The sequence below is a fragment of the Euleptes europaea genome, chromosome 3 (genome assembly GCF_029931775.1).
Source record: "Euleptes europaea isolate rEulEur1 chromosome 3, rEulEur1.hap1, whole genome shotgun sequence".
In the NCBI taxonomy this organism is placed as follows: domain Eukaryota; kingdom Metazoa; phylum Chordata; class Lepidosauria; order Squamata; family Sphaerodactylidae; genus Euleptes; species Euleptes europaea.
In genome coordinates, this window is record NC_079314.1 from 11302863 (window position 1) to 11357781 (window position 54919).

General features: G+C 47.3%; 2 protein-coding genes across 2 annotated transcripts; one reads left to right on the top strand and one right to left on the bottom strand.

Moving 5' to 3' along the window:
• The first annotated feature begins 3373 nt into the window (after positions 1-3373).
• Positions 3374-38463, top strand: PHLDB3 (pleckstrin homology like domain family B member 3). The gene is made up of 15 exons (XM_056847161.1): positions 3374-3636; positions 7987-8133; positions 8532-8669; positions 10096-10224; positions 11119-11274; positions 15733-15843; positions 21306-21392; positions 23499-23597; positions 25346-25439; positions 27222-27390; positions 29972-30059; positions 33252-33308; positions 34535-34754; positions 35966-36051; positions 38328-38463. Exons 1-15 carry the CDS (start codon positions 3376-3378, stop codon positions 38460-38462), a joined length of 1977 nt encoding a protein of 658 aa, XP_056703139.1. The 5' UTR covers positions 3374-3375; the 3' UTR covers position 38463.
• Positions 38464-50830: 12367 nt separating this feature from the next.
• Positions 50831-51892, bottom strand: LOC130474643 (chemerin-like receptor 1). The gene has a single exon (XM_056846335.1). The coding sequence runs from the start codon at positions 51881-51883 to the stop codon at positions 50831-50833; it is 1053 nt and encodes a 350-aa protein (XP_056702313.1). The 5' UTR covers positions 51884-51892.
• Positions 51893-54919: the final 3027 nt, after the last annotated feature.

Genomic DNA, 54919 nt, shown 5'->3' on the forward strand with positions numbered 1-54919 from the left:
TGGGGGGTAGGTACTCCAGCCTAGCATATCTATTGCCTAGAACAGTGTGGTTGGACACCCCTTCAATGGTTGCTCCCAGATTCTATGAAACAAATCCACAAATAAAAGCATGATTTTTGCCTTCCCCACCCCCCATGACAGCCTTCCAACTTCCCCCTCATTCTCTTCCGGGGGTGTCCATTATCCCCCAGGGGCAGCATTTCAGGGTGTGTTCTGGTCTGCCATGGAAGGGGGCAGAAAGGAAGGCCATGCTCAACGGGAAAATTTCAGTGGGATCCAAGCCAATGTGCATATCTGTTGACCATATTTTATTATTTCTTTGTTTATTGGGTTTAAAATATTGATATCCCTTCTCCTCTCCTGAAACTCAATGCGGGTATGGCAGATCAAATGGTGGTTATGCACCATGCAGGTGACCCACTCCTTCATGGGGCCTGCAAGTATCACTTGCCAAATTCAGGCCTCTTGTGTGGCAAGGTGAGGTAGCAGAAATTACAACCATGAAGGGCAGCAGGGTGGGAGGCAGGCTGGTCTGGTTTGACCTGCAGTACATCAAACAGCTGTGTCTGCACATTCCTAGATATTGTGTTATCGTTGTGCTGTAGGAATTGAAAAAAGAAATCCAGTTTCACATGATTGCACAGTTACGGCACAATATCCAGTGTTGTGTGGACATAGTTCGAGAAATCCTCCCCCCAGAAGAGCGCCTGCTTATTTCGGTGGTTCACGCGCCCTGTTAATGAGCTCAGGTGTGTGTTTAGGAGTGCCATTTGGTTTCTCCTTGGCCACTAAAACACCTCAGACTGGGCTAGGGTTGCCAGGTGCCCGCTGGCGGCGGGCAACCCCCCGGCAATTTACCCCTCTGCCTGCCGACCACCGGAAGTGACGCGCAAGCATCGGCGCACGTGCACACGTGGACATTACTGAGATTAGCAGAATAGCCTCCCACTGGAGGAGGGGGGGACCTGGCAACCCTAGATCGGGCGTTGGGGCAGAATTGTGCAGTTCACCCTAGCTAGGTGAATGGAGGCCACACCTGGAGCATTGTGGGAGCTGACTACCATCAACATTGCAATGAAGTGTGAGGACGCCATATGCTCTTGGGCCTAGCTTTCAGGAACTGTGGTTTTTTTTAAAAAAGGCCAAGGGCCAGTTTACACACAACCTTCAGCGGTGCCATGGCTGGCTGTCCACAGCGCGCCAACAGGAAAGAACGGCTCAAAAGTGGTTTGACTTGCCGCTCTTATAATGCGGCTTTAATTGCTCAATCCGAAAAAAACCCGGAACTGCAATGAATAACCCAAAATTTGCACCGACGCAAATCAGAATCGAAACCGCAGCAAATCTCCGTGAAAAATCCTCCTTGGTGTTGCTTGAGGTGGTATGGAAGCCTTTTTACCTCAGGGGCTGAAATGGAACCGGCTGGCCCAGGGGCAAGGGCTGTCCTTAATTTTCATTGCCGTGGTGATAACTCCTTGGAGGTTACTCTCACCCTGTTTGCCAGAACACGTAAACACCTGGTCCTTTGCCTTTTTTTAACCTCAGGTGGTGGGGGAGTGGCCATGGCTCAATAGCAGAAAATGTGTTAAGCATGCAGAAAGTTCTGGGTTCAATCCCCAGTAAGGTTGCCAATTCTGGGCTCAGAAATACCTGGAGATTTGAGGGCAGAGCCGGAGAGGATGGAGTTTAGGGAGGGGAGGGACCTTGGTGGGGTATAATGCCATGCAGGCCATCTTCTCCAGGGGAAGTGGAATAAGTGTTTTAAATAAATAAATAAATAATAAATCAATGAGCGATTTATGTAGAGTGGAGATCAGCTGTAATTCCGGGAGATCTCCAGCCTCCACCTGGAGGCTGGTAACCCTAATCTCCGGCATCTGCAGTTAAAGGACCAAGTAAGGAGGCCATGTGAAAGACCTCCGCCTGAGACCCTGGAGAGCTGCTGCCAGTCTGAGTAGACAATGCTGACCTTGATGGACCAATGATCTGATTCAGTATGAGGCAGCTTCAAGTATTCACGTGAGGGCTGGCCTTTATGGGATGGGAAATCCTACTCTTTTTCACCCCTATCCTTCAATGCTCATTGCCCAGGGAAGCAGACAGATGAACAGGGGGTGTGGGTTGCTCAAACTCAAGACAAACTCAAGGCAGCCAACACCTGCAGGGATTGCGTACGGAGGGGTGGCTTTTCCATCCAACCAGGCCTTTATAGCTGCCGGTTCAAGCCCACGCCCAGAGCCGAAGGGATTCGTTCTGTCTTCATTAGTATAATTTGTGGTACTTTTAAAATTTTTTGCTGAGCTGTTTTCTGTGCTCAAAGGGCGTCTCTGCCCAGGAGACTAGGCTCCAAGGAAAGAACCAGTTCCTCCTATATATATTTATTTTGGGAATAGCTATGGCAGGTCAGTGGAACCTCCATATGCCAAGACCTTTGAGCACCAGTTGGTGGGGGATAGACAAACAATGGGTGAAGACTGAGGCCTTCATAGAGGAATGATTCTAAAGAGCAGTCAAAGGGGGTGGGGGAGTGGCTCTTGTGACAGCACATCTGCTTGGCATGTGGAAGGTCCCAGGTTCAAACCCTGGGATCTCCATCTAAAAAGATCAGGTGGTGGGTGATATGAAAGTCCCCCCTGAAACCCTGGAGAGCTGCTGCCAGTCAGAGTAGACAATACTGACCTTCATGGGTCAGTGGTGTGATTCAGTATAAGGCAGCTTCATGTATTCAAGAGCCAGCATGGTATAGTGGTTAAAGTGTTTGACTAGGATCTGGGAGACCCAGGTTCAAATCCCCACTCTGCTATGGAAGCTTGCTGGGTGACCTTGGGCCAGTCACACACTCAGCCTAACCTTCCTCGCATGGTGGTTTTGAGGATAAATCAGAGGAGAGGAGAATGACGTAAGCCGCTTTGGGTCCCTGTTGGGGATAAAGGTAGGATATAAATAAAAGGTAGTAAATAAAAATAAAGGTAGTAAATAAAATAAAAAAGAGATAGTAGGAATTCCACCAAATATATTTCCCAGTACTTTTTCATTCCCTCTGCTTTCAGTTTTGGTATATTAAGACCGGACAGCATGGATTAAAATGTTATACGCCTCCATTCTGTATAGTTTGTATTGAATGCATGTAGCAAAATCCTCACTCCTTTAACAATGGTCTTTACTACCCCTTCACTTTCCCCAAGAATGTTTCGCAGGTTTCTGTTTCTGGACTTTTTGGAACATTTGGCTGGTGTGAAATAGGATGCTGGATTTGGTGGATCCTTGGTCCGATCTTGCAGGGCTTTTATGTTTTCAGGCAAAGGCAGCAATAATGAACAAGAATAATAGCACCAGATTTCTTCTTTGTGGTTGCAGATCATGTGTCCTTGAAAAATGGTTCTCCAGAATGCAGATGCCATGGGGGTGCTCAGCCAGTCGGAAGCATATCCTTGTCCAGCTGCCTTGGAGAAGGCTCATTTGGAGGATGTGTGTCTGCTGAAATGCCATCGGTCACCAGAGAAGGAGGGATCCCTGACTCGGGGTAGTGCAAGAGGAGACTTGCTCTCTTCGGAGAGTGTTTCTAGTCCCGGGGGCAACTCCAGTGACAGTATGGAAGATGATGAGGCCAGCAGCACGGAGAGCGCCCAGAAAGGGGTGAGCGCCGGAACGGGCGATCAAAGGGTGTTTTCATATTGGAATTGAGACATTTGCTTTCCAAACCTGTGCCAAAGAGGAGGCGAAGAGAAAGGCATTTGTAATGTGAATGAGCATTCTGGCTCGACGTTCACCTTTCGAAAATGTGGCACAAACAGGATTGGCCTGCCTCATTTCAGCAACCCCACATTTGAGTAAAGGGAGTGGCAGCCTGACTCTGATCAATGTGCCTGTATGATGCGTATCTCTGGAAACACCTGTCATGTTTGCCATTTACATTTGTAGGTGTATGCTTAACCAAAAATATAGCAAAATGTGTTCGCTGCAGGCTGTTTGGGGTGCTTTTGGACTGTTTTAATGAGGATCAGCTGCTTTGCTAGAGGAGTTTTGCTCTTTGTTCAGTAATGGATATGATCTCACCAGCTGGCTAGTTTCATTGACTGCCTGGTGAATTCTGTACAGTACTAACTGCAATAGCTGTAATAAGAGGGTTTCATCCAAAAATAAATGGGTATGGACTGTCTTTTTTGGCATTAAGCATAATGGACCGTCTTTTTTGGCATTAAGCATAACGTCTGCTCACGCTATGTTTATTGCTCAAAATGCGTTTTAACATGTTCAGAACGGGTGGTGTATTTTAAGGATTTATGACTGCGACAGCTAGGGTTGCCAGCCTTCGGGAATTACAACTAAGCTCAAGATGAAAGAGATCCCATGGAGAAAATGGTTCCTTTGGAGAGTGAATTCTGTGGCATTATACCCCGCAGAGGTTTCTCCCCTTCCCAAACCCTGCCCTCCCTCAATTCCACCTCCAAATCTCCAGGAATTTCCTAACCCGGAGCTGGCAACCCTAGCAACAGTATGTGTTAAAAGCAGTCACATCGGCAGAAATGAAATGTTGTCTAAATTATGCTACTTGGGCAATTCTGCATAATTTTGCAATTTTGCATAATTTATTCTGGTTTTCCTAATCATAGGGAGGGATTAAGGCATCAATGCCCCACTCCCAATCACTGGAAATCAGATTCAGCAATCCCTCTGGATTTTGAGATTCCCGCAAGCATTATCTATCTGTTTTCAAGCATATATTTGCAACCATAAACACTAGAAACTTGCTGCTGCTTCTTTTTTAACTGAAAGTTGAGATTTTCAGGAAGCTCAATTATATATCAAATGCCATATTCTGCTCCTTTTCCTTGCAAGGAGCTTATGTCTTCCATTTTCTGCAACTGGTTGACGGATCATGCCCAAAGAGTGCTAGTTAATGGTTCCTCATCCACTTGGAGAGAAGTGACTAGTGGAGTTCCTCAGGGATCTGTGCCGGGCCCTGTGTTGTTCAACATATTTATAAATGATTTGGATGAAGGAATAGAGGGGATGCTTATTAAATTTGCAGATGATACTAAATTGGGAGGGGTAGTAAATACGGTAGAAGACAGAGCCAAAATGCAGGATGATCTTGACAGGCTGGAGAAGTGGGCTTGAACTAATAAAATACACTTCAACAAAGACAAATGTAAAGTTCTGCAAATTCATAATTATAGGATGGGGGAGACTTGCAGTCTTGGGCTGCATCAACAGAAGTATAGTGTACAGATCACGCAAAGTGATGGTATCGCTTTACTCCTCTCTGGTTAGACCTCAACTAGAGTACTGTGTTCAGTTTTGGGCACCACAATTTAAAAAAGATGTAGACAAGCTGGAACGTGTCCAGAGGAGGGCAACAAAGATGGTGAGGGGTCTGGAGACCAAGTCCTATGAGGAAAGGTTGAAGGAGCTGGGTATGTTTAGCCTGAAGAGGGGAAGACTGAGAGGGGATATGATAACCATGTTCAAGTACTTGAGAGGCCGTCATATTGAGGATGGTGCCGAGTTTTTTTCTGTTGCCCAAGAAGGTCGGACCAGAACCAGAGGGTTGAAATTAAATCAAAGGAGTTTCCGTCTAGACATTAGGAAGAATTTTCTAACAGTTAGAGCTGTTCCTCGGTGGAACAGGCTTCCTCGGGAGGTGGTAAGCGCTCCTTCCCTGGAGGTTTTTAAGAAGAGGGTAGATGGCCATCTGTCAGTAATGCTGATTCTGTGACCTATGGCAGATGATGAGAGGGAGGGCATCTTGGCCATCTTCTGGTCACTAGGTGTAGGGGGGGAGGTAGTTGTGAATTTCCTGCATTGTGCAGGGGGTTGGACTTGATGACCCTGGTGGTCCCTTCCAACTCTATGATTCTATGATTTTATCTTCACAACAGCCCTATGAGGTAGGTTCGGCTGAGTGGTAGTAATTGGCCTAAGGTCACCCAGCAAGCTTTGTAGAAAAGGGAAGATTTGAACCCAGGCCTCTCCCACTCCTAGCACGACATTCTGACCACTACACCACACTAGCTCCTAGTCAAAATGAGCCAGTATGATATAGTGTAGCGTTGACCTTAGACTGGAAATATGCAGGTTCAAATCCTAGCTTGGCCCTGGGGGATACTGAATCAGTCATTGGGTTGGATCCAGACTAAATCTCCACTAACAGAAGGGGAGGGGTCCTTCCCACCACTTCCCCCTTCCTGCTGCAGCCCCATGATTTGCTGAGGGTCCTCTGCAGATACAGCATTTGGGGAGATCAGTATGAGAGAGGGAGGCAGGAAAATTCTGATGGAATTGCCTTCCGCTAGTAGAAAATTCATTCTGGATCCAACCCACTGTCTCTCAGCCTAAACTACTTTGCAGGGCTGTTGTGCGAATCAACCAGGGAAGGGAGCCATGCACACTTCCTTGGAGAATAGAGATGTCATAAATAAAGCTCGGAACGGTGTGATTGTTATGACTACATAAAATGTGTTAGCGGACTAGTGGGCTATTGAGTTTTTGTATTTCACGCCCCAGAGTGTTTATAGCTAACAGCAGAACAGGGTGCCATACTATGCATTGTCATTGTGGCAATATGTTCATATCCCCACTCTAAATAGAATTTTTCAGAGTTGTATCGCTTTCATGGAGATGAAGATGGCACAGATATGATCTTCTCCACACCGAGGACACACCTAGCCAAGATATCTATGAATGGCTTTGCAATCCTAAGCAGAGTTACACCCTTCTAAAGCAAATGTTTTCATTGGACTTACAAGGCTGTACCTCTGCTTAGGAAAACACTAGGAATCATCTAATGTCCTTAATTTTCTTAAAAGTAGTCATGCCTTTCTTGCAGCATTTCTCACATACAGCATCTCCCATCCCCCTTCCCAATTGACTGTTAGCCTCAGTAAGAAAAAAGAACATTGAGCCGGAGTGGTGTAGTGGTTAAGGATCTGGGAAACCGAGGTTCGAATCCCACCTCAGGCATAGAAACTTGTTGGGTGGCCTTGGGCCAGTCACACATTCTCAGCCTCGACCCTGGTAAGTATTTGGATGGGAGACCTCCAAGGAATACCAGAGGCGTGACACAAAGGCAGGCAATGGCAAACCACCTTCGAACATCTCTTACCTTGAAAACCCTATGGGGTCGCTATAAATCAGCTGTGACTTGATGGCAAAAAAGAGGAAAAAGACAGGCTGCTTGTCTAGCCAGTCTTTTTTCTCTACTGAGTCTAATTGATGCTGGAGGGGGGATGCATTTTGTACCTGGAGAATGTCATGGGATAGGGAAGACTTATCCTCCCGTCCCGGTATTGCAGACCTGATCCAAATTGGTCCCATCCCATGGTTACTTTTAAAGAAAGTTAAAGAGATCTTAGAGCTGAAAGTAAACTGCTAAGGAGTACTGATAAGAACATGGCTAAGTGGTATCTCAGAGCTTCTGTTTTGAGTTCCCTAAGGGAGACTGTAAGAACATAAGAAGAGCCCTGCTGGACCAGACCAGTGGTCCATCTAGTCCAGGAGCCTGCCTCACACAGAGACCAATGAGTTTCTCTGGAGGGCCAACAAACAGGGCAGCGAGGCTGAGGCCTTCCCCTGATGCTACCACCTGGCACTGGTGTTCAGAGGTTTACTACTTATGAATGTGGAGGTTTCCTTTAGTAGCCACTGACAGACCTATCCTCCATGAAGCTGTCTAAGCCTGTTTTAAGGAAGATTTACTTTTACCCCAGAGATGTCTTGAGGTCCAGTCGTAAATCTCTGACGTCTCATCTCAATGAGCCCTTATTTGTCTTTTTCCTAAATGGAAAAACGCCAAAACATTTCTCTTCCCCGAAGGGGAGGTGCTTCGGTCCCTTGATTATTTCAGCTGTCCTTTTGTGTATGTCCCCCAGTTATACGATATCCCTTTTTGAGACCGAGTAACTACAATGGCATGTAGAATTCATTTGGAACACATGCCACCCTTGTGTATGATTGACTTTTAATTGTACTGTGCTTCCTTCCTAGTATGAGAGTCCCAGCGCAGGAAGAAATGGGTGTCCCACGAAATGTGATCACCCGCCGCCACCCCGTTATCAAGGTCTGAGCAAGATCTCGGCTCTCGAGAACAGGATCAAGGAGCTGCATCACCGGAAGAAGGAGGTGAACATCGAGGTACGTCCAGGCCTGTTCCTTTCCCTCCCTAGTGTCACGGGGACAAGGATGTCTGGAGGGCAGCCAGCGACACCTGTCAAACAGGTATTGCAGAGGCGCTGCTCCCTGGCAGGTAGGGGAAGGCAGGGGAAGGATTGGGGGAAAGTCACAGATAAGACAAGAGTTTGGAACCGGCTATTTCCACAGAACAGGGGAACCCTGCATTGTGGCTCTCCTACTGTGGGGAGTGCATCCCAGTGGTTAGGGAGATGGGATCTCCCGGGGTTTCTGTCCCCCTTTATCTGCATGTCTGTTTGCACCTCTGCCCCCTGGTGGCTGCGCAGAGGCTTGCAGGCCGTTGGTGCCGCGCAGACTGGATTTGCACCCAGAACTTTTAACATGGTTCCCCTCCCCAGCAGTTGGAGTTGGAAGGGGCCTTGCTGGAAGGAGAACTGAAGGGAGAGAGGCAGGAGCTGCGGCGGGAAGAGGAGCGGCTGGTAGAGCTGCAGAGGCGGCTGGTGGAGACGGAGCGCAGGTGCCAAGCCGAGCGAGAGAAGGTGAGGAGTGGCATGCCGGCTTTCTCCTCCTGGGCGGCTTCCCTGGGTGGCTTTCAGCCTGACTCCTTGCCAGTTGCCTCCAGGGGCAGCTGAGGACACAATTCACGTTGTGTACACCTCTCCCTCTGTTTAATTTCTGAAATGGAGGCAAAGCACAAACTGGTCACGGTTGGAGATAAGTGCGGGGATGCACCATTGTGCTCGTTTAGTTGGATTTAAAAAGATAAAATAAAAAGGTGTGTATGGTGGGGGGAGAAGGAGCTGACACTGAAAAGCACAATCATATGAAGCTCAGAGTTTACCCCCAACTTTGCACAAAGGCAAAGGTCTGTTACTGATTTCCCTTTACAACTTAACCAAATGTTTCTCATGGCACTGTAGAGGGCCGTGGCTCAGTGGCAGAGCATCTGCTTGGCATGCTGAAGGTCCCAGGCTCAATCCCTGGCATCTCCAGCTAAAAGGATCAGGTAGCAAATGATATGAGGGATCTCTGTTTAAATCCCTGGAGAGCCCCTGCCAATCTGAGTGGACAATACAGACTATGATAGATCAGTGGTCTGATCCAGTATAAGGCAGCTTCATGTCTTCATTTGTAAGGGAGGGGGCCATGGCTCAGTGGCAGAGCATCGGTTTGGCATGCAGAAGGTCCCAGGTTCAATTCCCCACACCCCCAGTGAAAAAGATCATGTAGTTGGTGATGTGAAAGGGCTCTTGGAAAGCTGCTACCGGTCTGAGTAGGCAATACTGACCTTAACAGCAACAGTCTGACTCAGGGTAAGGCAGCTTCATGCGTTCAAATGCTTTAGAGGATGAGGCTGTGACTCAGTAGATGCAGAAGGTCCCAGGTTCAATCCCAAGCAAATCCACTTACGAAGATCAGGAAGCAAATGATAGGAAAACCACCTGAAAACCTGCAGAGCTGCTGCCAGTCAGAGTAGACAAGACTGGCCTTGACTCAGAATTTGCTTTCCTTAAAAACTAGAGGCCTGCAGGCTTGCTTATTTCCATGCAGTCTTGCTTATTTCCATGAACTCCTGGATGTCCTTGTCTTTGTGGTGCCTGCCCACGTTCCTGCCATTTCCTTCTCATTCTGTCGTCTCTCCTCATTTTTCTTCCCCCTCAGACTTCTCCCTCTGCCCTTCTCCTCTCCTCACTTGCTGTTTTGCCCGTGTTTTCAAATTCAAGATAAAACAGGTCCCTGAAAACGCGGGGAAACGCAGGGGGAGAGCGAGGTGACTTCTGATGGGCTGAAACGTCATGCATACCAAACAAAGGCCCGAAGTCGTCGGAGGGGTGATTGCGAGGGATAAAAGGCCATCGCTTCTCATTGAGGGGTTAAAGCTCTGCCTGCTGAGGAAGATGCTACTGGATATGTGTTTTCCCATGGGAATGTGGCAACTCTAACCCTGCCCTCTTTTTTTGGCAGGAGAAGGCGCGGCTGCAGGAGGAACGCCACAAGGTTGAGGAACTGCAGCGGCAGCATGCTGAGTCGCAGACTCATCTCGACAACCAGCCCGAATCCATGCGGGAGCGGATGCAGAGTCAGCTTCAGGAGGTGAGTGCGGAGAAGGGTTGAAAACATCAGGAGAGGGGTTGAAAACATCAGACGGTGCAGGCAGAGAACTCTTCTTAGACTGGAGGTGGGGCAATTGCAAAGTTATCTGCGAGGTGTGGTGGTTGGACTAGGATTTGAGAGACCCAGGTTCAAAGCCCCACTCTGCCGTGGAAGCTCACTGGGTTACCTTGGGCCAATTGCACACTCTCAGCCTAACCTACCTCACAGGGTTGTTGGGAAGATAAAATGGAGAAGAGGAGAACAATGTATGCTACTTCGGGTGCTCATTGGGAAGAAAAGTGGGATATAAATGAAGTGAATAAATAAATATCCCCCCTTATTTTTTAAAAAAATCCTCCCTACATGTAGAAAACTAGGTATCAGGGTTCTAACTTAATCTCCTCTCTAATGCTAATGTTGTATGTGCAGGATTTTTTTAGGGGGGGGCATTCAAGCAATGTAATTCCACTGCCCTCCATTCTTAGCACCTGCAGTGTGATTTCCCCCCTCTCCTGCCCAAGATCTCCCTTTTGTGTTTTTTTTTTTTTGTCATCAAGTCTTATCTGATTTATGGTAATCCCTTGTGGAGTTTTCAAGGCAAAAGATGTTCAGAGATGGTCCGCCTTTTCCTGCCTCTACATTACACAGCTTCTATTCCTTGGAGGTCTCCCATCCAAATACTTGCCAGGGTCGACCCTGCTTAGCTTCTGAGATCTGTCGAGATCAGGCTGGCTTGTGCTGTCCAGGTCAGGATCATAAACCAGCTCAAACTCTTAGCCTGGAACTTTCTGCCTGCTTGCAATTATATGCTAATCAGAAACATGGGCTCTAACTGATGGGTCCTACTGCCCTAAGGGGTGGAAGCCAGAAGTTGATGCTGACTATCTCCCCCAGACATCTGAGATGCTTGATGGAGCCTTACGGAGCTATGAGGATCTAGAGTTCCAGCAGCTGGAGAAGGACAGCCGTTTGGAGGAGGAGAAAGAAGCCACCTGCCAGGCCCTGGCTCAGGAGATCACGCAGCTTCAGAACAACATTAACCAGAGGAAGGTAAGAATCCACGGGCCTGATCCCTGGGGATCCAGTTGCAGGGCTTACATAAGAACATAAGAAAGTCCCTGCTGGATCAGACCAAGGCTCATCAAGTCCAGCAGTCTGTTCACACAGTGGCCAACCAGGTGCCTCTAGGAAGCCCACAAACCAGATGACTGCAGCAGCATCCTGCCTGTGTTCCAAGGCACCTAATATAATAGGCATGCTCCTCTGATCCTGGAGAGAATAGGTATGCATCATGACTAATGTCCATTCTAACTAACAGCCATGAATACCCCTCTCCTCCTCTGATACTAGAGAGAATACCCCTCTCCTCCTCTGATACTAGAGAGAATAGGTATGCAGCATGACTAATACCCATTCTAACTAACAGCCATGAATACCCCTCTCCTCCATGAATATGTCCACTCCCCTCTTAAAGCCCTCCAAGCTGGCAAGCCCTCCAAGCTGGCTTAGAGCCAGGGTGTCAAACATAAGGCCTGGGGGTGGGATCTGCCCCTTGAGAGCTCAGGTCCGGCCCGCGAGCCAGCCAAGGCAGCCACACACACCCCTTGATCTGGGCTGGGGATGCATGGCCTGGCCCAACCAAGTGACATTTATGTCATGTCCGGCCATCGTAACAAATGAGTTCAACACCCCTGGCTTAGACGTTATAGCTCACCCCAGTGGCTGTCTTGGCAGGAGAAGTTGTGTGGGTTGTTCCTTCTTCGCCCACTGTTTTCCTGTGCGGCCCTTTGTGTATGTTCAGTAAGCATGTGTTGCCAACCTCCAGGTAGTTGCCAACCTCCAGGTAGTAGCTGGAGATCTCTTGCTATTACAACTGATCTCCAGCTGATAGAGATCAGTTCACCTGGAGAAAATGGCCGCTTTGGCCATTGGACTCTATGGCATTGAAGTCCCTCCCCTCCCCAAACCCCGCCCTCCTCATTCTCCGCCCCCAAAACCTCCAAGTATTTCCTAACCTGGAGCTGGCAACCCTAGGCAGAGGCCTTACTTGTGAGTCAGAGCTTTAGGCCCATGTGCCGTGGAGGCGACATGCAAATCTGGATCCTTAAAATCAAAACCCGCAATGCTAAATCGATTTAATGGAAAGTGTAATTGTCTAGATTTTTAGGGAGTGCTCCTATGCAGGTCTACATGGAAGTAAGTCCCATTTTATTCAGTGGGTCTTACTTGTAGGAAAGTATTCTTTGGAGAGCAGCCTTAGTTGGGGGTAGGGTTGCCAGGTCCCTCTTTGACATCGGCGGGAGGTTTTTGAGATGGAGCCTGGAGAGGGCGGGGTTTGGGGAGGGGTGAGACTTCAATGCCATAGAGTCCAATGGTCAAGGCGGCCATTTTCTCCAGGGGAACTGATCTCTATCGGCTGGAGATCAGTTGTAATAGCAGGAGATATCCAGTTAGTACCTGGAGGTTGGCAACCCTAGTTGGGGGAGGAGGCAGTTTTTAAATGAGTGATGGTAAATTTTAAGCAGTGGGGCCACCATGCATTTGTTTGTTGGTTTTAGGCTATTTTGGTTCCAGAGTTTTACTGAGTGCAAAAGAAATTGTTGACATTGGTTCTTGTAGGTTATCCGGGCTGTGTAACCGTGGTCTTGGAATTTTCTTTCCTGACGTTTCGCCAGCAACTGTGGCAGGCATCTTCAGAGTAGTAACACTGAAGGACAGTGTCTCTCAGTGTCAAGGGTGTAGAAAGAGTAATATATAGTCAGAAAGGGGTTGGGTTTGAGCTGAGTATTGTCCTGCAAAAGTATTGTCCTGTAAGTATCAAGATAATGTGCTAATGAGGGTATGGTATGTTAATATGGAACCATTGTATCCTGAAGTGATCTGTTAATGTGTGTAATCCAAAACTAATCTGTATGGCTATTGTTGAATGTTGTCTTTGTCTGGAGGTGTTTCAGGGCAGGAAGCCAAGCCTTATTCATTCTTAAACTCTCCTCTTTTCTGTTAAAGTTGTGCTGATGTTTGTGAATTTCAATGGCTTCTCTGTGCAATCTGACAAAATAGTTGGTAGAATTGTCCAGTCTTTCAGTGTCTTGGAATAAGACCCTGTGTCCTGTTTGTGTCAGTCCATGTTCAGCCACTGCTGATTTCTCAGGTTGGCCAAGTCTGCAGTATCTTTCATGTTCTTTTATCCTTGTTTGTATGCTGCGTTTTGTGGTCCCGATGTAAACTTCTCCACAGCTGCAAGGTATACGATATACTCCTGCAGAGGTGAGGGGGTCTCTTTTGTCTTTTGCTGATCGTAGCATTTGTTGTATTTTCTTGGTGGGTTTAAACACTGTTTGTACAACAAATACAACAAATGCTACGATCAGCAAAAGACAAAAGAGACCCCCTCACCTCTGCAGGAGTATATCGTATACCTTGCAGCTGTGGAGAAGTTTACATCGGGACCACAAAACGCAGCATACAAACAAGGATAAAAGAACATGAAAGATACTGCAGACTTGGCCAACCTGAGAAATCAGCAGTGGCTGAACATGGACTGACACAAACAGGACACAGGGTCTTATTCCAAGACACTGAAAGACTGGACAATTCTACCAACTATTTTGTCAGATTGCACAGAGAAGCCATTGAAATTCACAAACATCAGCACAACTTTAACAGAAAAGAGGAGAGTTTAAGAATGAATAAGGCTTGGCTTCCTGCCCTGAAACACCTCCAGACAAAGACAACATTCAACAATAGCCATACAGATTAGTTTTGGATTACACACATTAACAGATCACTTCAGGATACAATGGTTCCATATTAACATACCATACCCTCATTAGCACATTATCTTGATACTTACAGGACAATACTTTTGCAGGACAATACTCAGCTCAAACCCAACCCCTTTCTGACTATATATTACTCTTTCTACACCCTTGACACTGAGAGACACTGTCCTTCAGTGTTACTACTCTGAAGATGCCTGCCACAGTTGCTGGCGAAACGTCAGGAAAGAAAATTCCAAGACCACGGTTACACAGCCCGGATAACCTACAAGAACCAATGAACTCTGACCGTGAAAGCCTTCGACAATAAATTGTTGACAGTTGGGTTTTGGCTTCCTGGCAATGAGGGTACTCTTGCCAACTCTGAATTGGGAAATTCCTGGAGATTTTGGGGGTAAAGCCTGGGGAAGGTGGGGTTCAGGGAGGGTAGGGACCTCAGCAGGGTATAACAACACAGATCCCACCCTTCAAAGCTGCCAGTTTATTCAGGGGAGCTGTTTTCTGTCATTTAGAGGCCAGCTGTAATTTGAGGAGACCTCTAGGCCCCACCTGGAGGTTGGCAACCCTAAGTGAGTGGGAGGAAAACGTTCATGTGGTCCTTTAATCTGTAAACTGATTCTTTGGTACAAAGGCTGAGATGATACATCCACTCAAAATTCGTGCATTGTTGAAAACTGTATTTTAAAAATAAAATAAAAACAACACCAGACCTCTATTGACTAAGGCCTTCCAATACGGCAACGCCTTCCAGTATCATAATTCCAGAGGGATGGTTGTGTTAGTCTTTGTTGCAAAGTTAAATGCAAGTATCGTTGCCAACTCCAGGTTGGAAAATTCCTGGATATTTGTGGGTAGACTAGGGGTTTGGGAATGGGAGGGACCTCAGTAGGATATAATGCCACAGATAGGGTTGCCAACCTCCAGGTACTCAGCACAGGAAAGGTATAGTACAATGTAACAACAACTATATTGTGTTTAAACCTGCAGTAATAAACAAGCAAGTGGGAATACACACAAGTAGCACATTTACAAATGTATACAAAATATATTTGTAAATGTGCTACTTGTGTGTATTCCCACTTGCTTGTTTATTACTGCAGGTTTAAACACAATATAGTTGTTGTTACATTGTACTATATCGTTCCTGTGCTGATTTCCAAACCTTACGGTAGTGGCACGGAAGTGCTTTGATTTTGGGTTGCCACCTCCAGGTACTAGCTGGAGGTTTCCTGCTATTACAGTGGATTTCCAGCCAATAGAGATCAGTTCCCCTGGAGAAAATGGCTGCTTTGACAACTGGACTCTATGGCATTGAAGTCCCTCCCTTTCCCAAACCCCGTCCTCCTTAGTCTCCCCCCAAAAAACCTCCCGCCGGTGGCAGAGAGGGATCTGGCAACCCTAGCCACACAGTCCACCTTCCAAAGCAGCCATTTTCTCCCGGGGAGCTGATCTCTGTAGTCTGGAGATCAGTTGTAATTCCAGGAGTTCCCCAGGCGGTGCCTGGAGGATGGCAACCCTAAGAAGCCCAGTGGCATCTCTGAGACAAACAAAATTCATCCCAGGAGATGCTTTTGTGGGTCAGGGTTCACTTCATCGGCTCCGAGAAGGGTACAGCCATAGCAGAGGAACTTGAAGTCACTGTCTAGCGTGGAAGGGAATGCAAAGGTGAAAGAGTTCTGTCCTGCCCTGCGGTCTTTGGGTTCTAACTGAGTCCTCTCCTCCCATCCAGAGGAAGGTGCAGAGGTTGGAAGGGCAGGCCCGTTTGACGCAGGAACAGATGGTGGGCGAGAGCCAGCGATTTGAACAGGAGAAGGGAGAGGCCGTCCGGAGTCTCAACGTGGTAAGCAATTCCCAGCCTTGCCAAGAGCCAGGGAAGGAGCTTGGAGCTGTGTTTCCCAATCTCTCACATACCAACCTGTTCCCCAACGCATTGGACAATAAAAACAGCATTCGAAACCTGAGCCTGACTGTCTGAGCCGTGTTTCCCAACCCCCTGCCTTCCAGCCTGCTTCCCCATCCAATTCGACAATAAAAAGAGAATTCAAACCTAGTTCCCCATCACTGAATCTCATTTTCTAGCCTGAGGATTTAAGAAAACGAAACACCCACAGAAATTCTGGCTTCTGCTTTTCCTGGATGTTTCTAGGAAGATGAGTTTTGAATGCATACTTCTCACATAGCTAGGGAAATCCTTTCTCCTTTGGTTTGCCAAACTCTGAGCACTTTTCAGAAGGGTAGGAAGGTCAGTTGGGTAGAGTCTGGTCATTTAGCTCTAGGGCTGCTAGGTTCGGTTTAGGAAATACCTGGAACTTTTGGGGGTTGAGCTTGAGGAGGGCAGGGTTTGGGGAGGGACTTCCATGAGGTGTAATGCCAGAGAGTCCACCTTCCAAAGCAGCCATTTTCTCCCGGTGAACTGATCTCTGTCGCCTGGAGATAAGTTGTAATAGCCGGAGATCTCCAGCCACCACCTGGAGACTTCAAAACAAAACAAATCACAGCACTCTCAATAATTGAACATGCACAGTTTATAGAAAATGAATCATACTATAGAACATGACTAACTAACCTATATGATAACATGCAAAGATATGACTAAACACGCAAGAGGTACTGAACAGCAACTATGTACAGTATATACAAAAGACGGCATGGCCAAATTAGCCAAAATGGTCAAGATGGTCAAAATGGTCCCACAATGTACTGATAGTGATCATAGGTATACACAGTCCAAAGCCAAAAGCCCCAAAACCGGCTTGAACAATCTCACGAATGTGACGGTTGTATTCCGTTTCGCTAGTGGTACCAAGGTCAAAAAAATCCCTTGAAAAGGGTAACTTCTTATTCCTGGTGGGACCCACAAGTCGGATGTTCAGGACCGCATAGAAAAGGACGCAAATCCCAGGTAATTATTTGCGTTTCACCAAACGAGGCTTCATCAGCCTATAGGTATGAATTGCATGTATTAAGATTTTTTATATATTCAAAGCATTTTTGATTCATTTTAATACATATTTAATACATTTTAATATATTTTATTTTTATTATAATCAATGTATGTATAAGACTCCTAAAGAACAGAGATTAAGTATTAAAAGTTAAAACAAGCCTTGTTTGTCTCAAAAAGTTTTCCAATGGCCTTAAAAAAGGTCCAGTATTTTCAAAAAGAGAATTTCTGCAGGGATATTGTACTAAACCCGTGTTGGCGAACCTATGGCACACGTGCCACTTCCGGCACGCATAGCCCTTTCTGCCGGCACGCACAGTTCCTCTAAGCCGCTGGCCTTTCCGGCTCTGCCCTGCCCCGGATGGGGGAGGCTGTAGCCCAGGGGTGGGGAACCTTCGACATCATTGGCGGTGGCCCCCAGACTCTCCCACAGAAGCTGCCGCCATTGCCGCCGCTGGAGCTTGCGCGGCCAGCCAGGCGAATGGGAGAGCGGGGAACAGAAGCCGAGCGCCCACACTCGGCATGGCCGGCGGCTTCTCCGGCGCCCTCTGGGCCTGTGCGGGCAGAGGGGCGTGGCTGGTCAGTGGGTGCGAAGGAGGCGCCCTCTGCCCCACCCTGCTCGCCTCTCACAAGCCTGTCGCCGCGCCCCACCGAGTGGCAAATCCAAGGCAAAACCTCCCATGCATAAATGGCCTCTTTCTTTTTCTGTCTCCCTCTGTCCTTTTCTTTCTCTCCCTTGCTCCATTTCTTTCTCCCTTTCTCTCTCTTTTTCTTTCTCTCCCTCCATTCCTTCCCTTTCCCCCTCCCTTCCCTTCTTTCCTTCCTTCCCTCCAGCGGCTTCTCCGGCGCCCTCTGGGTCTGTGCGGGCGGAAGGGCGTGCAGTCCTGTTCCACCTTTGAAGTGCCCACAAGCTATCCTCCAAACACCTTTCCATTTGTCTTGATATGTAGAGAGAAAACACTAAGGAACTAGTTGCCAATCTCCAGGTACTAGCTGGAGATCTGCTATTACAGGTGATCTCCAACCAATAGAGATCAGTTCCCCCTGGAAAAAATTGCCACTTTGGCAATTGGGCTCTATGGCACTGAAGTCCTTCCCCAAACCCCGCCCTCCTCAGGCACCACCCCAAAAACCTCCCACTCATGGCGAAGAGGAACTTGGCAACCCTAGCCTCTCCCTCTGGGCCCCCTCTGGGGGTGGTATTCAGGTTAAATTGCCGCATTGGCACTCAGCGATAAATAAGTGGGTTTTTGGTTGCAGTTTGGGCACTCGGTCTCTAAAAGGTTCGCCATCACTGTACTAAACCATTCTTTCTAAGTACACCTCACCCTCTGAGACCTAGCTGATGATAGTTAGTCAGTGGAGGCACATATATGTATAAGACTCCTAAAGAACAGAAATTAAATATGGAAAGTTAAAAACAAACCTTGCCTATCTCAAACAAATTTCCAATTGCCTTTAAAAAGGTCCAGTACTTACAATAGGAAGAGAATTTCTGCAGAAATATTATGCTAAACTATTTTTTCTAAATAAGCATCTCCCTCTGTGACCCAACTGTCAATAGTTAATCATTGGACGCACATGTATGTATAAGACTCCTAAAGAGTAGAGATTGAATATAAAAAGTTAAAACAAACCTTGCATGTCTCAAGAAGATTCCCAATTGCCTTAAAAAAGGTCCAGTGCTCTCAGGAAGAAGAGAATTTCTGCAGAGATATTGTGCTAAACTATTCTTTTTAAATAAGCCTCTCCCTCTGAGACCCAGCTGTTAATGGTTAGTCATTGGAGCCACTAGCGAAATGGAATACAACCGTCACATTCGTGAGATTGTTCAAGCCAGTTTTGTGGCTTTTGGCTTTGGACTGTGTGTACCTATGATCACTATCAGTACATTGTGGGACCATTTTGACCATCTTGACCATTTTGGCTAATTTGGCCATGCCGTCTTTTGTATATACTGTACATAGTTGCTGTTCAGTACCTCTTGCGTGTTTAGTCATATCTTTGCATGTTATCATATAGGTTAGTTAGTCATGTTCTAGAGTATGATTCATTTTCTATAAACTGTGCATGTTTAAATATTGAGAGTGCTGTGATTTGTTTTGTTTTGAAGTTCCCATTACAGCACCGGGTGATTCTTATTTTGTACTTACCACCTGGAGCTTGGCAATCCTGCTTGAGGCCAAACTAAATGAAAGGGTTTTTAACAAATTAAGTCCTGGTTCCCCAGACCCAACTTGAGTTTCCTGCAGCTATGTACCAACTGCAGAAAAAGGATTCTAAAAAGTAAAGGAGAGCCCAAACAGTCTGGGAGCACCACCGCAGGGCAAAGGGTTCCTGCTTCCCCCCCACACACACACCCACACACCATTTTCTTGAGTGGAAACAGTGCCGGGGGGAAGGGGAAGGAGTTATTTCCCCATTTTTTGCTGGAGCATTCTATGCATTACTTTTAAAAAGCCATTTCTCACGGCTGCTATGTGGTTGAGGGGAATTCGAGCTCATTAAAAACCCTAATGTGTACTCTGCCCTTGGCAAACATAACCATGAGAACCAGTGTGGTGTAGTGGTTAAGAACGGTGGACTCTAATCTGGAGAACCGGGTTTGATGATTTCTCCACTCCTCCACATGTAGCCAGCTGGGTGACCTTGGGCCAGTCACAGTTCTCTCCGAACTCTCTCAGCCCCACCTACCTTACAAGGCGTCTCTTGCTGGGAGAGGAAGGGGAAGGAGATTGTAAGTCGGTTTGATTCTCCTTAAAAAGTAGAGAAAGTCGGCATATAAAAGCCAACTCTTCTTCTTCTAACTACACATACCCATAGCTCAGCAACTTCTCTGAGCAGATTTTTGTGTGTTCTATTTCCACAATACATTTACTGATGCTGCAAATCTAAAAAAGGAAAACCAGAGTCCGGGGGTCAGGGTTCTTTTTTAAAAATGCAGGAAATTCCCTGAATCTTTCCTGCTGTGGCAGTTAAAAGAACTGCAGAAAGGAATATTTTCATCAGAAAAACTGCACCAGAGAAAGGGTTAAGAAACCCCTTTCCTTCCCGTACCCATTTTCTACCCAAATTGTATCCTCAGCTATATTACAACAAAATCTGCAAAAAGGAGCTTGGGGAGGGGGCAGCAGCAGCAGCTATTGCTATTTGTGAGTCTGACGCAGGATTTGAACTTTCATGGGAGAAGCCAGCTTGCTTCCAATATGCCTCCATGCTTAATGGCTAATAAAGCAATACCACAAAGGCGCCACGTGGTCTCCAAAGCACTCCGGGGAAACAGATGTCTAAACGGGACGTCCCTGGAGCTTCCTTTTCTTTAGATGAAGTAAGGGTGAGCTCCCGCTTCCCCTCCCCGCTCACAAATATCCTGAGTGGGAGATAATGTGAGTTGTTTTGCACGGGAGCGCATTGGGTACAAGCGGGTTGCAGTTGGTACAGGGATGTGATCCACACTGGCGAAAAGCAAGGTGGGCAGGGGGTGGCATTTCACAATAGAAGGCTGGATCAAGATAAAAATAAAATCGAAGCTGAGTTCCAGAAGCATGCAATTAATAGCTGCCATTTTGGATTGGTAGGCTTGCCAGCTTGCTGGAACCATCAGGCAATTGCCCGCCAATCCAGCAGGCCGCTCAGAGAGGCATATGCGCACATGCACAGCTGCGCACGACGTGCTTACATCACTACTGGGTTTACTCCTGGAAGCACCGCATCGCGATGGGACGCTTGACCACTCCAACCTGGGGCTTTGAGTGGCAAAACGTCCCGTCACGATGCGGCACTTCTGGGAGTAAATCCGACAGTGACTTAAGCACGTTGCATGCGGCCGCCCAACCCTGCCCCCGAAAAATTCCCGCCGGTGAAGAGGGAGGACCTGGTAACCCTAGGGATTGCAAGGCCCTAACGTAGGGTTGCCGACTTCCAGGTACTAACTGGAGATCTCCTGCTATTACAACTGATCTCCAGCCGACAGAGATCAGTTCCCCTGGAGAAAATGGCCCCTTTGGCCATTGGGCTGTATGGCATTGAACTCCCTCCCCACCCTCCTCAGACTCTGTCCCCAAAACCTCCCGCTGGTGGCAAAGAGGGACCTGGCAACCCTAATCTAACAGCTCTGCCTGGTTGATGGGGGAGGGCTTTATTCTTTTGTGCCCCTCCCAATTTTTGTTTACTGTTTTATATTTGCCACATTATATGAATCTGCTTTTATTTTATTGTATTTTAATCATTTGTTATTCTTCTGGTGCTGATTTTGCATCGAAATAAATTTTGACTAACTGACACAAAGGAAGGCACGCTTCTCAACCCAGACTTTAGGACGGCTCTTAGGTAATCTCTTTGTCTGTCTGTCTGTCTAGGAGAAAAACCGTCTAATGGACATGGGCCAAGCGTATTTAGAAGAGAATGGGGGGGACTCTGCAGACACTGAGCAATCCCTCACTCAGGTGAGCACTTCTGGAGATTTTCTGCTCTGTCACCATCTCCGTGAAGGCCAGCTTTCCTATTCCCTGGCTGGGCACTCCAGACACCAGTGGGTTCGCTGAACAGTCTGGTGGTATGCCGTGATGGTACACAATGTAAGGTTGCCAGCGTCTGGTTAGATTTGGGGCTGAGGTTTGGGGAGGGGAGGGATCCCAGCAGGGTATAATGCCATAGAGTCCATTCTCCAAATCAGCAGGGGAGCTGATCTCTGTCATCTGGCGATCAAGTGTAATGCTGGGAGATCTCCAGGCCTCACCTGAAAGTTGGCAACCCTATATGCAAGGAATCCCAGGCCTTGACCCTCCCACTTCATGATACAGCTCCAGTGCCTTTAACAGCTGTGCAGCAGGCAGAAAGCCAACAGGAGCAACTTTCCCCTGGTGTAGGGAGTGCTGAACCCGTCTGTGTGGCTGAGAAGAGGCCCAGCTGAAGAGGGGAAACAGAGGCAGCGTTTGTGTCTGAAAATGTGGAGCAGGACAATGTGGCGGGGGGGGGGGAGCAGTGTCATTTTGAAGACGCAGAAGTGTGGAATTTCTTAGACTGATTGATTGACAGTGCACTACAAAAGAATAAGGCACTTTGTATGTGCAAAAAACCCTTGCAAACAGTAGGTCCCTGCCCCAAGGAGCCTAAAAGCTAACCCAAACATGTGTGTGTATGTGTGTGTGTGTGTGTGTGTGTGTGTGTGTGTGTGTGTGTGTGTGAAGTTCCACGTATTTTGGTTTTGTTTAAGTTGGGGGTGAAGAATAAAGAGAAGTAACTTGATGCCCAGTGGACTTTTCCCGTTTATAATGGAGGCAGTTTGGCAAATGCAACACAACATATTTCCTCTGTGCGGTGCATTTGTTTCTTTGTCACAGGGGCGGACAGTACCTTGGCTACCAGGGATTTTCCTCTGGAAAAACTTTCCCGTTCCCCATAGCCAAACAGCAACTGAGTGGATGGGAAGTCCCAGTGAGGAGAGTTGACCTTCAGGCTTTTTAAAGTACTTGCTTCTTTTTCCACATCTCATCTAAGTTCAATCCAAGTTCATATCTACCTGTTCCAGGTTGCTCGTTTTCAAGGTCCAACGCCTCTAGCCATGTCCTGTGCTTAATACCCCAAACCTTTCCATAGTAGGGTGAAAACAGTTGTCACACTTTGAAAGTGATGGGACCTCCTTCTGTCCTGGGGTGTGCTTTGAAAGTGGCACTTCTGTATTGTTTTCAGAATGGTCATATATAAGCAGGAGAACATCAGCCTGCCGTGCAGGGGTGCCTATTGGCTAGCACCTGTAAGGTCACTAACACATCATCTCCTCTACACATCCCACCCCAAGAACAATTTAGCAAATGTTCTTCAGTGCTTGTAGGTTTTATTTGTTTGGCAATGAGAAAGATGAACGAAACCTCATCCCACCCCCACAAAAAAGTCAGATCGCCTGTCTGATGGATAAAGGGAGGAGCAAGATGTTGCACTGGCTGTTCTAGCATTTGACTTGCTGGAGCACATGTTATGCAGCTGGGCTTGCACCTTGGGTGAAGAGGGGCCGTGGCTCAGTGGCAGAGCATCTGCTTGGCATGCAGATTCAATCCCCCACTTCTCTGATGGAAAGGATCAGGTAGTGGATGATGTGCAAGACCTCTGCTTGATACCGTGTAGAGCTGCTGCCAGTATGAGTAGACAGTGCTGACAATGATAGACCAGTGGTCTGATTCAGTATAAGGCAGCTTCCTGTGTCCATGAGTCCACTGTGGCAGTCTTAAAGGGGAGGGGCTGTGGCTCAGTAGCAGAGCAGACAGTTTGCCCAGAGGGTCCCAGGTTTGATCCCTGGCAACTCCCATGGAAAGATTTTCTGGATGCTGGTGTAGGAAAAGTTGCCAGTTGCCATAGATGATGCACCAAGTGTTTGACAGCTCCAGGCATGTTTACGTCTTAGAAATCTTAAGTCTGTTCTCTACCCTTTGCTCTTTTCTGTCCTAGCACCAACCGACCAAGAATGGGTTTAGTACTTCCCGCACAGATAAGCAGTCTGCACATTTGTCCTTTCAGCTGTGCCCCCACGTTGATGTGTCTGTGTCTTTCTGCAGCTCACTTTCACCCAAAAAACGGATCGGAAGGTCATTGTGTTGGGCTCCGACCAGTCCGACTCGTCCTCCTGTGTCTTCTCCGTCCGCAGCTCTGTCAAGGTCTGTCTTGTCCTCTTTGGTCTGTGTTTGATTGTAAATGTCCCTTCCTTTTGCCTGTACGGATGCAATCCTGCTCCCTTTTAACTTCATGTCATCCTATTTTGCTGCAGAAAGGTGGGGAGGTTGGGGCTGGTGTTGCTTTTCTCCTTTTTTAGGAAGGCACAGGAAACACCCCAGGGAAAGGTGGGTGGAGCTATTGGGTTCCTGAGGTGTCCTTGAGCAGGGGACAGGTTGCGGGTTGTCAGCGCATTGTGGGGGCGAAGGCCAGAGGTTAGGGTTCCCATTTGCACATTTATGGCGGGAGACCTGCATCCAATTGCAGCCCGTGCCCTCTGATGCACAGCTGATCAGCAGGTCAAAGAGGGAGAAGAATCATGCTGGGGAGAAAAATGAAAAAGAAAAACAAGGCTTCGTCTGCTTAGCAGAAGTTCTAACCATAGAGTTCCTGACCATTGAGTTCCTGGCAACTGCTAGAACTATTGTTGTTTCTGGGTATGTCCAGGAATTGCCAGGAACTCTGTTTCTGGGTATTTCTAGGAATTGCCAGGAACTCTGTGGTCAGATTTTCCGGTAAGTAGCTGAAGACTTTGTTTTTTCATTTTTCTCCTGGGACACTCCCCCCCACCCCACAACTCTCCCTTTGGTTGACTGGCAGCCCTACCAGAGATGGAGCAATCAGGTTGCCCTTTGCTTGGAGGTTCATCAGCCAAAGCAAAGATAAGGGATAGCAGGGGACTCTGTAGCAAGCTGGGAATGTTTTTCCAAGTCTGTTAAACAAGCCTTGCGGTTCTGGGGTGGATTCCGGGGCGTTTGCTAGGGCAGTTGTCTCCATGGGTCGTCGGGACCCTCAGGAGGGTCACAAAGCGTCACCTGATGGGATATAAGTCACTGTTGCTTTGTGGAAGGATCAGCTAAAGGTACAGGCGTAGGCTGCATGCTGAGTGGAGAAGCGGGAGAACAGAGGGGAGCTCACGCAGTGGTGGAGTGGATTTCTTTTTAGCCCAAGTGGGTTCAAAGAATCTGGCTCCTCCTCTGCTCATTGTGGAGAGTGCAAAGTCTTTATTTGACATGCTGTGCTTAGTGGTTGTGGTGCTTTGTTGTGTGCGCGCCTTATTGTTTTTGTGTTGCTGACGTTTTGTTCCTTCTGTCGATGAAGCAAATAAAATTTCATGCAAAGGAGAAGAGGAGTAGTAACATTTTTTTTATATAAAAGAAGTCGTCTAGCCTAACATAACAAGATATAATGCAAATGTACAGATGCCGAGATGGAGTGATTTACCAGATACCGAGAGCCAGCATGGTATAGTGGTTAAGAGCGGTGGACTGTAATCTGGAGAATTATCTGGAGAACCAGGTTTGATTCCTCACTCCTCCACATGAGCAGTGGAGTCTAGTCTGGTGAACTGGATTTGTTTCCCCACTCCTACACATGAAGCCAGCTGGGTGACCTTGGGCTAGTCACAGTTCTCTCCGAACTCTCTCAGTCCCACCTACCTCACAAGGTGTCTGTTGTGGGGAGGGGAAGGGAAGGTGACTATAACCCTCTTTGAGACTCCTTAAAGGTAGAGAAAAGCGGAGTATAAAAACCAACTCTTCTTCTCCTTCTTCTTCTCCTCCTCCTCACTTTTTGCCAGGGTGCAGTAAAACCAACAATAAAAGAGATGATCAAGGCTCCTTGCAAAGGACAAGGAGCAAAGGTTGGGTGTTCACACCAGGCCTGATTCTCTCCCTGTTGCCTTTCTGCCCAGGGCTCAATCGGACTGCAGAGAACCGCAAGTCTGCCCCGGAGGCGTGGGGATCGCCTTGCCACCAGAACAGCACAGCGCCCCCTCTCAATGCACGGTACAAATTACCTAGGATAGGGGAGGCATGCCAATTCTGGGTTGGACAATTCCTGGAGATTTGGGGGTGGATCCTGGGGAGCTGGCATTTGGAGAGGGGAAGGGGCTGAGCACGGACGTGATGCCAGAGACCCTGCAGGGACGTTTCCCCGCGGTCACCCCCACCGACTGCTTCGGGGCTTCCTTTTGATTATGCTTGCCTTTCCCGCCCATCAGAGGTCTCCTTGCTCTCCCGGCGCGTTTTGCCAACACTTTCCAGATTCTGGCTAAAACAGCATCTGGAAAACGCAGCAAAACTCATTGGGAAAGCAAGGAGACTTCTGAGGGGTGGAAAAGGCATGCATAATCAAAAGGAAGCCCGAAGCAGTTGGCAGGGGTGACCACATGGAAATGTCCCTGCATGAAAGGCCTCTGTCCTTCAGAGCTGCCATTTTCTCTAGGGCAGGGGTCGGCTAACCATGGCTCCCGAGCCGCATGCGGCTCTTTGGCCCGTTGAGTGCGGCTCTCCAAACTTGGTTCGGAGCCCCTGCTCTCACGCCTGCTCGCGCCAGCAGCCGGGCTGCGGAGCCGGCGCGCCTGAGAGAGCGAGCGAGCGCGAGAGTGCAGGCAAGCGGGCGCGCTGTCTCTCCCTCCCCTGCCGTGGAGAATGGCCGGGTCCCCCTTTCCCTTGCCCTCAATGGTTGGGAGGCTAAAGCCTCCCCTCCCCTACAGCCGCGCGATTGCTGGGCGGGCGGCTCGGCTCCTGCCCCCCCTCCCACCTATCAGTTGTTGGGCGGGGCGGGCTTCCTTTGGTAGACCTGGCCTCCGGCTGAGTCCCATTGGGAGGCCATGTCTACCCACTGGCTTTCTTGGCGGTAGACCTGGACTCCGAGGAGGGGAAAAAGTCCCCTTTCAGAGGCCAGGTCTACCAATTGGCTTCTATGGGCCTCCGGAGGCCAGGTCTACTGCCAAGAAAGCCAATGGGTAGACCTGGCCTCCCAATGGGACTCAGCCGGAGGCCAGGTCTACCCACTGGCTTTCTTGGCGGTAGACCAGGCCTCCAGACGAGGACTCCAGACGGGGAGGGGGAAATGGCAGGGACTTACAATTTAATTTTTATCAATAAATAAGATCACTATTAAGTATATCAAGTTTTATTCAGTGTACCTATAGTTTAATTAAGACTTAAAACTTTAATTAAAGTTTATTAAGTTAATTAAACAGTGTACCTACCTATATAGTTTAAGTTTAAGAAATTTGGCTCTCAAAAGAAATCTCAGTCGTTGTACTGTTGATATTTGGCTCTTTCGACTAATGAGTTTGCCAACCCCTACTCTAGGGGAACTGATCTTGTAGTCTGGAGATCAGCTGGAATGCTGGGAGAATTCCTGCCCCCCCCCCCGGGGCAGATGGCAACCGTAAGACTGCGGGAACGGAGCATCGGCAGCTGAAGGGAGCAGGGTTTGAGCTCTCAGGAGGCATCTTTGGCAGGGCTGCCGCTCAGAGCCCCCACCGTCCTCCTCAACAACGATCGCCTGTGGACCCCCCTCTCCGTATACCACCGAGACCCAAACTGAAAATCCTAAGAAAACAAACTGTGTGACTTTGCAAACTTTGCAGAGGTTCAGGGTGCCTCTGCCGGGAGTCTTGTATTTAGGCTGCGTTTCTTGATGTTTCCCACAGTTTTGGAAGGCTGTGGTCTCTCTGGGTTTCCGGTAGCTTCTGGGCCCTGATGGGACCACTTTGAGGATGTTCTTGAGGGTGCTCAATTCTTTCCTTGTCTCTCCCCCTCCCCCGTTCCCAGGTGCTCTGGACCCCAGCGTGCTGGCAGCGCAGCTCTCTGGCGGGGGCAGCGGGTCCTACCTGGGCGGCACTGGCCTGCAGTACTCGCGTCTCAACAACCCCCTCTTCCAGCTGTTGGGCGGCCAAGGGGCCGTGGGCCAGCTGGGAGGGACCACTCAAGGAGCTTACAGGTGAGTTCAGGCCCTTGTTGCAGCCTTTCCCCTGTGGATATCTACCTGCCTCCTAGGGTTCCCTTTTCCCTCTTATGGTGGGAGACCTCCAGGTAATTGTGGCCTTGACCTAGGGTTGCCAGCTCTGGGATGGGAAGTACCTGGAGATTTTCGGGGTGGAGCCTGAGGAGGGCGGGGTTTAGAGAGGGGAGGGACGTCAATGCCATAGAGTCCAATTGCCAAAGGGGCCATTTTATCCAGAGGAACTGATCTCTGTCACCTGGAGATCAGTTGTAATAGTGGGAGATCTCCAGCCACCATAGGGTTGCCAACCTCCAGGTACTAGCTGGAGATCTCCTGCTATTACAACTGATCTCCAGTCAATAGAGATCAGCTCACCTGGAGAAAATGACCACTCTGGCTATTGGACTCTATGGCATTGAAGTCTCTCCCCTCCCCCACCCTCCTCAGGCTCTGCCCCCAAAACATCCCGCCAGTGGCGAAGAGGGACCTGGTAACCCTAAGCCACCATCTGGAGGTTATGAGAAAAAGAACACCTATGCTATAATAAATTAATAATAAATAAATATAATAAATAAATAAATTAGTAAATATGAAAAGATAGCACTAGGCTCAATAGTATATGCAAATTACAAATTTATATAAACAAGATAATAACTAACTAATACACAGTGTTGACTACCACCTATGTGAATACATAAAAAGACATATTTACAAAGGTACTTTTTTCTATACAAGCACAAACGCTTTGTTAAATTCTTACAAATTCAATCAACTTGTAAGCGAAATATTTCTTATGCCTGCGAGGCTTAAATTTGCAAAGAACACTGTGTATTGGTTAGTTATTATCTTGTTTATATAAATTTGTAATTTGCATATACTATTGAGCCTAGTGCTATCTTTTCATATTTACCACCTGGAGGTTGGCAACTCTACCTTGCCCTCTGATGTTCACCTGATCAGTGGGTGGAAACTGGGGCCAAATGGGGGAGTGCTATCTTCCTAAGGAGAAAAAAGAAAAGTTAGGTCTTTTCTACTTACTGGAAGTTCTGATCTTACAGTTTCGGTCAGTTCTGATCTAAGAGTTTCTAGAGCTAACCTTGTCCCTTCTGGGTAGCTCTAGGAATCGCCAGGAGCTCTACATTCAGAATTTCCTGTAAGTAGATGAGGATTTTTAATTTTAATAATTCTCCTGGGAAAGTGCTGTCCCACACCGTCTTCCCAAACAGTGTGTCTCTCTGTTGGCATCTTGGAGCCCTCCAGCCTGTCAAAGATACCTTTGGATTTTCTATTGCGTGAAGCTCATAGGTGAGGACTTGGGATGTACCTCATCCTTTGCTGGCCTGAGTGTTTCACTGTCTTGGGAAGAAGGGGGACAAACAACTAAACACTTTATGATTTCCAAGCAGCCGCAGGAAGGAACCTATACGCTACCTTTCAAAAATGACAGGAGCAGATGCACGACATTGCCATTCTTATAGGCACTTCTGGTCCTAACATGGAAATTTGTTCCCTGCAGTTTCCAGTTTAAGGCATATGGGTGGGATCCTGTAGGCCCATTTCCCTGATGCAAGGAACCCTCTTCTGAACCCTGTTGTCGGGGGAATGCTCCCTAGGCCAGGAGAAAAGTGCTGCTCTTAGTGGAACAGATCTGTGGCTCCAGCCCTACAGAGTTTTCGTTGGAGATGTGCCAAGGGGAAGAGTGCCATTACATTGTGCCCACATGGAATCGAGGCAGCTTGCAGCCATTACAGCCCCATTATGTTGTAGTGGTTAGGGTGTCAGATTGGGATCTGGGAGACCTGGGTTCGAATCCCTACTCTGCCACGGAAGCTCACTGGGTGGCCTTGCATGTGAGAGCCAACATGGTGTAGTGGTTAGGAGCTGTGGACTCTAATCTGGTGAACCGGGTTTGTTTCCCCACTTTTCCACATGAAGCCTGGTGGGTGACCTTGGGCCAGTCACAGTTCTCTCTGAGCTCTCTCAGCCCCACCTGTTGTGGGGCGAGGAAGGGAAGGAGATTGTAAGCTGGTTTGAGACTCCTTACGGTAGAGAAAATCAGGGTATAAAAATCAACTCTTCTTCTTCTTGGGCCTGTCATTGTCGTTCATTCTAACCTATCTCATAGGGTTGTTGTGAAAATAAACCAGTGGCAGGGAGGATATTATAAGCTGCTTTTGTTCCCAATTAGGGACAAAAGCAGGGTGTACATATGGCTATGGGATTTTTCTGTCATTGCCATTTTCTCAGTCTAAATTGCTTCTGCCTTGAGCTGCTATTAATGGAACCTGAATAGTTCTCACTAATAGAAACTGGGGAGGGGATTTAAATTGGGGCAGAGCAAGCATATGGGGTAAAGGGCTAGACACCTCCTCCACCCATTGCTGCTTCTCTGATCAAAGTTGGAGCCCGCCATGGCTGCTTTTAATTCCCCCCTCCTTTTAAGTTATGAAAGCTGATGATGGATCTCCTGCATGGTGTCTGTTTTGGTCCTCGGGCGCCTCTCCCCCTTCCAGATCCCGTGCGTTTCCCCGCCAGTGCTGATGCTAACCAGATGCCACCCCCTCCTCTCTCTTTGCAGCCTGGGGAATTGCATCACCACACTGGCTGAGATGGAACGGAAGGTTCGGGAAGCCATGGCAGAGCGGGAACGGCTGCTGCAGGAAAGGGTGAGGAGCAGAGAGACGGGATCCGAGCCCTGGACCCGAGCTCTTCCCTTTTCCCCAGAAGAGTAGCTGAAACTTGGGGCTGTGTTTTCTGAGAGTATTGCCCTGCCCCGACCCACCAAGCACTTAAGAAGAACCGCAAGGCCAGATCAGGTCAATCATTTTTGCCATTCTATCTCTGAAGAAGACCAGTCTCCTCTTAAGGACGTCAATAACATCCCATTCCCTGTGCGTGTTCCTGGCACTCCAATAAACGGTCTTAGAGCATGGAAGCTGCACTTCTGTGTTTCCCATCTAATAGTTCCCAACAGCCCAATCCTCCATGTGGTCATCAAATCTCTCTTCCAACCTATTTTAAAGCTATTTCCGGCAGAGACCGTCGCAGCATCTTGTGGCAGTGAGTTCCACGGTTACGTCGTGCAAAAAAGCAGTGGGTTTGTTGAAAAAGGAGTTGATTTTAATGTGTGGCGCTGAGGATTTTGGGGTGGGGAGGGTGATTTCCTCCCCTCCTTATTCACCCTCTTCACAGAAATTGTGATCTTATCAACCTCTGTCTTCCCCCACCCCCGCCCCTAAAATGCTCTCAGGCTAAAAATTAAACAAAATGAAAAGCTGGGAGATTTTAAAACGGATGCCTTTTTATTAGAAAATTGCAGATATGGGGGACTCTGATTTGGATGAGTGGTAAAAGGTAAAGGTAGTCCTCTGTGCAAGCACCAGGTCATTCCTGACCCATGGGATGACGCCACATTCCGAAGTATACTAGGCAGACTTTGGGCAAAAACGCATGGTCGCTTTAGCCTCCTTTATTCCCTGTTTCAGCCAGGATCGAAAGCACTTTCGGCAAAATGCATGCGTCGATCCTGACTGAATCCTGGCTGAAACAGGGAATTAAGGAGGCTTAAGCGACCATGCATTTTCGCCCTTTGTTTACAGGGTGGTTTGCCAGTGGGGGGACCTCAAATGCTGAGAACCCAGGGTGATATTTGTGCTATTGCAGGCAACCTAAAATCTAGTTTAGTTTATTGTTGTTACGGTCATAAACCAGCACATGTATAAAATACAGTCTTAAAATCTATGTTTCCCAGAGCAGAGTGGATTGCATCTGAAGAAGTGAGCTCTGCCTCAAAGGTCATGCTGGAATCAATGTTGTTAGTCTTTAAGGTGCCACCGGACTTCTGTGTTATTTCGCCCCAATAGCTTGACTACATCTGGCCCTTCACAGAAGCCATTTACTAATTGTAGCCACCAGAGGGAGCCATTTATAGTTTTTTCAATCCACCTCTACTGTGCTTCAAAATTATTTCAGTGCTTGTTTTACATTTTATGCCTTTTGAAATCATTTAGAGCAATACCTTTACCATTGTGGTTGCAGATACAGAAGCATCAGGCTTACTTCTAAAGAAAGATGCTTTCTCTTATCATCGGGAGCCAGCGTGGCATAGAGGTTATTGTGAAAGAAAAATAAGGCTACACTAAGCAATTTGCCAGCAAACTGAAAAAGGGGAAAAGATGCCAGGTGACAGCCTTATTGTCATGCCAAGCCCTTACGTGTTTCGCCATACCAGCTTTGTTAGGAGGATGTTCAGCACAAACCCCTTATTCCCCTGATGAACCAAAACTAGTAGGGGCCTTGCATGACAATAAAACTGTCCCCTGGCATCTTTCCCCCCCTTATTTCGTTTGATAGCAGTTATAGTGTCAGATTAGGTTCTGAGAGACCCAGCTTCGAATCCCCACTCTGCCAGGAAGCTTTAAAAAACTTAGCTCTCTTCCTCACTGTCAAAAGGCAGTAAGAGAACCCAGAGGTTCTACCCACAAGTTGCCCTCCTGCCAACCCCCAAGTTCCCCCAAATAAAATCCCGGAATCCTTCACCTGCCTCCCCACCCCCTGCTTTGAGTATTAGAGATAAACCCCATTTGTTTTCCTGAGTCAGGAATAGAACCTGTGTTGGGTAACAAAAATGAGGAACATGCATACTGAATGGGTAGCAGTGTGTGTACATTGTCTTGGGGTACAAGTGGACTGTAAGTTAAATATGAGCAGCCACTGTTGACGCAGTGACAAAAAAAGCTAACGTGATCTTGGGGTGCATCAACTGAGGCATAACATCTAAATCGCAAGATGTCATAATTCCACTGTACACAGCATTGGTCAGGCCACACCTGGAGTATTGTGTGCCATTCTGAAGGTTGAACTTCAAAAAGGATATGGACAGAATGGAGCAGGTGCAGAGGAGAGCAATGAGGATGATCAGGGGCCAGGAGACCAAGCCCTATGAGGGAGCTGGGAATGTTTAGTGTGGAGAAGAGGAGGTTGAGGGGGAACGTGATTGCTCTTTGAAGGGCTGTCACTTGGAGGAGGGCAGGGAGCTGTTCCTGTTGGCAGCAGAGGATAGGACTCGCAATAATGGGTTTAAATTGTGGGCAGAGAGGTACCGGTTGGATATTAGGAAAACGTTTTTTACAATAAGAGTTGTTCGACAGTGGAATCAGCTGCCTAGGGAGGTGGTGAGCTCCCCCTCACAGGCAGGCTTTAAGCAGAGGCTGGACAAGCACTTGTCAGGGATGCTCTAGGCCACTGGTTCCCAACCAGGGGTCCATGGACCCCCAGGGGTCCGCGAGAACTAAATTAAGGTCCACGAAACAAAGTTATAAACCCATAATAAATTAATATTTTCAATTAAAAGTTATCTATTATAAAAATATATATTCAAATATTATTCTAAGTTTAATGTTTAACTAACAGTTATGATTAAAGTTTATTTTCAAATTCTCAGAATTTTTATTTTGAACCTTGGGGTCCCTACACCGAACAAAAAAGTCCTAGTGGTCCCTGGTCAAAAAAAGGTTGGGAACCACTGCTCTAGGCTGATCCTGCATTGAGCAGGGGGTTGGACTAGATGGCCTTTGTGGCCCCTTCCAACCCTATGATTCTAACCCAGGCCTCCCCCGCCCTTCTAACCTTGAGTAACCTTTCTCATCTGCCTTCCACATGGTTTCCAGAACCAGGAAGTTGAAAGTTTCACTATGTCAGCTCCCCGTCTGTGCATTCATGTGAATGATTGGGGGGGGGGGGGAGTAACCTAAACAATCCTAGGAAACTGAAGGGAGGGGATTTAAGCTGCTTTCCCCCCACATGTCCACGGGCCTGTCTTGCTGCTGCAGACTTCGCTCACAGTTGTTTCCTCACAGGAAGCCAAGAGAGTTGCTGAGGAGGCCAGACGCATGGAGCTGCCCCCATCGACCAAGGTAAGGCGCCTCGTGGATCATGTCTGTGGTCAGGACAGACCAGTTGCTTTTCCTTTATCCTTTTGAACATGGTGGCAAGGTTAGCTTTGCCAGAACCTGTTTGTGCATGCATGTGTGAGGGAGGGAGGGGGGAACTGCCAGAGTTTCCCTCTGTTAACATGTTTATAATGTAAGGAAGCAATCAACCTGAGCATGCGTACAGTGCATTTCCCATGTTGCTAGCTGTTCAGGAAAGGCCTCTTGGGTGGACATCCAGTAGCACCTTAAAGACCAACAATATTTTGGGGATAGATCACGATGGGTAGCCACGTTAGTCTATCTGAAGCAGCAGAAAAGAGCAAGAGTCCATTAGGCACCTTAAAACTAACAAAATTTCTGGCCAGGGATGAACTTTTGGGGGTATGCGTTTTCAAAGCTCTCTTAACTTGACTATAAGTTAAAGCTATTCTTGAATTTTGTGACCCTTTTGAAGTATCAAGATCATTTATATATATATATATATATATATATATATATATATATATATATATATATATATATTTATACATTTTTTATATATTACATTAAAGGTAAAGGTCCCCTGTGCAAGCACCGGGTCATCCCTGACCCATGGGGTGACGTCACATCCCGACGTTTACTAGGCAGACTTTGTTTACGGGGTGGTTTGCCAGTGCCTTCTCCAGCATGCTTATTTTATTCTGCTTAATTATGTACTTGGTTTCAATTTGCTAGGTATCTCCATGCGTATCAGTAATCTCCGTTTTATCTGTATTATATTACTTTATGTTTCATCTTTTGTATTTTTTATTATGTAAAATAAAAAACCATTAAAAAAAGAGTCAATGCTCCCTTCGTCAGATATGAAGGGAGCTTTTGACTCTTGAAAACTCGTAGTCCGAAAATCTTGTTGGTCTCTAAGGTGCTCCTGGACTCAAATGTAGCTCTTCTACTTCAGACCAACATGAAACTACCTTTGGATGGGCATGTATCTTTCCCCTACTCTGAAACCGGGAAATGTGTCAGGTATCCCTGTATGAAAAAATCCAGTCCATCATACAAGACCATACAACCCTGGAGGATCCCTGTCAACCCAGCCAGGATGCCCAGGCAGGATGCCCAGGTAGCATCTCAGCACAGATAGTGACCCTGCAGATGGCAGTGTCCTAGGTGGGAAATTTTTAACCACCTCTTCCAAATTTAAGCTTTGCCATGTCGCTCCCCTGCAGACTCCTGACCCTGTGGAGATCCAAGAGCCGAAGCTGGCCGCATTCGACCTGCGTAAACACCTGGAGGCGTCAGGGCACAGTGTGGATACCTGCCCGCAGGTGCGGGTAAGCAGCAAGGCCTGCAAAGGTTACCTTGTTAAGATGGGCGGCAGGATCAAGACCTGGAAAAAGCGCTGGTTCACCTTTGACCGCCAGAAGCGTGTCCTGGCATACTATGCAGGTGAGAGAAAGAGAGAGAGAGCATCTTCTACCCAGCGTGTGCTGAACGATGCAGAGTGCCTATACTAATTCAATTTAAAAAATAAAATTATTCCCCAGTGGGAATTTGAACCTGGCTGTCTACAGACTAGGGAGTGAGCCAGTGGTGGACTACAAACCTGGGCAACCCAGGTTCGAATCTCCACTTCTCCCATGGAAGCTCACTGGGTGACCTTGGGCCCATCACAAACTCTCAGCCTGGCCTACCTCACAAGATTCTTGTGAGAAAAGGGAGGAGGGGAGAACAATGTTCTAAGCAGCTTTGAGTCCCAACTGTGGAGAGAAAAGCAGGATATGAATATAATAAATGGATACATCGCACTGTCGCTTGTTTCTGCATGATCAGGGCAGTCTGCTCACGGTGCTCCAAACAGACTGTAATTCTTGCGCTAAGGAAAACTCAATGCTGCACCCTGCATGTGTGAAGCTAATGGAGCACGGTCAAGTAACTGATTCTGGTTTAGCTAATCGTTAGCAGGGGCAAGGGTACTGAAGCCCCATTCCTGACCGCTGGGGAACTATTTCAGTTGCCTGTCCAGTTCCTGAGATTTCTGTAGGCACTCATCATCCACAGCTGAGTTTATATCTATGCACTGATAAGACCTAGAAATCTGCATGTCTTGGTTTTCTTTACAATGAAACCTCTCAGCTGCATCCTATGCCTATCACACCGTTTGGAGGGTTTTTCTGAATTCCTCTGTAACCACAGTCTAAACATAGCTTCTCTTTGCCTGTTCTTAGGCAGGTTGAACCTCGAAGGGTATGCATGTGCGTATTTGGGATCAGAGGCCTTTTCTGCAGGGACGTTTCCCTGCAGTCACCCCCACTGACTGCTTTGGGACTTCCTTTTGATTATGCATGCCTTTCCCGACTGTAAGAGGTCGCCTCACTCTCCCTGCAGATTTTGTCAGAAATTTCCAGATGCTCTTTTAGCCAGAGTCTGTAAAATGCAGGTAAAATGCACGGGGAGAGTGAGGTGACCTCTAATGGGCAGTAAAGGCATGCATAATCAAAAGGAAGCCCCGAAGCAGTTGGTGGGAAAATGTCCCTGAATAAAAGGCCAGAGTTACACACCCAAGAAGTTCACCTGTCTCCCTCTTTTCTGTATCCCCCCTTTCCACATCCTTCAGCTTTCCTCATTAATGTGAACCCCTGTCTCTCTTCTCATTCCAGACAAAGAGGAGACCAAGCTCAAAGGTGTGATTTACTTCCAAGCTATCGAAGAAGTCTATTATGACCATCTCCGCAGTGCCTTCAAGGTATTGTGATGGGGTTTCCTTTGTCCCCCGTAGCTCCCCTCACATTAGACCAGGACAGGGAGAAGCTTTTCTCCCTCATAATACCAGAACGCGGGGTCATCCGCTGAAGCTGTAGGGTGGGAGATTCACGACAGATAAAAGGAAGTCTTTCTTCACACAACACATAGTTGAATTGTGGAACTTCTGCCCTAGGATGTGGTGATGGCTGCCAACTTGGAAGGCTTTCAGAGGGGAGTGGACATGTTCATGGGGGAGAGGGCTATCCATGGCTACTAGTCAAAATGAATACTAGTTGTGATGCGTCCCTATTCTCTCCAGGATCAGAGGAGCATGCCTATTATATTAGGTGCCTTGAAACACAGGCAGGATGCTGCTGCAGTCGTCTTGTTTGTGGGCTTCCTAGAGGCACCTGGTTGGCCACTGTGTGAACAGACTGCTGGACTTGATGGGCCTTGATCTGATCCAGCATGGCCTTTCTTATGTTCTTAAACCCTGTCAAGCACAGTGGGGCTAGATTTAGGGGACGCCACAGTCCAAATTGATTGGTGACTCCATCACCTTTTGGATTCTGTTTTGGGGAGGTGGGGGCTCATACACCTTTTGCTTCCTTCTACTGAGCCAGACCCTTGGTCCGTCGAGGCCAGAGTTGTCTACTCTGACTGACAGAGGCTCTGCAGGGTCTGAGGCTGAGGTCTTCCACATTGCCCATGGTCAGGTCCTTTGGAGATAGTGGGAAATGCACCTGAGGCCTTCTGCATGCCAAGCCGACGATCTACCGCTGAGCCCACGGCCCCTTCCTCTATGGAGTGCCCAGAGTGCCTTCCTGCTGCCTTAGTTTTATGACATGCAAGGTGTAGTGATGAGGTCTTTCTGGCTGGGAGTAGAAGATGGGCTGATATGCAGGAAAATAAAAACAAGGCTTGGGGACTCAGTGTCTCTGTGTTCCATCAGGTGGAAGGGAAAGAGGGAGAGAGACCAGCAGCTCTTCTTACACTTGCATTGTGTTGGACTGAATTTGTACTAAACAAGTTGTCATGCTAGGAGGAAACTTTGATGACCTGTTCCGTTCTCAAATACAACATTCGAGTGAAAAAGCAGGAGATACTAGTGGTTTCTAGCAGCCCACACTAACCCTACCGCATCTGAGCTTGGAAGCTAAATAGGGTTGTTTACTTGGATAGGAGGCAACCAGGGAAGAGTCTGCAGAGGGTGGCAATGGCAAATCACCTCTGCTTCTCACTTGCCTTGAAAGCCCCTTGCTGGGGTCACTAAGCCCCTTGCTGGGGAAAGCTAAGCAGGGTTGGTACTTGGATGGGAGACCACCAAGGAAGACACTGCAAAGGAAGGCAATGGCAAACCACCTCTGCTTCTCACTTGCCTTGAAAACCCCATGAGGTGGAACTTGATAAGGTTGCCATGAGCTGGCTGTGACTCGAAGAGACACGACCTATACTTACAGATGGTCTGAGCAGGGCTTGACGATGGATCGTTCCCCCTCCCCAATAATTTCTGGTGCCCCTTTTCCCCCCTCAGTTCAATTCACTGCATTTCAATTCCTGTCCAATGACCATAATACACAAATCAAATCACATAGCTCTTAGAACAGGGGTGTCAAATATAAGGCCTGCAGGCTGGATCCTCCCCTTTGAGAGCTCTTATCCAGCCCCTGAGCCAGCCGAGGGAGCCACCCCCCCACTCTCGATTTGGGCTGGCGAGGCATAGCCCGGCCCAAACAAGTGACATTTATGTCATATCCGGCCCTCATAACAATTGAGTTCGAGACCCCTGTCTTAGAACAAAAGCAAAATAACCTCTTCCATTGACTTGACCCTTTCTAACTGTTCTGTAACAGCAATAGAGAAGAATTTTGCTACTGATAGTATAATCTTTCCTTGGGGGTGGGGGGAAGCAAGTATGAAATCACACATCTGGATGATCTACCAAAAAGTTTAAAAATCCAGGGTGCCACCGAATTAACTCGAGGTCTGGAATAAAGACTGCCAGATGATAATATGCATGAAACAGGTGTTGTTTATTTATTTATTTGGTTTCTATCCCACCCCTCCCTGGCCAGGCCAGGCTCGGGGCGGATTGCAACATATTCCAACAATTTAAACATTCCAACCATTCCAAACATAATAATTTACAGCTAAAAGTTCTCAACATCTATTAAGATTCTAGTGGCTCCCTGAATTATTAACCTGAATTTATTGTTGTTGTTGTTGTTGTTGTTGTTGGCTTTTCATCCTTGTTACTTTTTTGCTTTCCCTCACCAGAGCCCCAATCCCAAGCTGACCTTCTGTGTCAAGACATACGACCGTCTTTTCTGCATGGTGGCGCCTAGTCCAGAGGCCATGCGCATCTGGATAGACGCGATCGTCACAGCAGCAGAGGAGAATGCTCGCTACTAAAGGGGTGTGATCTACCCAGGACTTGACTCCGCACGTTGACCTCTAACCTCAAGGTGCTCCCTTGTGTGATTTAGGACTCATCTCCCAAGAGGCGTTGGACAGCACCGTAGCCAATGGGAGAACTGCGTGTCTTGATTGGAAACACGCAGTTCATCCAACCGTTGGATCAAAAGGATGGAACCTAAGTACCCAGTGGGTCCTCTCGTAAAGTTGTTGGCACCTTTAAGTTTATTGCCTAAAGCTCTTAATTTAAAAACAAAACAAAACTGGATCAATTCAAAATGTGGTTTCCGATGACTATCGGGAAAGGATTGTATCTTGGTCGACGGACATTGTTGGTGTGAGTTGCTGTCAGTTTTATACAGTCAAATTCCGCTGAATGCAAACCAACATCTCTGGGACTTGCCGCTGTTGGATATCATCTGCTAAGAAAGTGGGAGTCTTTGGAGAGAGGAGAATTTGTATGAATTTTAACTTGTGAGTTGGCCAGAACTTCCCTGGAGTGGAAAAGATTCTACAGTCCTGTCCAGTGGGAACCAGAATTCACCACCAAGGAGAAGATGAGACTGAATCTAACACGAGTCAGATTTGACCTTGCTTCTGGCCGTTAAAAGCAGGCCTGATTCCCACAATCCCTTGCATTTAGACTTCTGCAACCATGTGAGGTTTTCCTCCCACAAAGCCTTGCCATAGTGCCTTGACACAGGTTTGTCTGGAATACGGAAGATGTTCCCACAGTACAGGGAAACGCTCCCGTGAGAACTGCCGCACCTCCTAAACAGGATGGGAAGATGGCTGCACTGTACAGCTCCTGTATTTATTGTATGCTTTAGGGTCTCTATTGAATACCTGGGACGCTGTTTCGAGGGGGAGGGGGGAACCATGTATAAACTGTATGCTATTTATTACATAAACCTTTTAAGTGGAAACCGATCTGACACTCTAGATTTGTTTGCAAACGGCATCACATTCCTTGCTGTGGTTCCCTCTGTCAATATATGGCACTACAAACATGCTTCTCAAGTCCTACTAATTTCAGTGACTTTGGCTCCCAAATAAACATGCATAGGATTGCAATTCAAAAGGCTTTGGATCAGGAACAGGCAGCAGGGGTGGGGGGCTGGCAACTCCCTTTCAGAACCTTCTGCCCTTTCCCCCAAAAATTGCAATGGGTTGTCTGTTTCCATGTCCTCAACCAACTTCTCAGAACTTGGACTGCTTTTAAAAAACACGGATTTGGAAGTTTCACAGGGAGAACAACTAAAGCGTTGCCAGCTCTAGGTTGGGAAGTACCTGGAGCTCTTGGGAGTGGAGCCTGAGGAGGGTGGGGTTTGGGGAGGGGAGGGACTTCAATGGGGTATCACGCCATGGAATCCACCTTCCAAAGTAGCGATTTTCTCCAGGTGAACTGAGCTCTGTCACCTGGAGATCAGTTGTAATAGTGGGAGATCTCCAGCTACCACCTGGAGATCAGCGACCCTAGCAGAGGAGTAATTTGGAGCAGGGAACGAATAGGATTAAATACCAGCAGGACTTGCCCCTTGCCCCTTCCACAATCCTGACTGCCCTACCCAGCCATTGTTTCCTCCTTAAAAAGGGCACAGAGTAGGGTTGCCAGCCTCCAGGTGAACCCTGCAGATCTCCTGCAATTACAACTGGTCTCCAGACAACAGAGACCAGTTCCCCTGGAGAAAATGGCTCCTTTGGAGGGTGAACTCCATGACATTGAAGTCCTTCCCTAAACCTTACCCTCCTCAGGCTCCATCCCCAAATCTCCAGGAATTTTTCAACCTGGAGTTGGCAACCCTAGCATCATGTGATGTTACACACACCTTCCAAGTGTGATACGAAAGGCCAAGTGTCTAAGCCATGGCTTCAGGTACCCTTGAACCTGGCTCCTTTTATTGTAGAAGGGTAATCAAATGCATTCCTTTTTTAATGTTTTAAGGGGATCAGTTTTATCTCTTTACACTTTGGCTTCTGGGGCGATGCCCATGGCTGTTTCTCTCTCACTGTCACTGCTGTGAGCCTTCAGACAGCAATTCTTGCAATATGCCGCTCAGACGATGTTTGGCATAGTCATGAAGGGTGGCGGTTTCCAGTTTGGGCGGGGGACGCGGGGTTAATTAGTGGGGAGTGATTAAGCATTGAGAAAGATGGCGCTTAATCGTTGGGAGAGGCTTGGCACTTTGGCAGAATGCTAAATTGGCAGGATTAAGAGGCCTTGCTTTAAGGCTTTCTTCATTTATCACTGTACTTTTGAAAAGTACTGATAATGCATTTATGCAAATGTTTTAAAATCCCTCCTTCAGATCTGTTTTAACTGTAGGGTGTGCATGGAAGGTAGGAGAAGAAAGCAGCTGTTGAGGAAGACAGTGTTGTATAGTGGTCGGAGTGTCAGACTAGAATCAGGAAGACCCCAGGTTACTAATCCCCACTGTGCCATGGAAGCTTGCTGGGTGACCTTGGCTTAGTTCAACCATCTTGCACAAACATGGTTTGCTTAAACTAACTATAGTACTTGTGATCATGTGAATATAAAGCCATTCCACTAACTATGTTGGTTAGGCTCTGTCAAGCAGTATTTGAAACCCTGGTTAAGAGGTGGCTTATTAACCACAGCTAACCTTAACTCATTTCATGTGATGTATACGTGATGTATACATGGGGACAAGAGCCCCGTGGTGCAGAATGGGAAGCTGCAGTACTGCAGTCCAAGCTCTGCTCATGACCTGAGTTCAATCCCAACGGAAGTTGATTTCAGGTAGCCGGCTCAAGGTTGACTCAGCCTTTCATCCTTCCGAGGTTGGTAAAATGAGTACCCGGCTTGCTGGGGGTAAAGGGAAGATGACTGGGGAAGGCACTGGCAAACCACCCCGCGAAACAAAGTCTGCCTAGTAAATGTCGGGATGTAACGTCACCCCATGGGTCAGGAATGACCATGTGCTTGCTCAGGGGACCTTTACCTTTACCTTTTTATACGTGGGGACATCCTGCCTGAATCCTCACTTGTTCCCAAGGGGAGAGACAGCCAGTGTGGTGTAGTGGTTAGAGTGTCAGACTAGGATCTGGGAGACCCAGGTTCGAATCCCAACTCTGCTATGGATGCTTGCCAGGTGACCTTGGGCCAGTCATTCTCTCTCAACCGAAACTTCCTTACAGGGGTTGTTGTGAGGATAAAATGGAGGACAGCTGCTTTGGGTCTCCATTGGGGAGGAAAGCATTTTGTTTATTAATGAAGTAAACAAAAAAAGAAAGAAAAAAGAAATATGCTCTTGCACTCTCCCTGGATGCAACAGAGACCGGCCAATGCAAAGGTGATGGAACCAACATCTGTTGAGGCAAGCAAGGGTCTAAGTGATAGTCTGTGAACTGAATCTTGATTTTATGAATTAATTCTGGTTCAAATAAACCATGGTTTCTTGTTATGTCTAGACTGAGCCATGGAGAGGCTGTTGTTATAAACTGCAAAGTGAACATGTGTTCTAGCTAAGCCTGCCAGAAAAGCACAAATCTCTTTGCTTAAAAGGTGCTGGGGCAACTGAAACCGTTGCTAGAATTGTTTAACTTCTAATGGAGGCAGTTAGCCAGCCATGCTCCATTTACTTATAAGAACATAAGAAGAGCCATCCAACCCAGAAGTGACAGGGATGCTTTAGCATATTCCTCCAAAAAAACTATGGATTCCATAGAGATTTTTTTTTTTCAGGGATATGCTAGAGTGTCCCTGTCACTTCTGGGTTTACCCCAGAAGGGCATTATTGTTCTGTGCGCCACTGTGTGCACATGTGAAACGTGTCCCCCCCGCCCTTTAATTGGCCTGCTTTCCCCACTGGCCAGCTGAGGGGCAGCGGGCAGGCCTCTTAATTAGCAGCCAATTGCCCACCATTAACAGGCATCTAGCGACCCTAGCCATGCTAGATCAGCCCAAAGACACAGTGGCCAATTAACTAACTCTGGTTGTTTGTGCATGATTGGTTTGTCCCTGGCTCATCCCTCTCTTGTCTCACACTTTTATATCCCAAGATCGGAAAACCTTATGCATGGTGTGGCTTGTTGTGAAGAAAGTCCTGGGAGCACTGCATAATCACCAGCAGAAATCTGAAAGCATCTGAGTCCCTGCCCCTTGAAAATGCTGCTTTGTAATTGGCGGTAGTGCTTCCTGTGATAATAACGTCGGCCTCCCCCCTCCCCCTGGGCGAGTGGCCATTTCACAACCCATTTTACAAAATGGAGTACTGTTGAATCACCAGCCAAAATCCATAAGTGTCTGAGTCCCTGCCCCTTGAAATGCCGCTTTATTCAGAAAAGAAAACGGGGGGAGGGAGATAAGCTTGGAATAAAACTTACTTTCGGGATAAAACAGGGACTGGAAAACCCAGGGAAGTCATGGAATGGAAGAGAGCTGAGCCCTCAGGGAAGAGAAAGTCATGCATAACCCCCGCAGAGAATTGGGACAACCTCGGGAGAATCGTGAGACAAACCAACCACGCATAAATTAACGCTGGGAAGCCCACAAACAGGAAGACTGCAAAAGCATCCTCCCTTCTGTGCTCCCCAGCAACTGATTTAAAGAGGCATGCTTCCTCTGATTCCCTGACCTGGATAGCCCAGGCTAGCCTGTTCTCGCAGTCAGATCTCAGAAGCTAAGCAGGGCCGACCCTGACAAGTATTTGGAGATCTCCAAGGAATATCAGGGTCAATGGCAAACCATCTCTGAACATCTCTTGCCTTAAAAACCCCACCAGGGGTCACCATAAGTCAGATGTGACTTAATGGCAAACACACATACACACACAGACAACATCCTCTGATACTTGAGGGATTAGATATCCATCATGATTAGTAGCCACTAATCCTCCATGATTTTGTCAACTCCCCTTTTAAAGCCTTTCAAGTTGGTGGCCATCACCACATCCTGGGGCAGCCAGTTCCACAAATTATCTATACGCTGTGTGAAGAAATTCTTCCTTTTGTCTGTCCTGCATTTCTCACACCCTTCAGCTTCAGTGAATGACCCCGGGTTCTAGTGTTATGGGAAAGGGAGAAGAGTTTATTGCTCTTCTCGTTGGAGACCGGCTGTCTTCTGGCTCTCCAGTTCCACGACAGAACTTGGTTGTCTAACATCATGCAAAAACTTGCATCTCAGATCTGCCTCTTTGCTCCGAGCCGCTTTTTCCTTTTGTGGTGTGTTTTGTTGTTTTCTATCTGGGATTTGAAATTTTAAGCAACACTGCATGCTTTGGCAGTAAGGCAAAGTAAGAAACAACACAATAACATCCGGAGTAAAGAAAGTAACCACAACACATGGTCTTAAAACACACAATGTTTCTCTTTCCCCCCTCCCACAAGTGTATACTTTTCAACATCCAAGAGGATTTTGGCCCGTGACCCCTCCCCCCACTTCTCTGAGTTTTGGCTTCCTCTCCTGAAATCTAAAAAATGCATCTTTTCATTCCTTACAGTGTCCTAAAATGGTGATCAAATGTTCCAAAATAAGGACAGGGTTTGGGGAGGGACCGGACCTCAGCAGGCTAAATGGCAAAGCAGCCATTTCCCCCAGGGGAACTGATTTCTGTAGACTGGTGATTATAGCTCTATGGTAGAAGCTGTTTTTACCCAAATACCAGAGCGTCCCCACGACGCCTGCAATGTGATGAAGTAACTTCTGGTGAGTGTCGGAAGTGACGTTGAGACATTGAGTCTTTATTCATGGAAGGTTTTGCATTGGATTTGCCACTCTTTAGATGCACTTTCCCCCCATCCGTATTCTCAAAACTCAACAAGAAGCCGCCTTGCAGAGTTTTGAGAATTCAGATGGGGAAAATGTGCATCTAGAGAGTGGCAACTCCAACGCAAAACCTTCCATGAATAAAGACTTATTGTCATTGTTAGAGGTCTAGGACTCAGTTTGCTGCTGTACCCCTACCACCCAGCTGAATGGCGTCAGTGGGAGGGCCCCCAAAGCAGGGGATCTTCCGCCTAGGGTTGCCAGGTCCCTCTTCACCACCAGCGGGAGATTTCTGGGGCGGAGCCCGAGGAGGCCGGGGTTTGGAGAGGGGAGGGATTTCAATGCCATAGAGTCCAATTGCCAAAGTGGCCATTTTCTCCAGGGGAATTATCTCTATTGGCTGGAGATCAGTTGTAATAGCAGGAGATGTCCTGCCACAGCTTCACTCAGGCAGCCAGAAAGGTGCATGGAAGAGAAAGATTGCTATTGAAAAATTATGTATAAAGGATTTGAAGGAGCAACAGTTTGAGGCCACCGGCTGACGAAGCTGTCTTCGGACGGCGAAAGCGTTTAAATCATCCGGCAAACGCTCCAGGAGAGGCGTGCCTCCCCCGATTCTAGGCTCCATTATTGCTTTCTGTTAAAAGAAGAAAGTTGTCAAACAAGTCATTGTACTGACTTTTGCAAACATTTGTCTTCTTCGGGTAGCTTTCAGCTACACATTGTCACTGTGTTATGTTTGCATATGTTCATGATATTTTTGACGCTTGCACTTGTAAATAATAGAGCACTTTTTTGCATTACTATTGTGAGCTTGGTACCTTAGTTTCTCCACACACACACACACACACACACACACACACACCACCTGGAGGTTGGCAACCCTACTTCCCCTCCTGGTGAGGGTTTGACAACCTTATTCAGGCCCCACCTGGCTGTTGGCAGCACTAACCCTGGGGGGAGGGGTCATTGTACCCCATGGTCTCCTGAGATATTTCTCATCTGTCATAATTCAGAAAGATAATGATAGGCCTTGAACCCACGTATCTAAACATGCTCTCCATTTACTTGATGTGGGGAGTAACTTGAGGTTTCACTTTTTTTCCCCACTAAATGTATTTAGCATTTTTTTTCAAATTTGGAAATGCAAGCTACCTTGAAGTATTTTAAATAAATCATTCAAACTAAATAGATTGGGGGCAGCAAGATTCAGGAAAGACCAAAGGAAGTCCTTCTTGGCGCGGGGAATTCTCTGTACTAGAATGTAATGATGTCTGCTCATTTCGTTGGCTGTAAAGGGGGATTAGACAAATTCATGGAGGATAGATCAGTTGTAACCCTGGGAGAACTCCAGGTACCTTCTGGTGGTCGGCAACCCTACTTTGGTCTTATCAACCAGAAGGGTTCCATTTTAGGGTTGCCAACCTCCAGGTGGTGGCTGGAGAACTCCTGGGATTACTACTGATCTCCAGCCGACAGAAGACAGTTCACCTGGAGAAAATGGCCACCTTGGAATGTGGACTCTATGGCATGATACCCCAAACCTCGCCCTCCTCAGGCTCCGCCCATAAAATATCCAGGTATTTTCCAACCTGGAGCTGGCAACCCTATACCTTTTGGTTGCTGTTTTCACCATGACCTACACAGTCAGCTTTGCAACAAGTGAAATGACAGAAGGGCTTAGAAAAGTACATTTAATTGAACTCTGGAAGTCTAGGGTTGCTAACTCTGGCCTGGGAAATTCTTGGAGATTTGGGTGTGGAGCCTGGGGAGGGACCTCAGCAGGATACTATGCCAGAGTTCACCCTCTGAAGCAGCCATTTTTCTCCAGGGGAACTGCTCTCTGTCTTCTGAATATCAGTTGTAATTTTGGGAGGTCTCCTGGCCCCACGTGGAGGTTGGCAACTCTATTTCAGGAGCCTGCATTTTTCAGCAGTGTGCTTTGTGGCAACTTTAGTTTTGTAGCCCTCAGGTTCAGTAACAGGGTTGTCAGGTCCCTCTTCGCCACCTGCAGGAGATTTTGGGGGCAGAGTCTGAGGAGGGCGCGGTTTGGAGAGGGGAGGAACTTCAATGCCATAGAGTCCAATTGCCAAAGTGGCCATTTTCTCCAGGGGAACTGATCTCTGTCGGCCAGTTGTGATAGCAGGAGATCGCCAGCTAGTACCTGGAGGTTGGCAACCCTAGTCAGCAAGCTAACAACAGCGCTTTCAGGAAGTAGCCAGTTGCTGCTATTCACCTAATGGACACAGGAGGAGCTAAAGCCAAAGGAAAGGTGTAGATAAATGTTTTGTGGTATAGTGCACCAATCTGCATTTTGCCCTGGATTCATTTTTGTAAATAAACAGCTCCTTGTTAACCTCAGAAGTGCCTTAGATTGCATTGTCTGTTTCTACAACTCCATATTCTAATCCCATCTCTAAGGGATGGATAATACATGCATGTCTGTACTGTGATTGCTCTGTGTTTTATAACTGGTACTTGCATGCATGAACTTAGGGCAAAACCCGGATGTGACAAAACACAAAGATCAATTCAGCTGATGTCTGTAAAATAAAAACAGCAGGTTTGTGCACCCCACCCCATATCCATTTGCATCAGGGCTTTGCTGGGAAAGGAGAGGGAATTTTAACCCTTCAACCTCTGTTCATTTTTGCAAACTGAAATTGACTCCCTTATCCCTAAGGTAAAGGTAAAGGTCCCTTGTGTGAGCGCCGGGTCATTCCTGACCCATGGGTTGATGTCACATCCCGACATTTACTAGGCAGACTATGTTTACAGGGTGGTTTGCCATTGCCTTCCCCAGTCATCTTCCCTTTACCCCCAGCAAGCTGGGTACTCATTTTACCGACCTCAGAAGGATGGAAGGCTGAGTCAACCTTGAGCCGGCTACCTGAAACCAACTTCCATCGGGATTGAACTCAGGTCGTGAGCAGAGCTTGGACTGCAGTACTGCAGCTTACCACGGGACTCCTTCCCTTATCCCTATAGTGCTATTAATATCTTGAAGAAAAAGAGACATACTTTAAAAAAAAACACCCAACTTTCCCCCCTTTAAAAATGCCAGTAACAAAGTAGAGAGCCTGGTTTTGATAAGCAGAAGGTGCACAATTGAACCACCCCTCCTAGGGTTGCCAACCTCCAAGCGGTGGTGGAGATCTCTTGAGATTGGAGAAAATGGCCACTTTAGAAGATGGGTTCATAGCATTATGCCCAGTTGAAGTCCCTCCTCTCCCCAAATCCCACCCTCCTCAGGCTCTACCCCCAAACTGGAATTGGCAATCCTAACCTTTACCTTTCCTGCACAGTCCCAATACAAACAGAGGTCCAAGATTTGTTTCAATCCTTATATCCCTCCAACACTAGATATATGCTGCTCAAGATCAATTGATCAAGGAGCTTCTAAGGGATAAAAGGACAAATGGGTTTTAAGAACATGCAGGTTACGCTATAGAGATTGCAGGTTACGCCATAATCCAGTTTGACTCGTTCTGTGTTGTGATAAACAGCACAAGAGAAGATGTTTCTTCGCTTAACAATAAAATAGTTATTCACCAACGAAACAGTCTACACGATCCGAGCAAAACTTAGAAAGCGTCAAGAAAAAGAAAGACATGATCTATGTCCAGATTGGTTTGGGACCAAGGTCACTCCTCAGGGTTGCAGAAGAGTGTAATAAACAGCCTGGAAATGTATATTTATAATAAATCAATTTCTAAAAAGTCTGGAAATTTAAATCATCCTCTCTCTGTTTCTGTTCTATCATTTAAACTGCATATATTTTACACATGTACAAGGGAATGGGCTCATTGCTCACTCTCTTCACAGACTGACATCTACAGCAAGCACATATAGAGTTCAAAACTGCTATAAAATAACTCTCAAATAACCAGTTACATTAAATGGAAGTATCACCTGTGAAAAGCATTGCATTTTAAGGTGTGCAGAAACAGTATGAAAATTCTGTCTGTGTACTGTTGCCAACCTCCAGGTAGGGCCTGGAGATCCCCTGAATTACAACTGACCTGCAGTTGACAGAGATCAGTTCCCCTGGAGAAAATGGCTGTTTCGGAGGGTGGCCTCTAAAGCGTTATACCCAGCAGTGGTCTCTCCCCTCTTCAAACGCCACCCTCCCCAGGCTCCACCCTAGAACCTCTGGGAATTTCCCAACCCAGAGTTGGCAATTTGTGTCCATTTTAAAGTTTTATTTCTTAAAATATATATATCTCACCTTTCAGTTCACACTAGGGTTGCCAGCTCCAGGTTGGGAAATATCTTGAGATTTGGGGGGTGGAGCCTGAGGAGGGCAGGGTTTGGAGAGGGGAGGGACTTCAGTGCTATAGAGTCTAATTGCCCAAGCAGCCATTTTCTCCAGGTGAACTGATCTCTGTCACCTGGAGATGAGTTGTAATAGCAGGAGATCTCCAGCCACCACCTGGAGGCTGGCAAACCTAGTTTACACACCAGCTAACGAAATCCAATTAAAGCAATTTAGAATAATGCACAATTATGAAACAAATCTCACGGTGCACCAAACTCAGCACATGTAACCCAAGTTAAAATGCAGAATTCTAGCAGAGTAAAAACAGCCATGAAAAGTAGCCAGGAGTCCCAAAAGCTGTCATGCACGGCTTTAATTGGATGTCTCCACACCATGCCATAAACTTTCATGCGTGGTTGGATTAGCCACGCAATTCACAGGAGTTATCTCAACATTACTGAGAAATTCTGCAGCTTTCGGCCTTTGAAATATCTCTTTATCCCCAGTCATTTCCTAAAAGCTGTCCTTTCTTCAATTAAGCCACGTTCACTTTCCAAACTACTGACCGGGTTCAAGAAATCATCCAAACCCTTGTTCCATCATAGCTATGGCTGCCAACCTCCAGGTGGTGGCTGGAGATCTCCCACTATTACAACTGATCTCCAGGTGACAGAGATCAGTTGCCCTGAAGAAAATGGCAGCTTTGGCAATTGGACTCTACGGCATTGAAGCCCCTCCCTTCTCCAAACTCCACCCTCCTTAGGCTCAACCCTCAAAATCTCCAGGTATTTCCCAATCTGGAGCTGGGAACCCTAATCATAGTTGTGGTTTGAAGCATCCAACAAACACCAACGGGTTCCATATGGTCAGGTTTTTCCCTCGTCTCATGAGGTGACGTCATTCAAAGGAAACATGTACATCCTGTTTACATTTCTTGCTTATAATATTTAGATCCCACATTTGCATTCAAACAATAAAAAGGTGACATAAAACGTTAAAATCCATACACAACGTTTAACACTGATAGTAGCTATTAAAAACTGACAGTAACCACAGGAGAGATATAACTTTTAAAAAAGAAGGCCTCTAGTGAGGGAATAATTCACAGTACAGAGAGAAGTGGCTCAGGCTAGCGTGATCTTTTCCGATCTCAGAAGCTAAGCAGGGTTGGCCCTTGGATGGGAGACAGGATTGCCAGGTACCCCCTAGCAACTGGCGAGAGATGAGGGTAGGGATGCCAGCCTCCAGGTAGCACCTGGGGATCCCCTGGAATTACAGGTCATCTCCAGACTACAGAGATCAGTTTTCCTGGAGAAAATGGAAGCTTTGGAGGGTGGACTCAACGGTATTGTATCCCACGGAGGTCCTTGACCTCCCCAGGCTCCATCCACAAATCTCCAGGAGTTTTGCAAGCTGGATCAGGCCCCCCTACCCCACATCCCTCACCGGTAGCCAGGGGGGACCTGGCAACTCTAGATGGGGGTGGGTGGGGGAACTTACCAGCAGCAAACTGATGGTTAGGCCTGTGTTGTCAGTGATGTGTCAACACAGGGTTGCCAACCTCCAGGTACTAGCAGGAGATCTCCTGCTATTACAACTGATCTCCAGCCGATAGAGATCAGTTCACCTGGAGAAAATGGCCACTTTGGCAATTGGACTCTATGGATTTGAAGCCCCTCCCCAAACCCCGCCCTCCTCAGGCTCCGCCCAAAAAAACTCCCGCCGGTGGCAAAAAGGGACCTGGCAACCCTACATCAACCCTACGTGCACACTGGAAGTGACATCATCACATCACGGTGATATGGGGACGCTCTAGTATTTGGGCAAAACTCTGGTAGAATCCATTTTTGACATCAAGTTTTTGCTTAAATATCAGAGCATCTCCATGTCACCGGCAACATGATGACATCACTTCCTGTTAGGGTTGCCCATCTCCAGGTGGTGGCTAGAGATCTCCCACTATTACAACTGATCCCCAGGTGACAGAGATCAGTTCCCCTGGAGAAAATGGCCGCTTTGGCAATTGGATTCTATGGCACTGAAGTCCCTCCCCTTTCTAAACCCCGCCCTCCTCAGGCTCCACCTCCAAAGTCTCCAGGTATTTCCCAACCTGGCGCTGTCAACCCTACTTCCTCTGAGCACCAGAAGTGACATTGATGTGTAGCTGACACCACAGGCCTAGGCCTCAGTTTATTGCTGGTAACATTTAAGTTCCTCCCCTCCCCAAACCCCGCCCTCCTCAGGCTCTACCCCCCAAATCTCCATGTATTTCCCAATCCGGAGTTGGCAACCTTAGTCGGAATGTACAGGTGAAGAAGGCAGATGAAATCCTCATGGGCTTCAGAAACCAACAGGTCCACAGAACATTGAGTTTGTTCTTCAGGCCAACCCATGGGCTACTGTGGAGCAGCCTAGGTCATCAACAGAAGAATCAGCTTCCTTCTTGCGGCCAGAAAGTCCTCCCAACGAGTAGACAGTCCCTTCAAGCAAAGTCCTTCTGAAGGCCCTCGTGACGTTAAAGCGGCCTATTTCTCTGCGGAAGTCCAGACCCATGAAGAAGTAAAGGACGGGATTGACGCAGCTGTTGAAGTAGGCCAGACAGGAAGTGAGAGGAAGGCCAATGGAAACCGCCTGGCCTTTGTACCCCTTCAGTTTGAGGAGGAGGAAGAGATGGTATGGTGCCCAGCAGAGGAAGAAAGTGATTACAATCACTAGTATGACCTTGAAGGGTTTCTTGGAGCGAATGGTGGCTTGGCGCTGCCTCAACTGCACAGCGATCACCCCGTAGCAAGCCACGATGATGACAAAGGGAGCCAAGAACCCACAAACCAACCTCAGCAGATACAAGACCAACTTCACGCTCTCCCCATCCCCCAGGGTGAGGGAACATTTGGTCTCGTTGCGTTTGGAGTCAAATGCCACACTGCGATAGACGTAAAACGGGAGGCTGGCTGCGGTGGCCACAAACCAGGCACTGAAGGCACACGCCCATGCCAAGCGAGGGCCACGGCGGTTTCTGGACCACACTGGGTAGACCACAGAGGCGACGCGGTCCAAGCTGATCGCTGCCAAGAGGAAGACGCTACAGAACATGTTGAGGTACTTGGTGAAGCTGTTGGCTTTGCACAGGAAGCTGCCAAAGGGCCAATCGCCTCCGTAGAAAGCGTTCTTCAACAGTGGCACTATCCGGCTGACAGAGAACAGGAAGTCTGCCAAGGCCAGGTTGAGGAAAAAGACACAGTTGACGGTGCGAGAGGCCTGGTGGGCCGTGATGGCGATCACAACTCCATTGCCAAGGGAACCAAGGAAGAACACCATGCTGTAGAAGAAGACCTGAACGGTGTCTATGACATTGCTTGTGTCAGCTTTGGCTTTAGGGGACATCAATGAAGAGCCATGAGTTGGCCATAGGCCCGTGAGGTTGGCCTCCATGGTGGAACCTTACAAAGAAAAAGAGACAGATGGAGAATTCAGATGGTCATGTTTGGTTTAGGAACCTTGAGGGGAAGAGAGGGGAGGGGAGGTTCCCCATTTTCTGACCTCTGTGTCATTCTGCCTGTCGGCTCTGGAGCTGACTCATACACATTGCTTTTTAGCATCCTAGGCTGCAGCCTGAGACAGATTTGTGCAGCAGCAGCAGCAGCTGTGCATGCAGAGAGAGGGGGCAATAGCAGATGACTCAAGAAAGTAAGCCAAGCTGCAATATGAAAGGGGAACATAGAAAAAGGGGAGAAGAATCAGTCTCTGGCCCCAGCCACATCCCTTCAACTACATGAACAGATCGTGCTTTTTCCTTTTTCCTGAGCCCTTTATAGACACAAGCAAACAGCACAGAGATTTTAATATATTGGGTTGGATTCAGCCAGCTTTACTCGGACTCTCCCATTTCTTAAAATTATAGCCCCCACCTCATATGGCTGTTGCCCATGCAAATCCTGTGGTCCTCAGAATATCCTTTTAGACTGGTCTCTTTCCTTCTTCTTCATCAGCAGAAAAGCTGATTGGATCTAACCCCATTCATTTCCTACTACTCACATTATAAGAAAAAAAAAGTTTAGGTTTTGTTTTTAACGATATGCCCAAAATGCAATACAATTATTTTTACGAACAGACTTTCAACAAATGTTGAATAATGAAATTTTAATATATTGTATCCTCATAAAACAAACATTAAAAGTTGGTTTTAAACATTGTGTGATGTGGGCACATGAAATGAATGTCTTACAATCACAATGAATGTCTTACAATGGTGGAAGTTGGGTCATTTGGGTCTACAACTGGGCATGTTCAGAGCTTGACCCTGTTGTTTTACAGAATTGGGCCATTGATCCAGCCATTCCAACCCTGTCAGCTCTAGTACTTCCTAAACCATATTTATTTATGCTATTTAAAACATTTCTAGGCTGCCTTTCCAGTAGGGTTGACAGGGGCATGCCTGCAACCCCTGGGAGACTGAGGGGCAGGGCGGTGGGGGGGGGGGGGAGAAGCTGTGTACATATTGACATCCCTTCTGGCTAAAACTTGAATGTAACATTGCTGACCCTCTAGGACAGGGGTGGGGAATGTCAGGCCCCTACACCAGGCATACCAAATGCAATCTAATCTATAAAACCAACAGTGAAAAGAAACCACTGATAAAAATATAAATTAAATAAACAAAACAGGGAATATTCACTCATCCCCAATTCTTACACCCCTCGAAATTAAACCTGTTGGGTGAGACAGTGAAGTAAAACAGCTGGATTCAAGTCAACTTTAGTTAGTGATCAACAAGATTTTCGGGGTATAAGTTTTTGAGAGTCAACGCTCTCTTTGTCAGACATCTAATGAATATCTGATGAAGCTCTGACTCTCAAAAGGTTAAAGCCCTAAAATCTTGTTGGCCTCTAAGGTGCTACTGGACTTGAATCTCGCTTTCCTGCTGCAGACCAACCCGGCTGCCCTCTGAAACAGTGAAGTATGATCCCTTCTTTTCCGCTTGCTGAAATCAAATTAAGATTTTAAAATGCTGCTGTCATTTGCAGAATTTCGGCTCAGCTCTGTTTGCAGCAATCCAGCAATGGATTAATCTGCACGGGGGTGTTGCGTAGTTGCTTAATCAACGTTCTGCTGCCTGCCCACAGCTATACCATAATGCCCAAGTGGCATTGCAGGGAGATGAGCATGCACCAAAATCTTGCAAGCCAATTTAGGACTCTTGTTAAGGAATATTTTTTAAAAAATCCTGGACAGAGTTTGTAATTTGCTGCCCAAATTCAGTGTGAACAGAGGGGTTTTTGTCTGTCACTCATGAGGAAAAGTATCATTGTCTCTGGTCAGCCGTGGCTTTCTAGCAATTCCCTTCTCTACTGGGAATGAACCTGGGCCTTTCTGCATACAAAGCATGTGCTCTTCTATTCAGCTGTGGGTCCTCCTTAGAAGTGTGCAAAGAACAGAAGACACATACAGGGGAACCTAGACTATCTCAGTGCTATAAGCAGACCACACAAAATCAAAGTGGGACGAAAGGCATACAGGCTCCAGTGCCACAACTGCATACATGGCGGTACACCCCACAGCATAGACAGCCCAGTCTGCTGCTAACCACAACAGAGGCGAAAGCGAAACACAGTCCTACCACAGAAAAGTCTTCCCAAGATGCGACAAAAGCATACCTCTCTTGTTCCGGAGAGGATGAAGAATCTCAACCCACCCAATTACCTGTCGTCGACTCCAGAAGTTCTCTCTTCTCCTGTCTGCCGCAGAGAAACGGGAGATTTTGTGGATTGCTGCCTTCCCCCTGCCTGTCTGAGATCTTGGCCTTGAGCCAAGGCAAAGATCAGCTGTTGATGAAAAGAGGAAGCGGGTGCGATCGTTACTTCTTTTTGAAGGGAAGAAAGCAAACTAAGTCCAGCGTGGATGAAGGAAATATTGCCAGATGAGAGCATGAAGCCACTTCGGGCAGAGCAAAAGGCCACTAGGGCAGAGACCAAGATTTCCAAGAAAGAGGAAGGGCCATTTAATAAAATCTCACTCTCCTAGATGGGGCATGATGATTCATGGGAGGGCGAGAATTCTCCAAAAGTATGCCTTTCCTCTTCTTGCGGTTGAGCCGTCCTTTCTGCACTAGACTTGTTAAGACAGGGGTAGGGCTAACTATGGGTAGGGCGACGTATGCTGTGCTAAAAGAAACCAGAGTTCTGCAACAAGAAATGCTGAATTCTGCAGGCTGAATAAAATATGCAAATCAGTGATTGATAGGTGTAATCTCTTCTGCCATTTTAAAAACTGCATAATTTAACTGAGCTTCTGCTGATCAAACCAAGGAGGTCTTCGTTAATTGTCCCCCCTCCTTTTTTTAGCCCCTGTCCTTGGTAAAACACTTTCACTCTGTGGGGAGCTTTGGGATTGTGACACCATTAAATCCACCCTCCAAAATTGCCATCTTCTCCTGGGGAACAGAATTCGGTAGTCTGAAGATCAAGTCGT

Coding starts and splice junctions, on each gene's coding strand:
- PHLDB3 (XM_056847161.1), top strand. CDS start 3,376: ATGGTTCTCCAGAATGCAGATGCCATGGGGGTGCTCAGCCAGTCGGAA. Junction 15,844..21,305: donor CCGTCCGGAGTCTCAACGTG/GTAAGCAATTCC, acceptor CTGTCTGTCTAG/GAGAAAAACCGTCTAATGGA. Junction 27,391..29,971: donor ACCACTCAAGGAGCTTACAG/GTGAGTTCAGGC, acceptor CTCTCTTTGCAG/CCTGGGGAATTGCATCACCA.
- LOC130474643 (XM_056846335.1), bottom strand. CDS start 51,883: ATGGAGGCCAACCTCACGGGCCTATGGCCAACTCATGGCTCTTCATTG.